This window comes from Haemaphysalis longicornis, unplaced genomic scaffold (assembly GCF_048455015.1).
Source record: "Haemaphysalis longicornis isolate Haplotype H1 unplaced genomic scaffold, Haemaphysalis longicornis Haplotype H1 scaffold_12, whole genome shotgun sequence".
Lineage (NCBI taxonomy): Eukaryota > Metazoa > Arthropoda > Arachnida > Ixodida > Ixodidae > Haemaphysalis > Haemaphysalis longicornis.
Window position 1 is genome coordinate 93,889,440 of NW_027526225.1, and position 72,089 is coordinate 93,961,528.

At 48.9% G+C, this 72,089-nt stretch overlaps 1 protein-coding gene across 1 annotated transcript; it reads right to left on the reverse strand.

Annotated features, from left to right (window-relative positions):
* Positions 1 to 13,540: 13,540 nt before the first annotated feature.
* Positions 13,541 to 20,760, reverse strand: LOC144161732 (QRFP-like peptide receptor). Its single transcript, XM_077692341.1, has 3 exons — positions 20,321 to 20,760; positions 18,396 to 18,513; positions 13,541 to 13,879 (listed from the first exon to the last, which is right to left on the reverse strand). Exons 1-3 carry the CDS (start codon positions 20,758 to 20,760, stop codon positions 13,541 to 13,543), a joined length of 897 nt encoding a protein of 298 aa, XP_077548467.1.
* Positions 20,761 to 72,089: the final 51,329 nt, after the last annotated feature.

A 72,089-nucleotide genomic window follows, 5' to 3' on the forward strand; every position in this document is an offset into this window, starting at 1 on the left:
ACGGAAGAAGCGGGCGACGGGCACCGCCGTCCTAGTCGTGAACGTATACAGCAACCCGCAGCACCGCCAGCAAAAGTTCCGGGCGCTGCTGCACAAGGCTCGCAACGCGGTCTCCGGGCAGAGGGACGCGGCGGTCGTCGTGAGCGGCGACTTCAACGCCCAGCACCGGGAGCTCGGGTACACGGCGACGTCGGCCAAGGGCAGAAGCCTGCTGGAAGATGCCGCCGAGGCTGGTTACGTGCTGCTCACGGACCCGTCGCACCCGACGCGCATCGGCACGTCGACGGCCCGGGACACCAACCCGGACCTTTCCTTCGCGCTCCTGCCGGGTGGCAGGACGGCGCGGTGGAGGAACACGGGCCACAACCTGGGAAGCGACCACTACATCGTCGAGGTGACGGTGCCGCTCCGCTCCGGCGACGACGGGGACGGCGGCGGCGCCGGCCGTGTCCAGCACCGCCAGACCGACTGGCACCGGTTCCGGAAAGCGGAGCTGGGCGAGATCGAGAACATCGAGGAGTGGACGGAGGGTCTCGTGGCCGCAGCCGAGGGGGCGACGGCGACGATCGAGACGACGGAGGACACGCCGCGCATGGATCCCCGCCTCGCGCACCTGCTCGAGGCGCGGCGGTCGCTGCAGCTGCGCTGGAAGCGCCAACGTCACAATCGCGCGCTGCGCAAGCGCGTGGCGGTGCTCGGCCGGGAGATCGAGAAATACAGCCGCCAGCTGTGCGCGCAGCAGTGGTACGAGCTTTGCGGCGAGGCAGACGGGCAGCTCCACCGGGGCGGCACCTGGAAGCTGCTGCGGCACCTGATGGACGAGAGCAAGAGCAAGGAGTATCACCGTCACCGCATGGCGCAGATCCTGTACACCGCGACCAAGAAGCTGTGGGAAGAGGAGGTGCACAAGCGTCTGAACGAGCAGTACCTCCCGGCCACCCCTCACGAAACGCATGCCGACTACGCCGGGCCGCCGAACGCCGCCCTCGACCGGGAAATCGAGGAGTGGGAGGTCCGCCAGGCGACCCGCTCCCTGAACTGCCGCTCGGCCGCGGGCCCGGATCGCGCGACCAACAAGGCGCTGCGCAACCTGAATGACGCGGCGGTGGTGACGCTGACCAAGTACTTCAACGAGTGCTGGAGATCGGGCAGCCTTCCCAAGCAGTGGAAGAAGGCCAAGACCATCCTGCTTCCCAAACCGAACAAGCCGCCGGGCATCGAGAACCTGCGCCTCATCTCGCTCACGTCGTGCGTGGGCAAGGTGCTGGAGCACGTCTTGAACGCCCGGTGGCAGCGGTTCCTGGAGGACAACGAGCTGTATCCCGACGCGATGCTGGGCTTCCGCGCGAGGCTCGGCACGCAGGACGCCATGCTGCTGCTGCAACACGAGGTGCTGGCGCTCCCGGAGGGGCCCACGGCGGACAACCGAGCGATCCTGAGCCTGGACTTGCAGAGCGCCTTCGATAAGGTGCGGCACTCTGCGATCCTGGCCCAGGTGTCGCGCCTCGGCCTGGGGCGCAGGTCCTACGACTACATCCGAGCCTTCCTGTCCCGGCGCACGGCGCGGCTGGAGGTCGGGGGCACGCAACTGGAGGAGCGCGAGCTCGGAAGCACCGGCACTCCGCAGGGCTCGGTCATCTCGCCGCTCCTGTTCAACCTGGTGACGATCGGCGTGGCCCGGCGCCTGGACGAGCTCCCGGACGTCCGGTACTCGATCTACGCCGACGACATCACCCTGTGGGTCACGGGAGGCAGTGACGGCCACATCGAGTCGACGCTGCAGGAGGCGGTACGCACCATCGAGGCCGGCCTGGCGGGCACGGGTCTGCGGTGCTCGCCGCAAAAATCGCAGCTGCTGATCCTGCCCCCACCGGGCCGGTATCGAAAGCGCGCCGCCGCGGAGGCGGAGCGCAACATCGTCGTACGAGCGGCAGACGGCACGGCCATCCCGACGGTCCCCAGCGTTCGAGTCCTGGGCATGCACGTGGACGCGAACCGCGGCAACGGCACCACGATCGAGAAGATGATCACGAAGATGGGCATAGCCACGCGCCTCGTGAAGCGGATCTCCACGCGCTCGAGGGGGATGCGCGAGGCCAGCCTCCTCCGACTGCTGCAGGCCTTCGTGGTGAGCCACGTGGCATACGTGGGCGCCTTTCACCAGTGGAAGGCGCAAGAACGGGAGCGCATCGACGCTGCCATCCGCAAGTCCTACCGGGCGGCCCTGGGCCTCCTGAACGGCACGAGCAACGCCGCCCTCCTGTCCCTGGGGGTCCACAACACCCTGGCGGAGATCAGCGAAGCGCAGCGTGTATCGCAGCTGGAGCGCCTGGGCAGCACCACGTCCGGGCGCAAAATCCTGCAACGGGTGGGCCTCCGCCCGCCCCTCGGTCCCGCGGCGGAAGACGAGCTGGTCCCGCTGCGAGACGACATAGCACGCCGTATCGTAGTGCCTCCGCTCCCGAGGAACGTGGACCCGGAGCGAAACGTCGAACGCCGGTCGGCGCGGGCGCGCGCGCTCGCCAGAACGTACAACGAGGACGAGGGAGCGGCGTTCGTGGACGCGGCCAAGCACCGCGAGCGGGCCGACACCTTCGTGGCGGTGGTCCTGAAGGCCACCTCGGGAGACCTGCTCAACGCCGGGAGCGTGCGGGCCGCGACCGCCCGGCAGGCCGAGGAGGCGGCGATCGCCTTAGCCCTAACCCTGCCCGGCACGCGGACCGTCCTCAGCGACTCCAAGTCGGCGATCTCCAACTTCGCGAGGGGCACGGTGTGCAGGAGCACCGCGCGGCTCCTCTCTCGGATCCGGGAGGGGGCCGCCAACAGCACGAGCATCCGGTGGTTCCCGGCCCACGCGGGCCGGGAGCTGCCCAACGGCCACCACAACCGCAACGAAGAGGCGGACGCCGCGGCCCGAGTCCTCGCCACGTGCCGGACCGCGCCCCCCCGCCTCGACCGAACCCCGGAAGACTCCGGGGAGGAAGCAGACGACGACCACGACGAAGACGCAGGGGAGCCCCTCGTCGCCTACGGCGAAGTGCTCCGGTGGTACAGACGCGAAAGAGGGACTTTTCCGCCTCCACACCCCGGCCTGTCCCGGGAGGAGGCGGTGCTCCTGCGGCAGTTACAGACCGAGACCGTGCTCACGCCGGCGCTGGCGCGCCACGTGTACCCGGAACTCTACGAGCGGACCGAGTGCTGTGTCTGTGCGCGAGTGCCCGCGGACCTGGCCCACATCATGTGGGGCTGCGACGAACAGTGCGCGCGCGACGGAGGCGACCGCCTCCCGCCGGACATTCGCGAGTTGATCGGCTCCCCGGAGCACGGCAACCAGCTCAGGGCCGTCCAGCGGCTCGAGGAAGCTCTGGCGCTGCAACGGCGAAAGGAAAGCCAGCGCTCCTCGCCTCCCGGCCCCCGCGGGGGTCGAGCGGACGGCGACGGCGCGGGCGATCCGAGTAACCCGCGCGGCCGGCCGGGCACGACGCCTCGGGCTCCGCCCGCTACCTAGCGCAGGTAGTTAGACGAGGTGCGGCGAAGCCCTGCGTGGCCTGACCCGCACCTTTCTCGCAGGACGAATCAATACAAGTCATTTCTCTCTCTCTCTCTCAATGTATCGTCATAATCAAGACGTACGCAATCAAACTAAGATCTACCAAAATCCTGAAGCCTTCATACCTAAAACTATTAAGACTGGACACACATTATCCTTTGGTGAAGAACAAAAGTTGGAAAAGGTTACGTCGTCTTGTTAGTGACATCGGTGCAATTTTTACAGTCATTTGCATTTGCCAAATGGAGCAAAATTCGTCTAATTTTGTGAAAGCTGCATCTAAGAGGACCTGGTGCGCATTATTATGTACTTTGTGATAGAGAATTCCATCATTAAAAAGAATTTCTAACAGGTATTTTTGAATAAATTATAATAATGAAGATTAAAAAAGGCGGTTCAAGTACCCAACATGGGGAATGCCCGGACTAACTGAGGAAGGTATGGTGGAGGTGTTACCCATACACACACCTTTGTACCTAAGGTTAAAGGTCAGATTCCATCCAAGCCAAAAGATTATCATTTTTGAGGGTTGGTCTGAAGTTCATTATGAGCTTGCAGTGGGAGACGCGATCGTAGGATTTTTAGAACTTGATAAATTTTGTATCTACTTCAATTTGGCAGTGTAGTGCAGACCCGAAATCGTGGATTGTTTCAAATAGCCTTGTTTCTGTAAATAGCACTGACGGAGCTGTGCTGACGGTTTTCCAGTACATTGTAAGTGTCTGAAAAACCAACAGGTGCTCAAATTTATTATGCTCAAAGATTTTGGAGCATGCGCACAGCAAGAAAATAAGTCGAAATGATGATGCTTGTGAGGGGTTGTCCGCTTTGGATATTGGGAGGATTGTAACAAATTTCCATTCATGAGGCACTTTGGCTCGAGGTGAAGATACCTTGAAAAAAGTACACAAGTACGTCAAAAACCATTCGTCGTATCGCCCAAGAAAGGCATTTGGTATGCAATCGATTCCTGAAGATTTTTTTTTCTTGTCAAGATTTGGCAAGAGAGAGAAAACTCAACTTTCTAAAAAAGAAGCATTGGCAGTTGTCGGCATCGAAGCAAATTCATCATATGATAGCCTAACTGCTTCATCGTGAGTCAGTACAGAGCAAAAGAACTGATGGAACAGAATGTACAGCTTCGGCATTGATACGAAAGTTGTACGTATGTTTTGTGTCATAAGTGCCGCCAGAACTTTGCTGTCGACAAAAAACGACAGTTGTTCATTGTGATTTGAAAAAAGCAGTCTTTTCGCGGTTTTTATTTTTTTCTGTAACTGCAGGCGCATGGAAAGGAGTATGTTTCTAGTGGACACTGGGGTTTTTTTGCGAAGCTGTTTTCGTATGTTCTTTGTTTTAAGCTCCAGATTAACTATTTCTGTTGTCTTCCAAGGGTTAGGGCTCTAATCGCTTTGCAATTTGTGGCCAGAAAGTGAGCTATGCACTGAAGAGCAAGGTTTTGAACTGATGCCACATATTTTCAGTCGAAATCTGCGATTCACAGAGATAGAACATCAGAAAACGCGAAGTTGAAGTCGAGCTGTTTTGTAATACTGACAACAACACGGCGTGAAAAGAATGGAATAACCTTTTAAATAACGCAAACGTAAGGTATGATGTGCAGTAGAGACAAAAAATACTATGGTGACTGCAGCGCCAATTCCGAGGCGTCACAACCTACCAAACTCTTTATCGCTACAACCTGCAATGTGGTCGTGTATAGCGTTAGAAGCACTACTTCGTTTTTGCACGCATGTGCTCTTAACTACAAGAACTTCAAATTCTCTCTTTGTTTGAGGACTCAACCGAAGACCAATAGAAACTGGTCATACATTTTATTTCCCGCGTTCATTAAAATACACCTCCAAGAATCGATCAGCAGAGGGCGACAGAGTTTGCCTAACCTCGGTCGATCGAAGTCAAGCCGACCGGCGGTTGCTGAACCTCGGGTAGGTGTTCCGACGCACTCGCTGCCGTCTCCGCAAACGCGCCACAGGTTTACAACGCATTCAAGACCCGCAAGAAAAGGGGAAAGCGACCTTGCGCCCGAGTTTCTCTTTCCTTGTCCTCCTGCGTGTCTCGGTGAATGCGCCGAGGGGGTGGGGAACGCTCGCCTGGCACGGAGATGCCTCCGTCGAGAGTTCCGGCGTGGGCTTGGCGCCGTTCGTGCGCATTCGAATGCCGAACCGCGAGGACGCCCTTGGGACCTCGTTCGAATCGGAGACGACCCCGCAGCGTTCGCTGAAAGCGTGGGCTCTGCTTCATAGTTTCTCATTCAAATTCATATTTCTTTATCTTGTGCGTTAAGGGATTTCGCGCGCATAACACATTGGCTTGCCGCAGGGGAATAGGCTTGCTGGATGCTGTTGACGGTTGCGGTAGAAGATTGTTTGTATTTGTGCGAATACGAACCATATGGAGGAACATGTTTTTTTATAAATTAGGGGCAGCATTTCTACTCGTACGAATAGTCCCAGGCTATCTTGTGATGGTTAACGAGCAGCTGCAGAGTATCTTATGACATAAGTGTTTAATAGGACAGTTCACGTGGTTCCCCCGCAACACATTCGCAGCGTCGGGTTCAGTTTGGGAATATATTTGGTTTAAGGATTATTTGGTGCCCGGCGTGGGCTCGGCACCGGGCGTGTGTATTCGGATGCCGAACAGCGAGGACGCCCATGGGACCTCATTCTACGGTATCCGAAACAACCTCGCCACGCTCGCTGAAAGCATTGCCCCGCAGTTCCGCACTCAAATTGCTCTTAGCTTTTTCTTGCGGGTTGTGCGTTGGGGCAATTCGTGCGCGTAGCACGACGACTTTCCGCGGGGCAATTCACGTGCGGGATTCTGTTGATGAATGCGGGGGAACATTTTTTTTTAAATTTATGCGAAAACAAATCGCAGGAGGATTTTTTTCTTGTAATTAGGCTCTGCATTTCTACCAGGAAGGGGATCCTCGGTTAACGAGCAACGGCTTACTATCTCGCGCCTTAGGGGTGTATTTCGGTGGTGCAAAGACGACATTGCCGAGGTGGTTCCTCAACCACACGTTTTAAAGGGGGGGGGGGGGTTTAGTTGGTGATTACACTGGGTAAATGATGATTTTCGGTCATATCGATATGTACACACGAATGACAATTCAATAGAAGATGTTTATTCAGGCTGAACATGTGGCAAAACCAAGACGAAACTTACCAGCCTGCCGTTATTTTGGCGAAGGACTGCCCAACAGTAAATATTTCAACTTCATAAAGCATAACAAAATTCAAATAAACGAAATGCAATCGAATTGCTGAAGTAATGATCATTGACATAAGGCCGTCTTAATGTCACAACGGAGTGCATATTTCATCGCAATGTAATCGTATCATGTGGAAGCCGCACGGAATAATTGCGTTACCGACAGAATAATTCTTAGCAATTCCTTTAAATTCGTCGGCACCCAAGATCACGTTCGGCGGCTTTCAACTCGTTCCCAACCTAGTACTCAGTAGCCCAAGGCTTTAGCCATTTAGTCAGCTCAGCGGGTGCAAACGTTACCTTGCTTCCCGCCTTAGATAGCAATGAATCGTAAAACGATGGCTTACTGTGTTTTGTGGCCAATGAAACTTTCGCTGCGTGTCCGCTCACTTCGCTCCAAAGGTCGTCTGCAAAACGGTAGCGTTGTCTCCCCGTGCCGCGTAACTGTAACTTTCCCTGCTTCTCACACTGTTCCCTGCCCTATCACTGCTCTTATCGAAAAATCAATAGACGTGCAATAAATTTTAAAGCGAAGCTTTCATACTCGCACTAATAATGTCCGTATGCAAAAGCGCACTGCAGGAAAACCGACTCGCTGTAACAGTGGTGATCGTGATGATTGTGGGTGAAGTGTGGAACAATTAAGCGCTTCCCCGCGAAGCTTGGCGACAGCTCCGTTAGGCCTCCTCCGCTAAAGGTTGATGGGCTGAAGAGAAGGGGGGACTCAGGCGTATGACGGCGTCACGTATATAGTCCCTAAGTCAAGTTCGTAGGTGAATGTCGACAGCCGTTTCCCACATCTTGATGACATTGGTTGCTACGCCGTTACGCCTAAAATCGCATTTTAAGGTTTGGGACGGTAGGCCTAACGTCACATTTTCAGATCGAGGAAATCTATCGCGTTCTTGGGCCCGAGCGGTTTCTGCGTTTACTCGGACAACATTGATCTGTATATGGGGGTTAGAGCTGAGCAAAAGTTTTCTCACAGCTCCGCACTGGTAATGCGCGAGTGTGCTCAGGGAGTTCGTGGCTGAACATCACAAGCCGAAATCATGTGAGTGAGTGTGGCTCGCTGGGGACAACATTTGCATGGATCACTGTAAAGTTACAGATAAATGTGACTAAATATGGCAAGATTGGGGAGTGCATTAGCCTGTAGCTGACACCAGCCAACCGATTGACGTATGTGGAGCGTGGTATGCGCTCCGGGATATTTCTGACGCTCTACGCAGTAGTGTTGAGTGATGTTCGGGTAGGTCACCAGCGTGTCCCTGGCCCCCTGATCCGCGCCAGCAGCATTGTCAGGGCAATCCTGGGAGCTGAAACCTCGTGCCACCTTATCAGCTAACTCGGTACTTGGGAGAGATTCATGGGCTAATGTCCAGATTATTTGCACGTTGCGCATACGAGCGGCCTAAACGGTGCGTAATATGCGTAGTGCTGTGATAGAGGTCCTACCAGTTTGGAGTTATGGAGAGCTGTTTTGAAATCGCCGGTTTTCTTAGCTGGCGTAGCTATGCCGCCTTCATTTTCTCCAATTGACATCGAAGTGACACGGCCCAATTTGTTTGCACTTTATTGTTCTGATTTCTCAAGACGTTCATTGTTCCGAAATCTTTCCGTGAAAATACGCACGCATTTCGCATTAGGGAGTGCAGTACACGTCAGCGATTTTTTCTCAAGAGGTTCATTTTTACGAAATGTTTCGGTCGAAGGAACCCTTGGATGTGACAAAGAGAAGCAACTCCAACTTGGAACCTTACAGAAGACACGAAGTACAGGACACGCCATGGTCCTGATTTGTGTTTTATTGCCCTCTAAGTTAGAGGCGATTTCCCTCTAGAAAGGTACCGATCCGTATTGATTAGAGATCTATGCAACTCACGAATCAGATATCGGTGCAGTTCCATGCAGTTCCCGAATCAGCGAATCAGATATGGTTCACCATAGTTTACGAATCAGATATCGTTCACCAGTCCCGAAACATTGCTTGACCTCACAAAATATACATATCATTTCATAGCACGGGAAGGGCCACGGGACATTTGCGGATGGGGCAAGCAAAACTCGAACGACCCTTGAATTGGGTGTCTCTGTGTTTGTTGCACAAACTAGAAGTCGCCTACCACTTGTAGTAGCGACAAGCCTCCTTAACTATCCTACACATTGCTTAGTGTTTCCCAGAGCCTGTATCTTATCTCATTGTTTACGCCACCATCCCTCTCCCAGCTTTTAATCCTCCTCCATTTGCCACCCTGCTTTACAACCGGGTCTTACTCGTACCTCCAGAAAATGCGAGGTGTTTTGGTTGCACCACGCACGCCTCAGTGACCAAGGCCAGTGTCGTAGGCGAGTAAACAAAACACGCCCACTTTTAGTGATGGGCGAAATGTATCCTGGTCATTGGCCATCGTCATCGACTCTCTAGCAAGCGCATATCCGCCGGGCGAGTCGAGCACCGCGAAGGCACGGAAATTGTCCCTTGACGTACAGGAGCGCCTTATTGTATGCCGCCTCGACGCTCTGGCTCGAGTCCGACGCTCCCCGGTAAACACCAGAGGGATCTCCTCATATCCGCTCCTTCTCCTCACCCCGGTCTCATTTCTACGTTTCTTACTTTCTCGGCTAGGCTTAGCGGGTGTACAAATAACGAGGGGCCGCTGCATCGAGGGAAGCACTACTGGAGTCTACGTGCGAATGACCTTCGGCCAGTGTGCGCACTGGATTAGACAATGCGCCCATGTAGATATCGTGAAGGTCACACGGGGTATGCGTAGTCACTTGGATTTCTTGTCCGGAAACGTAAACAAAAAAAACCACCCTCGAACAAAACAAGCGAGCAAAAAACAACCGTTATTAAAGTAACAGACATTTTTATCAGTGCGGAGGTTGTGGTTTAATTAGGATGTGATTTTTATCATCCCTGTTCCGAATGCTTCTTTAGTTGCCTTTGTACAGTCTCCCTAAGGTATTTTTTTTTTTTGGTCGGTTGGGCTATTCAAAATTCTTTTCAGGCCTCAACGCTGTTGTGAAAAGCAGACCTTGTCGAAAGCAGACGTCAAAAGCAGACGTGGTGTCTTTACTTCGGTGTTTCCCCTTTTCGTGCATTGAAATCTCTTTCCTTTTCTTAGCCCTTTTTTTTGGCTGAAAGTTCATATTTTGAATGCTGTGCGTCGGATAACCTCACTTTTAGTAGCCACAAAGGGGTCACTCCAAAGAGACTGCCCCCAAAAAAGATCGAAGGAAGCTGATTGTTACAAAGTTCCCAGTGTCGCCATTTATTTCGTACCCCACCACTAAAAAAGGCGCACTTCTTAACCAGCTTGTAGCCAACTTTAAAAAGCGCGAACGTTATTTTCCCGATATTTTTTGACCAAGTTAGTTCTACCATTATTTGTTCCTTTCAACCGGTGTAGTTCATCTTAACTCGCACAACTGCCAATCATTACTAATGCATTGCTGAGCTGAATTTATTAACTGCTTTCCGAATTCATTCGCCCTAGCGAACCCTTTTATTGAAGACAACCTTATGACGTAATTCTATCACAAACCGCTGTGGTGGCTCAGTGGCTAAGGCGTTGTGCTGCTGAGCATGAGGTTGCGGGTTCGATTCCCGCCGCGGCGGCCGCTTTTCTGATAGAGGCGAAAAGTAAAACGCCCACGAGATTTCGGCGCACGTTAAAGATCCCCAGGTGGTCAAAATTAATCCAGAGCCCTCCACTACGGCGTGGCTCATCGCCTGCGTTTCGTCGGCGCGTTAAACCCTACAATCAATAATTCTATTACAGAGCCCAAATGTGACTCAACGCTAACTTCAGAGCCCGTGACAAACTTGCCCAACGTCTTTTTCAATGACTTGTCTCAGGCTACAGCATTCCGAAAGTGAAACAACATTTCGCGCAACATGGCCGGCGAAGGTTGTACGTTTCGTAAATATGGCAGGAATTTTGCGCACCCGAGAACATGATACTGTGCAGGATGGCATCTTGTCTTGGCAGGCGGAACGCCAGCTCTACAGCACCGCTTATTATTGAGTACGGCATGTGGAGTAATGCCCTTACGCTCCCATAAACACCGCCCGCATGTTTGTTTTCTCGGTCCGCTTATCGTTTCTCTCTCGCGAGCGCTCTTCTTTCTGTCGACTGCGCCTTCATGCTTTCCTCGGGTGAGTGGGCTTAAGGGCTTTAGGAACATTCTCGACGGACCAGAAAGAGGAGGAAGCTATAGAGAAGCATTCATTGCGGCTGCTTGATTCCCAAGATAAATTACACTCTCTTCACCACATCCTTCCCGCTGTCACCTGCACCAACGCAACTTCACTCCACCGAAGGTGTCAGATTCCTAAGCGAAGCCCAATACTTTACGCCGATTTTGTCTCCCGTGATTGATGCTACTATTCTGCTCTTCCTTTAAAAAAAGCGGCTACTAGTCGTTCGTGTTTTGTTTATGCTGCGCGAAAGATATTAAATACTGATACAACTACTCACCTGAATGTTGTCGCCTCCCTTACCCAGCCGTTCTACCATGCTGCTCCGGATTTCCAAAACGTCTCGGTGCTGTTATATAAGCGCAACCCGTCCTTCGGGTTCTTGTTGGGTTGTATTTCCATAAATATTTTCCTAAACTACCGTAGTGGTTCGACATTCTAGTACGTGTAGTGTAGGGCTGGTCGACGAAGATGGAGATTCTTGTCAAATAAAATGAATTGCGATTCCTTTATTATCTGTTTTCGCTTAAATTTTGCGCCTGAACATAAAGAAATCTTTAAGCGTTCTTTTGGCGCTTATCTGTATCGCCAAATTTTCGGTTCTTTGACGGCATTGAAGCGACATGTAAACACGAACGGCTTTTTTTTAGGGGTTCACATGTCCATTAATGATCGTGACGTAAGGCCATCGGGACGTAAGAGGTGGGGCCCGACACATGGCCCAACCTCTTCGACAGCCGTCTAGTGCGAAATCTCGGCTGGTGCGATGCTCTGGTGCACTGCCACCCCAAATATATGCAACGATATGCTACCAGAACTCTGTGGGTCGGCTTGGAGTGCGCGCATACCACGGCGATTGCCGTAGTAAACGACCTCGCCCCTGCTCGAGGTGAGAGCGCCGCTATTTCAGCCGATTTTGCAGAAGAACTGTCTTTAGGATTTCGGTTTTTTTTTTTTGCTTTTTTCTGCCACCCGTGTGATATTAGTAGACTAAGTAGACATTTATAAACTAGTTTGTTCTACAGTTTATTTTCTACTTATTGTTTTATTACTTATTCGTTTCACGCGCTTGATTAGACAAACGTTTGTGATTTTGTTACCCGCTTCTATGCGTTCTAATTTATGTTCTTCTTTCTTGTTTTTTTTTACCTTTGAACAATGGTTGCAAAAACTGTCTATAGCAAATTCTCCAGAGTTGGCTGTCAAGAAGAAAGTGGGTGGCCTTTGTTTGGTTTGATTGCACATATTTTTTTGTTTGTTTCGCCAAATATTCTCTATTTAAGCTATTAAAACCACTAATTGCAAATACGCCTAAAAAGATTGCCATTGTACATTCTTCACCTTTCGTTTTTTTATTGCCACGTTCGGTTAAATACGCCGCATTTTTTCCATTTCTAGCTGCAGTGGAAAAATGTATGCTGCAAAATTCAGTTCATTTAACTGCTTGGAGGTCCAAATCCGACGAGTGTGAACCTCTCTTTCGCAAGACCCGTGCGTAGTGTTTGCAAAGTTTAGGACATTGCCGGCAATCAAAATGCTAATGCTCACACGCTGACGTACCACAACGATGCTGACCATGACAGGGCTTCTAAATGATATTGCAATAAAACAGTTATTGGCAGCACTTATACCGCAACGTTTACATTTTGTTGTGGCTCACAAGAAGCCTCAGCTTTTATTATATTCCAACCATTTTCATTTCTCCTCTTTTAGCTTTGGGGTGATAGCTCGTTAAGATTACAGACGACTGCGAGTGACCAGCTCAAATTTATTATTTTTGTTTTTAATTAGCAGACTGCTTTTACCTTTGGGTTGGAACGCATTATAAGAAGAGAGGTGATTCAGAATCTTTAAAAAACTTTTTATTGGGGCACAGAGGCCCAAACGAGTGCGTGCGTCTTCAACTCCTAGTGTCCCCTATCGTGGTGAACATATCTCGAAGTCCCGTATGCGGGCATCCCAGGCCACTGCGCTTTCACACAGAGTCATGTCAGTGCTTACCAGTCCTCGTTTGGACACGGAAATTTGTGACCTTTGAACTTTTTACACCTTGCAAGGGTCAATGAGTGGAAAGTTCTGCCAGCACGGCTTCATTGCTTACGTGAGTCGGGTGAAATTATTCGCAAGTTCGAGTCGCCGTCGATGCTCTCCATTTCTTGACGGTCTGGTATCCATGTATGATTGGTAAAATCACTGAACACGCATTGCTTTCAGTGGTGTGCAGATGCTTCGAAGATCCTCCTTTGAAGCACCGTCGGCAGTCCTCACGTGCCGGCGTCTGGTTGGATTTCCGGCGCGTCATTATCATACAAAAATACAGGAGTCGCACAAAGGACACCTTGGAAAACACCGAACACGTCATCTGGGCTAGATGTAGCGCTGGGTCCCTATTGCATGGTCCAGCTTAAGAGTGGTGCGTCCATTCCATGAGTTATCTGTTGTTGACGCCTGGGGCGACAATGCTATTGCCGGGTGCCGGGTGCCGGGGGGCCTCCGCCGTTCGACCAGCGGATGCAGCGGATTCCTGGCTGGGGTGGCTGGCGTCACGTGACGTATGTGGCCGATCGCCCTACGCTGAGACAGGTGGTGCGGGTGCGGCTGAGCCGCATTGTGGCCCCCCTCTGGGGACCTCCGCGCTGCCCCAGGCACCCGAGCAGGGTGTCTCGGAAGGAGCAGCGGAAGGAGCGTGACATGAAGCCGTACACGAGAGGGTTAACGCAGCTGTTGAGGTATGAAAGCAGGTGGAAGGTGGTGCTCAGGGGCTTGAGGTACGAGTACTTGAGCGCCGACACGCCTCCGAACGCCGTAAGTACGTTCAGCACCAAAATGGGCGCCCAGGAGATGACGAACAGCGACACCACCAGTATCAGCATCTTGATGACCTGCGTTGAGATGTAATCAATCAATCAATCACGCAGATATTACTCCTATCCTAAAGCCAAAAAACCCATTGACTCCAGGAAACCTCCGCCCCATTTCACTCAGATCGTGTGCTGGGAAACTAGAAAAATGTAGTGCATAACCGCTTGGTAACACAAATAGGATAATGATCTGTTCCGAATGACCATGTTTGGCTATCGACCCCATCTGTCTACGCAAGACATTTTAATCCGACTTAAGTCGGACATTGTTGATCGCCTCACGTCATGACGCCAGCGCCGCTGCGTACCTCGCTAGACATCACGGGTGCTTTTAATAACGCTTCTCACTCGGCAATGGTTGCAAGAGTCACATCTCTAGGATGCGGAGAGCGTATGTATGGCTATGTAAGGGCTTTCTTATCAAACTGCACTGCAACAATTGGTCTTGGATGTCATCGATCATCCGCTTTCGCGATTCAAGGGAAAGGTACTCCGCAAGGCTCGGTCATCTCCCCACTGTTATTCAACATCGCCATGAAGGGCTTCCCAACCGAAATTGCAGCCAATTCCTCATATTAAACACGCATTAAACGTGGATGACCTTTCCTTCTGGGCGCCTACGGGCTTCATTGGAGAGCAGCAAGATGCCTTGCAGTAAGCGGGTACTGTTAAGGTACGTCCTCACTTGCGGCGCCGCGCACGCGCAGGGCCGCGCGCGCAAAAACGCCGCCGCTTTTTGAAGACCACACTACTGGGAGCGCGCGCGCGCAAAAGCGGCGGCGCGGCTCTGCAAACCGGTCCTAACGGGGGAGCAGGGAAGAACGGATCTGAGCATTCGCCGTCTCTCCATGCCGGCCAACCTCCCCGAGGAGAGCCCTGACCTCGCAGCTCACGTGACCCGGGCGCTGATTGGCTCGCCGAGTTTGCCGCAAAGCGCCTTGCCGCGAAAAATGGGGTCCTGCGCTATTTTTTTGCGGCAGAGGAACCTTGCCGCAAACGGGTTTTTGCGGCGCCGCTTTTTGCGCGCGCGGCGCTGCGCGCGCGCGGCGCCGCAAGTGAGGACGTACCTTTACCCTTCCCTAACTCCAAGCAATTTGCCCCCTGTGCGCACCTAAAAAATCGGCTTTGCTGAAGCTACACTCCCAGCCTTCTCACAAACCTCCTCGAGGTATACCTGAACCTCAACTGACCATTGCAGGGCATGCTGTCCCCAACGTCCCGCACTTGTGGCTGTTGGGTCTTACAGCACCGAAAAAGGGCTCTGTGCTGCGCACAACTTCGCCGCCACATAAAACCCTGTCCCAACTGATCCACCTTCTGTAACGCATCTCCCAACGCCGTCGATGCCTTACAAGACACCTTACAAATAAGGGAAGCTTTGTTTATTAGCCGCATTACCTACGGAATCCCATACGTACGGAACCCCAGTACCTAGGGAACCCAAACATCATTATTCGCCAAGGGTACAAAACTTCGCTTGCCCCCCCTCACCCCTCGCACCCCCCCCCCCCCCCCCCCCCCTGCCACTGCGACCCAAACACTTTGGGAGTTCAACCACGGCACCTTCAATTAACTCCCACAGGTTGAAAGGTCCGCACAGCATTAGGGCATTGCCCGGTACCCGTGAGGGAATACAAAAATGCATACCTGTAGCCCTTCGAGAATACGTCCGGGTGGCGCAAATCCCTCGCAATATGCGCGCCAACTACTATATCGGCCGCCGGGCTGCTCGTGCTCGAGCCCTTACTGCGCGATATGGGGGCGACTCCACCACCCTAAACACAGATGCTACTCCTTACCCTGGGCGTGACGGCCGCGAAGCCTGTGTAGTTACGCATACTGGCCGATGCCCTTTCTTCTCACTTGGTTGTGGTGTCAACCACAAGAACCGATATGTCGCATGCGCAACGGGAGTTGTGTACAGCATTCCTTTGCCCTGTGGCCGAACTTATGTTGGACAAACTGGCTGCTGTATCAACGTGCGTTTGAGACAACACGAATTGTCATTGAAAGGCCCTGTATAATCCCATCTTTCTTCGCATTGTGCTAAGTGCAGCCAATGCAAACCTAATTTTCCTGCCAGTAACATTTTATTTAGGCACCGTAATTGAACAACCCGCGAAATCATGGAGGCATCCCACATAGCAGAACGATGTGATAAGTGTGTAAGACAAACAAGCGTGTGTCTCCATCTTAAAGAGATTGATTGCATATCTGCGTGTGCCTTTACTGTAACATGCGTATATCTACTTGTGGTATCACCATGACCTTTGCAAACTTGTTTCGACCATGCGCACTGCCTTTTTATTATTTTTATTACTTTATTGTTTGTGTTCAGTATTTATGTTCACCCTTTCTGATATTAAAATTTAGTTGTTAGACCAGCGGCCGTCCTTGTGTTGCACTTCCTTCGTCTTCGTCTGAGTTCACGCTGGTTTTATTCAAGAATATATTTTAATCAAACTGGAAACTTCAAAAGCTTGTAGCTTCACTCGTTATACTTTCTATCGGCACGCTGCGACCACAGTTTCAAAGTTCGTGAATTCCGCTGTTATTAAAATGTTTTTCAGACCTCGTCTTTTCTATATATTATACGTGGTTAGATTGAGTTGCCGAATTGCGTTGTTGAATGTAGAAATAATGCAGCGTTTAGTATTTTTATTCTCCATGTGACCTGAGTTCCGTTTATGCCTGCCAAATTAATTTTTTGTGCACTCTAATTCTTCATGTTTGTGACCCCCTCCCTGTAAAAATGTCTTATAACGGTGCAGCAGGGTTTCAGAAAAATTAAATTGTTATAAATAGAGCCCAGCCACGGAAAGTGAAGAAACAAGACGAGGAGGGGCGCTCGCCTCGCCAACAAATCCCTATAAATATAGCTAAAAGTCACTACCGACCAGCCCACGTACCCGCTTTTGAGAATTACAACAACAAGCTCGCTCCAGTTATATAATTGTTTCACGTATGCTAGATTTCTCACTTTCTACATCGTTCTTCTCCGCCAAGTTCCGTTTACAAACGCGTTAATAAAGTCGCCCGCCTCCTGCGGTCATCCTAAGAGCAACGCTTGGAGCGCTCCGGAATCTATATAAAAGAAGGGTAACTTCTGATTCCTATGTCTTGTCCAGCACGGGTGCCGTGCGTTCTAGCCGGATCGGCCGGTTCTCGCCGCAGTCCCAAGATTTTCATTTTTAATTCCCCTTAATTTGCATGATGGCGCTCGCTGCAAAGACGGCTGGTGCGGTCACCAGCTGTTTCCTAATGCGAAGATAATTTAATCTCCAAAATCTAGGCACTGTGTTTTAAATTGTTTGATTAGTTCAGTGGCCGGCTCTCCCTTCTTATCTCTGCTAGCCGTGTTAATTAAATATAAGGTTTGTGCTCGACTAAAATTGTGTGGTCGTTGACCAATGCAGATCTTATATAACATAATTAGAGACGCAATTCTTCCTCCTTTCTTTCTTTTTTTGTCGACTAACAACTCAATTACGCACTTCGCTGTTCGGGATGCAATTTCGTTCATTTGGTTCAATTTCAGGCCGAAATAATTTTTACACTGTCGCGTTATTTACAAGGGGTAACTAGAGCTAATCTTGGTGCATACAATTAGTAAAGGAATTTGTTTTTAAATCGAATGCATTAAAATGACACTTCAGGTAACATTTAGAAATGCTAATTTAAAATATTGCGTTACCTTACTATAATGTTTGCGATTATTAGTAATCGAGCAACCCTTGTGTGAGCGTGCATACGCCTTCTTCTTGAGCCCGAACATTCTCAGTGCCACTAATGGGACTTAGTTCTCCGGGTTTGCGTGTCGCTTATGTTTCAGGACTCGTTGTCAAATGGCATTTCTTCCTCCATCATAGTGACGCTACCATTTTTCCTTGCGCGTAAGAATTCAGATGCGGAAGGACTAGCTAGCCCAACAAAATTGAAAACAACATCCCCCTCGCGAGGGGCCCGATCAAATGCAGAGCATTTCCGGGGGCGCACGACGTTAAGTAGTTTGCGTTACGTTAATGTTGTTGCACTTGTTGCTGTTGGTTGTTGTATTGTAATTAAATGAGGAGACGTAATTACGTGGTCACGTGACATCATTTATTAGCAGGTGGGTATGATTATTGTGGCGCAGTGGGAAGAGCACCATGTACCTCGCGTTCCGCCCACAGGTAGTGAATGCGTTGTATCAGCAGCTTCTTGACGTAGTTTGAATGAGTCAAGGATATAAGCCGCGTTCGTAGCCCTCCATTCTGTGTCGGCTTTGTGGCGCAGCGGGTAGAGCACCATGTACCATGCGTTCCGCCCGCAGGGTCGTGGGATCGAAACCAGGCGCCGGTAAGTATTATTTTTTTTTTATATATTGTAGGGGGAGGGGTGCGGACTACGATGGACAACTAGAACGGGTGACATCGTGAGTTAAAGAAATGCTCTGCATTTAAAATAAGTACTACATAGTTCATTATGAATTCACTGTTCCCGTAGTGACTCGTGCAGTAAATTGCAGAGTCTCGGTTTGTAGGCAACTCACCTACACGAAGATGATTGGCAGCGCAGTGAGGAAGGCCACCGGCCAGGTAAAGATGATCACTCTCCGGGCCTGGCTGATAGTGCACAGGTAGCGACAGCGGACCAGGTGGATGACTGCGTAATAGCTGCGCCCCGAGCAAGAGCCTTCTTATTGCGATAAAAAGCAACGTTCTCAACAAACACACCGAAACAACCGTCAGCGGAGGAGACGCATTCAATTACACAAAGTAATCTTGGAGTAACGACTACTTCGTCGATGCAGTACAACCCCTCTCGCGGCAATCCACAGGACATTTTGCCGACACTTTTCATATTACTAGCGGGACATCTTCGACCGTCCTTTTGGCCAGATGTTCACAGCTTCCACTTACACGGCCGTAGCCTGAGTGCCTTCTAATTTGCAAAACGATAAAAGAAACAGATTAACGTGTCGACACAGGCAGCGTGTTTCCGTAATGCAAGTACTGAGAAGAGTGTCATTCCATTCACTTTGTTTTCATGTTATTTTAATTTCAAGCGTGATAGTTTTCGTCACGCTAGCACGTTCCCAGGAAAGACGTACGCACGCTGCCGTCTGGGCGTTGCCGACACGTTTGATGGCAGGTGTGCCCGCACAACGGACGGAGCACAACGTCTAGTCGGAAGTGCAGAGAGCTGCGAAAAAACTGAGGCCTTCCTCACCTACCGGCTTGGGGATAGAATGCATAGGAAGGGTCGAAGAGATTAAGATTACGACTTGCTGGACATGCCAGATAAGCGGAGAAAAAAAGCGAGGCGTGTCCGGAAAGTTGTGTGTTTAGAAAAGGGATGTCACCGAGAAATTTCGTTTTACGAGTGGCAAGCTCGTGCTCTGTTACAGTCTGTAGACAACGTGGTGGCCGGGATTACGAACCAAGCACCCTTAATTGAGCGTAGCCCATCTCGTAAAACCTGGTAGTGCCTAATTGACCTACTAGTGTAAAGGTGTGTAAAACTGACCTTGTGGTGTAACTTTGCTGCAAAATTGACCTACCTGCGTGAAATCGTTGTAAATTGACCATTGACCTATTGACCTATCTGGTCTTTTCTAGGTCCTTCATCTTCATCAGTCTACTTATGTTGGGTGCAGTCGAATGCCTCTCCCTAATAATTCCAACGTCTCCTATCTTGTGCTGTTTGAATTCGGTGTCCGACTCTGAATTTTTCAGTTATCCCCCCATCGCGTTCATTGCCTTTCCCTAATTTTACTCCCAGCTCTCATTGGTTAGTCTTTAACGGGATGGTCACACATGTCCGTTCTGCTCATTATAGCCGTTGTACTTGGTAAGGGTATGTCGCAATATTTATCTTTGTATTTCCTATTATAGCTCACTAAATGTGCTAAAAGAACCAAGTCGCATAGTTGTTGCACACTTTATTGTGTTGCAAAATCTATTGATTGTTTTTTTTATTTGTGCGGATTTGTGTTTGCACTGTACCCTGCTATAAAGATGAACGTGTCACATTTTGTCTTTCATGTTCGAGGGGGGACAGGGGCAAGTCAAGCTTTTCGTACACTTTATTTTCTTTTCCTTCATCATCTCAAGGACAAAAATAACAAAATTGCTAACTGTGAGAGTTGTTACAGATACTTGGACGGCTGAAGCCGACAATAAGGTGGCTTTATGGGATTATTGCAACACTTGATCCTGTTCCTCAAAACGCCAGTCAGTAAATAGAAGTCTACTTTCTGCCCGTCTGAAGCACAAGCAGTGAGGGAGTGAGTGAAGAAACACATTCACGACGAAAACCTCTTAGTCTAGTTCAGTTTTTGTAATAGACGCCCAATTATGACTCTATGTGCGGGTGAGAAGGGTGTATTTAAGTATATATAGGGGAAGTGAGGGAGAAAGGGAGGGAAGAACAATGGATAACGTAACTGCAATATTAGCTCGCTTCAGAAAAAGCGCTCACCTTTCGATGCTGAGGAACGTGAGGTTGAGCACGGAGCAGATCATGGACACGTGCTGGACGTAGAGAAGGAACTTGCAGCCCACCTCGCCCAGCGTCCACGTGTAGGAGAACAGCTGGCCGAACTTGACGCGCACGCAGAGCAGCACGATGAGTTGGTCGGCCGAGGCGAGCGAGGCTAGGAACAGGTTGGCGATAGAGCGCATGCGCGGAAACCGGGACACCGTGTACACGATTAGCAGGTTTCCCACCAGGCCCAGCAGCAGCGTCGCGCCGTACACAGCCGCCGTAAGCACGAGGTCGGCGAGGTCGAAGTGCCACACCGTCTCCTCGTACTCGTAGTCCTCGGGCATGTCACTGTCCTCCTCGCCACCGGCCGCCGACGGGGAATCCACATCGCCCTCCGAGGCCACGATAGACAGGTTGCCCCCGCCCGGAGACATTTGCTAGCGTAGCTACGGCTAGCCTCTGGAAGGCTCGTTCAACTCTTTCAGTTCAAGGTCCTGATGAGCACTGTCATGGCGGACAGAGCACCTGTAAAGAGGAGCGACAGATGGCTCAAGCGTGTGTCTCCAGCGTTAGAACTGACGTGCTTATTTTGTTTGCACTAGTGCGCTGTAGTATCTATTAGATGCGACTGCATCTCATTCACTCGCCTTGTCCCTCCATACGGCGTTGTTGTTGTCCGTCCACACCCCTCCCCCATTCTTCTCGCTGCGCGAGCTGCGCTCTCCGCCGCTCACCCCCTCTCCTCTCCGATAGCGAACACTCTCTCGCGAGGGGCATTGGATTGGATCCGATTGGGTTGGGTTGGCTTGGTTTGGTTTGGATTGGATTGGATTCGATTGGATTTGGATTGGATTAAAGTGGATTGTGTTGGATTGTGTTGCGTCATAGCCGCGCCACGTTGCGTCATATCCGCGGTCGTTCCAGCACTGGCGTTCCGATTTCGGGCACGTGCATAGACTTGATCTTCGCTGCAAATTGCACGGTGGTCCCGTTACTTCACCATCCATTACCCGTACACTTCAGCGACCACAAGGCCGTCATCATTAACGTTACGCCGCGTGTTAAATAAAGAATACACCATACGCGTTCCTCACACGTTTCACACAATTAGAGAATCAACCCAACGGAAACACCAAGTGAACCCCTAAGATGCGTCGCATCTCCACAGGGTTCCCCTCGCGGGAAGGTGGGGTAATTTTTTTTCTCTGGTCCCACTGTATAACTTGCATTCACTGGCGAGGTACCCATGCAGGCAACCATGTCAGTGCGCCGTTACTGGTTACGTCAGGCTCTGTGGGATGGCGGTACTTGTCAGTGCTAAGCACATGATTTGTTTTTGACCTTCAAACTCCACCCCACCGAACTCAAAGTAATACCTCGTATCCAACGCGAGTGCTATTAATAACATCTCTGTTGACACCACCGTTGAGAATCGGGTTGAAACGGAGCAGACGACGCCCACCGCTGTTTTTGTTTTTTCGGCGGGTGGACGCAGTGGCACAAGCCGCTCCATGTCCGTGGCGCATCGGACATGTCCATTGCCATTTGAAGTGTTGCCAAATGAAAAAATTGACAGCTAAACTTTTCAACGAATAACACCTATACATCCTTCGGTGGTTTTCCCTACCATATTCCGGTAACCTGCAAGCAATTCAGAGCTGTGTGCGCATATTTTGGTTTGAAGAGAGGGGCGCGTTGACAGAGGGAACTATTTGCAGTTTTGTAGGCACCCCTTCTGACCGCAAGTTATGCTAAAATGGCAACATCGTTACTTCAAGTTGCTCATAAAGCTACCGTCTTACTGTCTTGCTAAGATCTCAAAGTTGACGGCGATTATCATTGCCGGCCTTTTTCTCAACACGCAGTGTTCAGATACCCTCAGGGACATACTATGATTTCCGTTGTGGTGCCCGGCGCAGTCCGATGTTATCCTAGGCTATCCTTTATTTGGAACATATCCGACTTATCCCTAGTGGCTCTGAAATAGCTCAGGGTTTTATCACTACACAAAGCATGCAACAAAACAAAATACCTATACCCTCAGCTATGTCATCCAGCTAGGCGGCAGGTGCGGTGGTCATACGGGAAGTGTCTACCACAAATGTGTTTCTTGTTGTCCATGCGCCGAGTTCGATGACTGCCGAACTTTCCGCAGTTCGAGCAACGTTCGTAAATTTCGCAAGTTGCTCCTAAAATATAGTTAATTTTCACCCAGGTAGTGTCCTCAGAGTTATTTATGTTCATCTACGTGACCATGACTTAGTGCATCTGTAACCGCGCACAAAAGCTGCTCAGTAAACGCAGAGCATTACTCTGGCGTACGCATTTGCTAGCTTTCTCCTGATACGAGCAGCCTCCTCCGGCAAAGTATGAAGTCTGCAAACAAAGCGGGGATGGTAATAGCGAGGTCCGCTCTGTTTCTCGCGTCTTCGTCGCCTTCGTCGGCTTTCTTGGAAGCGAAAAAAACCTGGAGGTGGTTATACTTATGCAGCAACGCAAAATATCACTTTCTTCGTCTCGTCTGTCGTCTACGCTGAAGTTTTTTTCTCCGGACATGACCGATGCTTTTGCTACCCGTGTCATCACACGAATGAAAGAGTCCCAAATAACCGCATCGTTCTCACTAGCCTACCTTGGATACGGAGTACGCAGAAAGATCGTGTATGCGTTCCTTTTAGATGCGGACGCATCTCATTCACTCGCCTTGTCCCTGCATCCATCCGGCGTTGTCGGCGTTGTCGGCGTCCACCCCTCCCCCTATTCTCCTCGCCGCGCCAGCTGCGCTCTCCGCCGCTCACCCCCTCTCATCTCCGATAGCGAACACTCTCTCGCGAGGGGCATTGGATTGGATTGGATTCGATTGGATTCGATTGGATTGAATTGGATTCAATTGGATTGGCTTGGATTGAATTGATTGGCTTGGCTTGGATTGGATTGGATTGGATTGGATTCGATTCGATTTGGATTGGATTAGATTAAAGTGGATTGTGTTGGATTGTGTCGCGTCATAGCCGCGGCAGACGCACTGGCGCCGGCGCGTCCCCTCACCGTTATGCGCGCTATAAAACGCGGTGCCTGCGCCGCTCCGCTCCATCGTTCCAGCGCCGTTCCTCCGCTCTCCGACGCTGCAACGTGATCCCCCTATGCGTCGCATCTACACAGGGGTTCCTGCGAGGGGAGGTGGGAGTTTTTTTATACCGTTCTTTTATTGGTTACACCACACTACCGTATTTTTCCAACAAAGGGAGAAGATTTGCTGTTTTACCGACGCAGGAACAGCATCACAATTTATGCCTTCGGACACAGAAAGAGTAAGCTATGCTTAATTCTTTCACACAATTTCAGAACAATAAAGAAAGTGGAAAAAAGCCTGTAGAAACAGGCATGAAGAGATTTAAAATCCCCATCACACATTGAAATCACCGAAGGCTGATGACGCATTTTTGTGCAAATAATTGAGTGAAGACACGACACATACTAAAGCGTATAAAATCTAATAAGAAAACTGTAATTGCCCTCGGCATCTCAGCAGAATTCTGAAAATCGTCCTTTCTTTTCGAAAATTTACTGCGAGACATTTGTGGAGAAAAAAGTAGAAAACAGAACATTGAACTTTCTTGGATCCCTCGTATGGCGTTACGAATATACAAACCCAATAACTGGAACGTAAGACAAAAAATGTTACTAGAGAAGCACGAAATACAACCACATCAACGAACCGTCAGCATTGTTATCGTGAAATCGCTTCGAATGCAGAGCTACAAATGTATTTTCAGAGATCTTTGCTGCCTGTTTCAGCCCATTACCGATACCAAAGAAGTTATTAGCTTTGTCGAAGAGTCACTTTCGCTGTCTGTCATTCGAGCGAAAACGACCGGATTGTCTGACGCGTTGCACATTCGAGCGCAAGAGCTCGACGTCAAGTTGAAAGCACCCGTTGAAAGCACTTCTTTTCCATAGTTCTTGGAAATTCAGTGTTTTGCTCTCCTTCGCTTGTCTGTCAATGTCGGCTCATTCAGCCAGACGTGTCCGCGACACCGTGGAAGACAGCGCCCGACTTGCTGAGTGCTTTTTTTCTGTCAAAATCTTTTGCGTTGAGAAACACAAAGCGACTACGACTCTCCGATATGCCGAATGTATGTTTCCAGAAAAATAAATGCAAACGATCAGCGGAAATAAAACGCAATGCACGTAACAGCGGAGACAATCGGCGGATAAGGGGACTACCAGCATATGCCAAGATGTCAGCGCTACAAAACATGTCTGAAGACCTCTTTCTTGCTTTAAACACTCACGATCGTTCTTTAGCAGGATCTGTAGAAAACCTTCAGAGCATTACGTTTTCTTTTCGAATCCGTCTTTCGAGCTAAAAAAACGCGTCGTCATCAGTCTAAGCTTATTGGAAGTGTCGTGAGACGTCCCGTGCGTCTACTCAGTGTCGAGAACGTCGACGCCAGCGCAGGTTATTCATTCGAACGGCACATTTCCGTATTTGAAGAGAAACGCGTTCGGATTGTGTTTTGCAAGTTTTGTGGAACCAATAGTTTCTATTTGAACATCTGGTGTAAACATAACATGGAGCCCTTCCGGCGCGTGTATCATCGCAAAGACTAGCGATATTCCACAGAACTGTCTGGGTTATGGGCATACAGGCTAGTATACGTTAAGCGGTGCTGGCGCTCTTTGCTTTTATGTTTGTCGTTGGGGGGCGCAGCAGCAGAAGGTATATTTTTGTAAATTAAATGCTTGTCGTTCTTAATTTTTTCCTTGAATATAGATGTATATAGGTTGTTTTTTTGGACTATATTCCGCTGCTGTAAGGAATCATGCATATATATGTGTGTGTGCTTGTGTGCTGTACAGAGCAAGTAGTTACTGGGAGTCCATGCGATCTTTCAGCCGCTGCTGTCCCAATGTACTTAATCAAACCTTGTTGTTCCTTAGGGCAAGTATGGTACCTTTTGTATACTCCAATGCCTGGAGTATCCATCTCCTGTTTGGGTTTGAGCTAAACTCCTTAATAAACAGTTATTTCTCTCTCTCTCTCTCTCTACCCTCCACCCATTGTAGCCGCCATTACGTTTCCTGTTCGAATACCCTTGTCCAGATAAGTTAGATAACTAGTATTAATGCCTAAACAAAAAGAGGCTGAAAAGAAAAAGAAACAAAACAAAGAAAACAGTTACCTCTAGAAAAAATGAAGGTTTCTAGGAGCTTCTCACTGTAAAGCTATATGAAAACACGTAGCCGTAGCCGTTCGTAGCTCTTTGCCGGCGGACGAAAAAATTGGCCGCGTATGTGCTCCTTTCGTTTCAAATGTCGACGCAAGACGATAGTCGGCTTTCGCCCCTGGCAAGTAAATGCATCCTTTCTCTTTCCCGGTCACCTCTCATGCTGTTCTTCTCCCGTCTCGTTCCTCCCAAATTAACACGCTAGAGGTTTGCTCACGTCAATTTAAATATACCGCCTTCCACTGCGCCTCTCAGGTGCCTCGATGTCAGCGCTGCCCTACGGTGGAGATGCGCGTGAGTCGAGGCACCCTACTACAACGTTTGTAAACCACGTTGCCCTATTCTTCGAGCGTTCCAAGCGCAACGCGGAACCTATCTAGTGGAACCTTTCGTTTCTGTTGCCGTTTGATTTCTTTTTTATTACGACAGCTAGCACAAGCAACAGCAGGCGACGGTTTTCTGCAGTTGATGTAATTTATTCGCTATCGCAAAAAGCAATCATCTGTAAATTTTTTAATAAAGTAACACTGCAAATATCCCCCATGTATTGATTTTCTGCCTTATATTTACGTAATGCCTTGTTCTTGTTCAACAATGTTGACAAGTATGAACAGTATCACCAAACTTAGACGCTTAGATATGGCAGTGAGTATATAAGACTATTCGCAGCATCAATTTCACATTAGCCGGATAGCTGATTCGAGTGACAGACAGACAGACAAAATTTTCCCGTTCAAGTAGCCCAAGAAAGACTACCGTCTTTAAAAATAACCTGAGGTGAAAGGGACCCAGGGCGACATCTACACAACGAACAAAATAAAAATAAAACATACATTCCTTCATGACAAGTTAATTTGTACCGGTTTTCTTTATTTGTTAATATTGTGCGCACATCATCCCACAACTGAGGCCACTACCGTAGGAGCGAAAAAAAATACTACATTGGAACGTAGGGGATTCTTGTGATGCCCAATAGCGACTGCATTCTTTTACCGCTGAGATACGCCGCTGAGCTGTGTCGCTCGGTTTAGTGTTGCGGCATGGTGAATAGGCGTTGTTTCGTCGAAGAAGGTTGTTTTGCACGTTTGGCGGTGTTGAGGTTGTCTTGTACGGCGTTGGTAATAGGCTAGCGCGACGGAGTCACGGCCTCCCTCACCATCTCATCTTTTCCATGAGGCTGTGCGCCAGCCCAGGCGTTGCCTAGCAACGCGAGCTTTGCGCGTGCGTGTGCGTGCGCGTGCGCGTGTGTGCTTGTGTGTGTTTTCATGCGATAGCCATAGCAGCTCACCGAGCGAAAAGAAGGGTGTGGGTGTCGAAATTTGTGAAAGGGTTCCTGAGAAACGTACCATATCACGAGGCGTTCCAGGGTGCGATCTTAAACTCGCCAGTATAGGGAGGTGGCCGTTCGTGCGAGTACACCACAGATTTAGGCTTAAGTAAGGAAGCGGAAAAATGAAGCCGCACGGGCGATTTACCATCGTCGTCAACTCTCCCATAACACGGCTCTTGAATGAGAAGCGGCGCAGGGCGTATGAGAAAGATTGAAGCCATTCGAAAGTGTTCAGTTTTAATCGCGAAACAAAACGTCAATATAGGAAAGGTTACGAATGTCTTCGGCAGCGCGAGGGGGAAGAAAATGGTAGCAGATTTTCAATTAGACACTCGTACTTTTGCAATCACATAGGAGTGCTTGGGTGTCCTCAGGCTTATTTCTGCAGTGCGGGTACGGAACCCATCGCAGCCGAATCGATGGACGTGCCGCGCTCTTTCTTGTGTTGTATTTTTCCCGAAGGACCTGCTATGTAAGGGTATCGCAGCCACTGGGGAAAATGGTCACGTGTTTGCTGACTTCCCTGCAAATGTCATCGAAAGACGATAGTCGCCTGTTTTCCCCTGCCACGTAAATGTCTATCTTCTCTTCCCCGCACTCCTCTCATATTTTTCCAATCTTTTCTGATCCTCCCAGGACAAAAAAGTAGGAGGTTTGCTAAAGTCAATTCAATTTTCCCTCGTTCTGATGTTTGCGAACATCTAGTGGAACGTTTTGTTACTGTTGAACTTGAAACACTGCCAGGAGGTTCGGAATCGCGCGAGCTTTTTTTTTTGTATTTTGGGGACAAAATGTGGCTGTCAGTATGTATTTTCTTGATATCACCAATGCCCAGCACGCATTTATTTTTCATTAAAAGAACACTGTGAGTGCGAAATGTGCATCGGTGTTTAGAATTATATATGACTAATGTTTTCTTTTTGGCTCAAAAATGTCGACAAGTTTGAAGAGTGCTTCCACATTTAGTGGTTCGGAAAAAGCTTAGTGTGTATAAACCAGCAGTTCCACTAATATTTTAATTCCTGGAAGGAAACCTGAATCGAGGGATGGATGAACAGACGGACATGCAGACAGACAGAGACATTTCCGGGTTTAAGTAGCCCAAAACTGGCTTTAATGTTTTTTTTTTTTTTTTTTGGTGTGCCGTCGCTATTTTATACCCTTGCTTTTCTGTTACGCGTGCAGATTTGTGGTGACGGCCGTTCTTTCGCAGAATTAGCTAAGTAGCGCTATCGTGCAAAAGGATTAGGAGTGAAAAGATCTGTTCCTGCAAAAAAAGACAACGAAATACTGCGCGGTGGTGCGGTAATGTAATTGGGAACAGCAACGTAAGGACCAGTGGAGGCTGCAAGTGCCGCTGAAGAAGCGATGGCTGCCCGACCGACTGCCTCTAGAAGGGCTCTTCGCGATCGGCGAGCTCGTCCAACGAAGTTCCTCTGATCTTCGACGGCCGCCTCACTTCTTCTTCCGATGGCTCTTATTCTGTGCCTTATTTTCGTGCTTCGAATACAGCATGTTACTCTCAAGCGAAACTGCGCTTGCTGGGTTTTAACAGAATCATTCGTTGAGAGTGTTTTAATTGAGTCTTTCTACTCTGTTAGAGATGCGGTGGGTGCTTTGGCCGCAACGGCTTTGATTTAGTCGCAGTTCCATGAAACTAGTACCCCTCTCTCTCCTTCGGTCCCACGAAGACACTCACAGTGTTCGTGTTGAAACTTGAATAAATATTAAAGTCTTTTTGTTCAGTTAGCATAAAAGTTGGACAGTCAACTTTCGAGGGTTTATCAGAGCACTCTAGAAACCGGCCATTTAAATTTACTAGTAGTACATAAACCACGGGGTAATTCTTTGCGAAGCAGCACCTTACCCATCAACGTAGGCCAATAAGCAGCAACTTCACAGCGTTCTTTTTTTTTTTTTCAAACTGTACCTACGTTCTTTAAAATGTTCAGGTTGCGGACACCGTCTCTATGCCCTGACTTGTGACCAAATCAATTCATGCAAAACACGAATACCACAGTATTTTCCTAGCCAGCATGCGCACCTCACCACACCAACCACACTATTAAAACCCGCGTTTTTCTCCTGGAAAATGTGACTTTAGGCTTTGGCCAAAACACTTGGTCTGTGCGAAAAAGACACCGCGTGCTCATCGTAAGTACCTCTATCGCATTTTTACTCAGAAGAGCTAGGAAGGAGGATAAGAACATGATGGGGGGAAGGAGAGAGAGGTGGGAGTTACGGGGCAGGGACCGTACAATCAATCGTCTTTCGACCTGATTTGCAGCGTTTAAGAGTGGTTGCGAGATCTCTTCTTTTTTAAAGCAAAGCTTTTTATGCGTTACTGAAGGCGATGTAGTTACGACAAAACTTATTGCAGAAAAACTACCTATCTACAACGGTTTTACGCAAGGACACATGGATCATACCACAAACGTAGGCGATTTGAGGTCGTTACGCACATAACACGATTCGGTATAGCACTGGAAGTCCCATTCGCATTGTAGTAAAATCGCTGATAATGATGAACGTTTCGTCATCGCATTCAGGTCCCTCAGCATGTAGTTTGGGTTGGCTGGCGGGCGTTGGCTTTCTACTTTGGCTGAGTAGAAGTAGCTTTTGCTTAGAGTTAGGCAGGTTAGATATTGGACTTTGGCAGCGTGAATGTTTGACTTTTATTTGAGTCAGTTTGCATGAAGAAAGCTTGGCGTCTTAACCCTATTTCCCTTGAATAGCAGCTTCGATTTCTTTTTGAGCAGTGAGGGCAGGAGGATGTGTCAGTTTGTGGGAGGCGTCTGTTACATCGGTCACGCAAATTGGAGATATTGCTTGTATATTACGTAAGGTTTATTTATAGTTTTGTATATTTTTTTGGGACAGCTTTGTGAAAGCACCTACGTAGCTTGAAGCTCAGACTAATAAAAAAATTATATGTTTAGAGGCACCGTAATTAAGGATTTATGTTATTCCAGGAAGCATGCATATACCTGTCTTTGGACCGCCCCGGGGTACTCATCTGTGTATGGTGGTGAAAGCTAAAACCTCACTCCAATTGCCCAGGCTTTTCGCCAACGCTCAGCTTTTGGCATCCGTGGAAATCTGAGGCACTCATTTAGTCACTTTTTCATCCCCTCCGAACTGCGGCAAAACGAAGTTACGTTTGTGAGTGCTCGCCAGCATAGTGGGCGCAAGAAAAAAATGCGGTTCGGGCGTTAGTCCTGGATCCCGATAACGTACAAGATGCGAGTCGATAAGCGGCTGTGGTTGGAAACCGGAGGCCTGAGGGCGAGAGGCTCAACTTATCCATGGAGTCAATGACCGATGATTTGATAACGTTGAAAGAAAAAGAAAATTTGTTCATAAATACCGAGCGACGTATCTGTACAGCTGTGTTTGGTGAAAACCCATTCGAAAATTGGCGCCCCGTCTGGGTCAAGCTGCGGTGAAAGTGTTTTATTTCTACTGACCGTCTGCGAATAAAGTGGCACAAAGAAGGGTCAGAGAGTCTACAAGATGATCTTTTTGTGGCTGCTATATCCGCAGTAAAAAGGGACACTGAAAAGTAACGCAGTGTAGAGGGGTGCTTCATCATGGGAATGTATCACTAAATTCGGTGTCAGTCGCTGCTAGGACCTCATCACAAAGTCATAATATTACAGACAGATCTTCAGCGGTTGTCGCTAGCTATGGAAGAACAAACAAGTAAAGGGAAAGCAACGATAAAAATTATGTTCCCCTTCGTATACTGAAGAAGATGATTGAACGAGAAGCTTTCTCGTGACTGATTCTTTGGTTGTCGTTTTATTTCTCCAAGCCGCTTCGAACTTTTCAAAATCGAGCAATCGGACAGACGCCGGCTTCAGAACACGGGAGACCCAGGTTCGTTTCCGTTCACCGGAAGCGTTTTTTTATCTTTCAATTCCCCCTCGATCATTCATCATCATCGTCAGAGAAAGTCGGCTTTTCTGCGGGGCGTTCTTGCGTTACGGACGGCATCTGTCAGAACACTAAAGCTTCGCTTTGAAATACCGTAGTTACTGCGTGTCGTGTGTCGCGCAGGTTGAGTAAGAGCCACGCCCAATCGGATTCTTCGTAGTACAACTTCCTCCATCCTGGTAAGGTCGAGGGGGAGGAGAACCGAACACGGAGGTATGAGAGCAAGCGTTCGGTGTCGAAGATCCTGCTTTGCAGCCATTCGTGTGGCCCATGGGTTACTTGGGAGCTGGGCGTAGGATGATAGGGCTGGGCAAACATTTGCGGGACCGCAAATGTTTGCGAAATAGTTAGCAGACACTTTCTTTATGGGTGCGACGGGAACGATAACCGCGCTTTCGTTGTGAGGCGAAAACATTCTGCTAAATACGTTTTGTCCTTTGCTCTCGCTTTTCTTGGGATGCACTTGGTAAAAATTTGTGTCCTCACTTCCCACGTTCGAGTGCCCTCAATATATGTTGCAGTCGACGTACTGGATATATCTTTTTTTTCTTTATAGTGTTTTGTTTCCTGTTGTATTTCAAAGAGTAAGTCAATTGTCTTAGTTTACCTTTTTATTTGGGTTTCATGCTGACACTGCATTTTTCGATCTCGTTTAGAGCACGCATCATGTTTTCTCTTCGCACGCTACTCCATGTCCGACACGCATGGGGTGTTTGATTTCTCTAAGCAACGTTCGAGTAACTGCCCGTCCGAACCGGCTGCCGAGAGACATTAACGTGGCCATTTGGCATTTACAATTGGTTAGCGCGGGTCGTTTGCGCGCTCACCCTAAAGGGTAACGAAGCGCGCAGTGCACGGATTAGCCATTTGCATACGCTCCGGCGCTTCGGGATTGTGGAGCATTTCGCGCGCGAGCTGTATAGAACGCGCGAAAGTCCTCACGTCCGAGCGGTAGTTTGGGCGCCGCGTGTCATAGCTGTTATTCCCAGCGGGAGAGCCGCGATCGAAAACAGTCAGCCAGAAAAATCCTCTCGGGCGGCGGCAGCTTGTACGGGGATGATGGCGTGATCGGGAAGCGTCGCTCTGCCGCCGAGGGCCGTGTGTTGTAGCCATTCAACAAGCAAGGCGTGTTGGTATCGCAGCGAGAGTAACGAGCGCAAGAACCTCCGATCGTATGAGCACCGTTGCAGTATTTGTGTTGTTGTTGTGTTTGCGTTTATTTCATAGCCTCAAGCCTTAGTAGACATAAGCGAGTCCGCTCTATATACAGAAAATTAGGTTAGCCTCCCGGATTAAGTCAAACAAGGAAGGGTGGGCAGGGCCATGGAGCCACCGATGGTAATGGGCGTCGTGCAGGAAATTTAGGCCTACTGCCATCAGACATATAATGTCCTTAGTTCCAGGGAGCGTTCATAGATGGTGAAGGTCTACCGGAACCGTTTCATCAGCGCTAGTTGGGCATTGTTTTCCATTCACAAGTGCGTGCAGGAGTAAGAGCCACCCCCAGCCGGATCCTTCGTAGTACAACCTACTCCGTCCCGGTAAGGTTGACGGGAAGGAGAACCGAGCACGGAGGTATGAGAGCACGCGTTCAGCCCCGAGGATCCTCCTTTTCAGCCATTCGTGTGGGCCATGGGTCACTTGAGAAGTGGGCGTGAATGATGGAACCGGGCAATCGTGCGACAGGAAGTCAGCCCGTTCATTTGCTACTATACTGGTGTGACAAGGAACCCATGACACATTCACCTTTGATGACATTTTGCTGTGGAGCTGGTGGATTCGTTGGCAGATGATGGAGGCTCAGCAGCCTGTTTCGAGTTGTGGATCACTTGAGTAGACTAGGTACGAGGATTTATTATTCTGCTGCTGCTGTGTGGGTCTGAGCGCGGAAGAAAAAGCGGGTCTATTCTCATCTTTCTAACCCGGGTTTCGCTCCACATATCCTAAGGTGTTCCTTGACAGCGACAGCATTCTATGCTTTTCTGGGTGTATAAGGAGAGGGTGGGGGACTTTTCGGCAATATGTGTCCGTTCTGTTAGTGTCCAGCGCCGATAACACAGTGCATGCGTGGCCTAGGGCACATCTCAAAAAAAAAAAAAAAAAACGCTATTTTGCCATTTGGGAGCTTGTTGATGTAGAGCTTAGGCGGCTCTGTATATGACGCGAAAATCGGTGTCATTAGAGCCACTGGTCCCTGCTAATAGCCAGTTATGATTTTGTATTCGAGACTTGCGCATGTTTCAGGTCGCAGGGGTGCAGAAGTATCTGTCATTGCTCATAGCACAAATGAATACACGAATTCTAAGAATACTTGCCGTTGTGCCTCCGGCACGTGGTTATGAAAGCATACTAACCGTGGAGTAGCTGCTTTTGCGGTGCTGATCTTGCACACGCAATAGTCACCGGCTTAAAGGGACCCTGCAACACATTCTTCAACTCTTTTTTTTTTAATTTAAAATGCTTGCAGAACGTTGTCACCCAACACACCCAGTACTTAGGTTATGGGTGTCGCAAAGTACCTCAACCGAAAATTGCTGTTCTATGCTCATCAGATAACTTGGAAACTCGCTCAAAATATTTTGCTCTCTTTCCCGGTGTTGACGTTCTTCGACCGCGCGAATTACGTCACTAAGGCCATACAGCGGCTGTTCGCCGGTTTTGCATCAGTTGCAGCAAGGAACGCTTCTGGATATCAACTTTAAAATTGAAGCTACAAAAACAAAGCAGAAACAGAACGCGTATCTGGTGCGACGAGCAAATCCCGCAGTGCGGCTCCCTGCTGGCGATAACTTTAGCTTTCGCAGTACTTCCAGACACGAATAAAAGAGTTAAAGCGTTTATCGAAAGTGTTGCCGGGTCCTTTTAAGGCGGCAGTTTTCGAAAGGCACGGGAGCTTCACACGCAACTCTAGAACTGGCGGTGGTGGCGGATGATGGGAAACCGAAGAGAACATCTTGCTGCTCTTCAGAGAGCATATTGAAGATCTTCAGACATTAGCACGCATAAAACATGCCAATTATCGCTATATACTTTTTAACGCCATTGAGGTTCACTGAATCCTTTTTCGTGACCAGAAAGCGTTGGCCGCTCCCATGCTCATCAGCCGCGCTCATCACGCGCCCGTAGAAACATTATCACGTGCGCACTAGCCGTCGGCGAGTTGGTAGAGTGAAAAAGCACCGCTTTTTGTGCGCAGAAAAGGTCTGCGGAGTATGTTATTTCCGCTGTTCCAGCTGCGCTCTTGTACCATCGTAGGGAACAACGGCGTTAAGGGAAAGAGCGACGAAGAAGATTCAACTGTGGATGCTACGCACTATGTGACAGTTATTTTTCATTATCTCGTGGCAAACTCTGATTAAATCAGCCTCAAATATTTTGGCCTCCACAAACAAACAGTTACCGAGCTGCCTGTGTAGTGTATGTTAAGATAAGATAATCTTTATTTTCTCCAGAAAAAAATTCAAAGGATTTCCGGGCTAAAAGCTGCTGGAGACAGCTTGACAGTGGCCAGAAAGCCCTCAATTAGCAGAAATCAAGAAAAAAAAATCACTCATAACGAAAGCAAATGAAAGAGTACGCCCTTGGTACGTAGTTATACAACACATTAAGCTGAATTCGAAAGGTTATACAAACCCGCCGCGGGGGCTCAGTGGCTGAAGCGTTGCGCTGCTGAGCACGAGGTCGCGGGTTCGACTTCCGACCGCGGCGGACGCTTTTCTGATGGAGACGAAAAGCAAAAACGCCCGTGTGTACGAGGTTTCGGCGCACGTTTAAGATAGGTGGTCAAAATTAATCCGTAGCCCTCCACCACGGCGCGCCTCATCGCCTGCGTTGCGTCGGGGCGTTAAACCCTACAATCAATCAATCGAGAGTTTATACAAGAATTAAGGCCTCAAAATTCACAATTGGTACAAATGAACACAACAAGATAGTTCTACAAACTGGGAGGCATTACGTAACAGCAGTGACACATAAATATAAAACAGCAGCAATGATTGTAACAGCGATCGAAACTATAACAGTGATGGACACTACGTTGTGGTCACTATTGCCGCAGCCGTTACTAAGTCCTTATTAAAGTGAAGCTTTCGATGCCACAGTGATGGCGACGTTTCCCCAAATCACTCTGAAGGAAAGCCAACTAACATCAGGATGATTGTGGGTGAAGGGAAAGATAGTTGAAGGGCGAAGCTTTCTTTGGTCGGAAGTGGCTGTCTTTACAGTCCAACGTGAAAGTCCAAATCCAAATGGTTACGCCAAAGACGCACTGCCGGAGAACCGACTATCACCATGGGTCTCAACAAACGCACATCAAGCGTCTCAAGGAAAGAAATGGCTCGCGTTCAATTAGTTTGGATTCAGGGGGAAAGCTTGGCATTTTAACCATATCTCTCTTGCCACACTTTGCCACGAAGTGAATCTCTTGAGTCCATTTTTATAGCCGACAAGTTTGCCTATAGCTGTTTTTCAAGTCATTTCCGGTTAGTATTATCATGTGTTTTAATTAAAGAACGAGCGATCGGCTCTATAAAGATGCAAAATTGAAGCCGTCGTAATCAGTGTTAAAGCTGTCGGAAGTGCAGAGCAGTGATTCGCCATAATGGGCTGTAGCGCCGTTATCCGCTCACTGCTACCACCCAATGCAAATCAAATTTCCCGCTTCGGAGTGCTCGCGCGCCCCCTCCCTGAAACTGCGCCAGCGGGAGGTCTGCTCTTTTTGTGCTTGCTTCTCCTCCCGCACGTGTCGGCGTTGCACTGCCACTTCTTTTCGCTTACTGTCGTAAAAACCAACCCAACTAGGGTTCCTAACTAAATGAACGTGGTGCACGGCCGGTTAATTGCGTATATTTTGCCTCAAATGTACCTGCAATTTTCTTTGCGCTAAAGAACGAGGAGATGTATGACAAGCGCCAGCGGTTCACGAGTTTCAAACGCCTATGACTATATAAACCACTTTGCTTTTCAAGCATCTGGGTTACGCCCTGACGACAGCGGTTACGAGGAAACGCAGGCTCAACTTCGATCCAGCGAGCAAACTACGACGACAAGACGCGGTCTGAAAGTGCTGTGCACTTAAAAAGCATGCCTAGCTCAGATTCGTTCGCGACTTCCGCTGCTTCCAGCGCATTCCTCTAACGCGCGGGGTGGAGTTTACACGAGCTCCACGAAGAACGCGTTTATGTGCCATGTCAAGCGGATGGCTGTTTTCCATTAGCTTGGAAGACAAATTACCGCACAACCGGGGGCCACTGCCTCGTGAAGGAACGGAGAGCCTTGCAAGACGCATTACGCACGCGAGTACTTGGAAGCATTTGCTTATTATGCAATCCGCGTTTTATACCATGTGCTGGAGCGTGGACTCTTTTCTTAAGCATGCTACACAGGAGATTAACAAATTTTAATAGACTCGATCCGATTTAAAATAAAATGACTATTGCGTTATTTCTTTCACTATGCGCTACGGTGTCTTTAGCACTAGCTCTTAGGAAAGGTTTTAAGTCGACGGCGCGTATTTGCTAGATATACAAGGAGAAACCAAAACGAATCAGTTAACCCCGAGGGAGAAATTATCGCACTTCAAGAGCGTTTTCCTTAACCGTTGAAGAAAGCCGTCCGCAGGTCCAACCGGGCCAGGCAATCCTACGTAGTACGTGTTTAGGTGTGCTTAGAGTGGCGAGAAGTCTGGGATTCCGAGCATTACAAGCGAGCATACACGGTCCGCGCTCCTTGTTCGACTAGTGCTTTTATATGAACGGAGCGTGTCAAAAATCGGTTCTTAAGAGAAAATGCATTTGAGTACTTATGGAAGAAAGGGCTTAACATTCGGATTAATTCTGTCATTGTGGGAAAGACTGTTGGATATTTTTTCTCCTGAAATTTGAAGTAGGATGTAAAAAAAAAGACGCAAACATAAAGAAGAGACAATACACACCAGCGCGTGTGATGTGCCACCTCTCCTTTGTGTTTGCGTCTTTTTTCACTGGTTTTCCCTTCCGTCAATGTGTACCAGCTGGCCCAGCAATCCGAACTTCTTTTCCTGTGGTATACTCCGATGCCGTCCCATATCAAGACAGGGACACATGGGCACTAGCAGTGACCGCCACTACGGGGAGCCATTCACTACAGCACCCGCAAGCTGCACGTCCTGCACAGAGCCTGAGGAATTGGCAATACGCATAGCTATAGCGCACAGCCGGTCTCCCCGTCTTAACATCATTACGGACTCCAAAGCGGCCTTTCCCAAATTTTCTAAGCAGCAGAACATCGCCAAGAACATTGGCAACCCTGCTGCAAAGGTTCCGGCCTCATAGTCAGCCCTTTCGCGTCATGTGGTCACCATACCCTCACGTATAATGGGCAATGGGTGCCTATGAGACTGCTCGAGACATGGTTCGCCGGGAGCCTTTAAAAGAACACCTAAAAATAGTACGCAACCTTGTTTGCTATCAGGATTGCCTACTGGGGAATGGTTGTTTTCACGATAGATGGGGCAGGGGTGTCCGGTAGACACCTTTATGTCTGACGAAATTTTTATATGTAGCCCTTTGTGCACAAGGGAAAATGTATTTGAAGTTAGTTACCCGAAAAAAATATTTGCGTAACTAAAAAAATACCCGTCGACCACGATGGACCTCAAAGCGAGGCATTAGGATTAGCGTCCCACATTTAGGCTTAACGTTAGGTAGCATTCTACTGCAGCTTTTCGCAATGCGAAGTTGCGTCATACTGAGTGTACATCAGGCAATGTCAGGCATGACGTCAAACCTAACGTTGGGTCACTGGATATACATGCGTCGCCCATACAACACGTCAACGTTCGCGCTGCAACTTAAAAAGAGATGTAACGACAGAAAAACATCCCCCTCGCGAGGGGCACGATCAAATGCAGAGCATTTCTGCGGGAGGGCGCGCCTGCAAGTCGTATGGATTACGTATTGGTTGTTGTTGTTGTAATTGTTGTCTTCCAGCGTAGACATTGTCGATGAAGTCGATGGTGAAACGTGCCGTGAACCCCCTGCCGCGGCTATGACGCAACGTGGAGCGGCTATGACGCAACGTGGCGCGGCTATGACACAACACAATCCAACACAATCCACTTTAATCCAATCCAATCCAAATCCAAGCCAATCCAAGCCAATCCAATCGAATCCAATCCAATGCCCCTCGCGAGAGAGTGTTATAGCGCTGAAATCGCCACCACGTGAACGCGTGATGCTGACGTCACGATCACGCCACAGATGTTAGCGACCGCAGCGCGCTTAAACGACATATGTGGTTTAAGCGCGAACCGACCGCGGCGAGAGAGCGCGATGCGAGCGCCCCACCTGTTCTTGCGCGCGAACCTAACGCGGCGAGAGAGGGTGTTGCGCACGTCCCCACCTGTTGCGCGCCCGAACCGAACGCGGCGAGAGAGGGCGTTGCGAGCGGAGAGAAGGCGAGGAGGACGCGGGGGAGAGGGCGCACCTCTGGCCGACGGTTGAATGAGTCAAGGATATAAGGCACGTTCGTAACCTTCCGTTCTGTGTCGGCTTTGTGGCTCAGTTGGTAGAGTACCGTGCACCTTGCGTTCCGCCCGCAGAGTCGTAGGATCGAAACCTGGCGCCGGCAAGTATTATTTTTTTATATAGTGTAGGGGGAGTGATGCGGACGCGGACTACGGACGCCAACGCGGGTGACATCGTGAGTTATTGAAATGCTCTGCATTTAAAAAATTACGCCCACCTCCCCTCGCGGGAACCCTGGTGTGATGCGACGCTGAAGGGGGTTCCATTGTGCGTTTCCGTTGGGTCGATTACTCGAATTGCGTGAGCAATCGTCGGGTAATGCGAGAGAGAGAGACATAGAGAGCAAGCGCAGCGAGGACGACCGTCGACTGAGCGGCACTCGCTTAAATGCGCAGCGCGCCCGAAGGAGAGGAGACCGCGGAGAGAGAGGGCGCTGCACATGCGCACAGCGCGCTTGCGCCGCGCGCAGCGCCGCCCACCGACGGAGTGAGAGAGCGCGCCACACTGCGCGCGCCACAGATGTTTGGGGAGAGGGCGCGCTATCACGGCGAGACGAGAGCGTGTGAACGGAGGAGAGAAGTAGCTGTGCGGACGCGGACGACGACGACGGAAACAGGACAGGGCCACCGGCAAGAGATGCTCCTCTCAGCGTCGCATCTAAAAAAACAAGCCCCCGGCAATGTGGCTAGCTACAGCAGCCGAAATGGCAAGCGAAGTCACATGGGTGGAAATGATAAGAGAAAAGAAGGAGAAAAACGTTTCACGGGTACATTAGCAGAAGTGAGTGAGAGAATGCATATGGGCTTTCGACTAATGAAACAAAACGAGCTCTAGCCGTGCCGGTAATATAAAAGCGACGTAAACAACCCCAAATACTTTCATTTTATCGGGTAAGTACTTTTATGTGTTTGTATATAGTATTTATATATCTTATTAACTTGACGGTGTTTTGATCGAGATAGGAAATTTCACTCCCAGAACCAAGCGCCCATCTTTTATTCACCCTTTTTTTCTTCGCCTAACCGCCTTCCAGTGATGGCTGCTTCGCGCCAAATGGAATGACCCATGGCCCTGTGTCACACCCGAGCTCCCTCTTTCCCTCGGTCGTTCGTTAGTAACCTGCGGCCTGCAGACGATCAGAGAAAGGAAGCAGCGGACGAACATTTGTTGCATACGCGATGAGCGACCACTATTTCCGCAGCACCCCACGATTGGCGCCACTTCCGAAACCCTCTTTCCGCCTTTTAGCCTACAGAGACCCAGGTTTGGGGGCGGGTGTCGTCAAACAGGGTTCCCTATTTTCGGGCGCAGTGTGCCGCCATATAGTTGGGTGCAGGCTAGGATCATGATTCGGGGACGAGCTATTAGCTATTCATATTTCGAAGCGCAACACCGGAATTATCCGCCCTTACGTACCGAAATTCTGCGCTGATCCGCCGCTCCTATGATAAACGATGTAATACCATGCCCCGTTGAGACCAATTGGGGTTACTGGATCTCCGTAAGGGTGCCTCAATTACAAAAGATTGGGTATACAAATCCCTGACACCCCGACACTATGAATTCTGATATGGACTTTTCAACACGCAAAATACGCTCTGTGCAACGGAAACAAGTCAAATGCCTGTCTGATAGTCCCATCGTGAGCTCCGCTTTGTTAATGACGGCAGACCAACCTTTGTTTTTTGTGCAACACATAGCTGTTGTCCGGACTTTACTTTCTCGTTGGCAGCTTTCGGTTGATCACTGATATTGAAAGCCATGAGAGCGACCGCGCTCTTACACACCCTAAGATCGATGGCTTTGCTTCTTTAATTTCAGAAAAAACTACCCAGCGAATAAAGTAAAAGGGTTCAACTTCCGCCCAGAAGAAATTTGCCACGAAGGGCTGTTCTGCAGCATTGAAAGCGCCACAACCAGAAATCCACGGTACATCATGTGGTCTCTTCCTATACATCCTAAACTTGCGGAAGTCGATGAAGAGTTAGACCATCTCATAGATATTAACTGTAGCACGGAACGGAGGTACAACTGCCAAAATCGACTCGCAACCATTGTGAGGTCACATGTACGCAGCAGAAAATTCAAAGCCTTATTGCACGAGCAAACCCAGATATGAAGTAATTTTACAAGATTCTAGGAAATCTTTTCCTCACACTTGGAATGCTGGAAGGGGCCTTCGAACAGCGACGCAGCCACGGCGCCCTTTTAGTGATTGAACGCTTCATCACACACGCCGACAATTTGACGCAGCGGCAGAATTTTGCATAAGACTCGTCCATGACCCCACTTGACTCGACCAAGCGGAGATGCGCATCATTGACTCATAGGATTAAGCCTCCAAGCGACAACTTCTAATAGGGTTGAGGTTAGGTCGAGTTCGTATGAAGTTAGGGATGATGTCAGGTTGAAGTCAAGAATATGCTGACGAACTGACTCTAAGGTGAACCCCGCACGGGGCACCTTGAGTAATCTTGGTGACGGTATTGGCGACACCACGGACCCCGAGCCCCAAAACATAAGCTATATCCAACCGTGGCGATGTGTTGATAGGTGGAGGGTGAGAAACCATGAACGGTGGCCGACGGAGCCCAGGCCACGCCCTGGCGGATGGGCGCCCTGTGTGTTTACTAGGCAGGGAGCTCCGGGACCTCTCTCGGTATCAGGGTAACCCAAGCGAATGAAGTACCCCCGTCTCCTGCTTTTATACTATAGCATATGGTATTTTCAACCCCCCCCCCCCCCCCCAAACGGGATCAGTTCCTGAAAAGAGGCCGCACCGAAGTTTCCTTTTCTTCTTTGCCTTCGATCTCTCTTCCAAAGCCTGATAATTTCTCGCGGTTTTTGATAATGGTAAACTGACGGGCGCAAAATGTGCAGCACATGATCATCTAACCGAAAATTGTACATCCTACAGCTTCACCTGGGCGAACTGCAAGGGACCGCACGCTGCCTATTCTAGGATTGGGAAAAGTTCAAGCAAAAAAAAAACACATCATTGCCTTAACAGTCAACGAGGACATCACCTTCCCACAGGCGCGAAAGAGGTTCGCCTCTTTCCCCCTGGGGAGGTACGCCGGCGCGGCTTGCCCAGGGGCCGAGCGGCGTCTCGTTTCGGCTGGGACTCAGGAGTCAGTACCCCGAGTCGGACTTGGTCCCTCCCCCACCTCCCCCAGGGTTGCCCCGGGCAGCCCAACCCTCTACTGCATCGGTCGCTCAGCCAGCAGCGGCTGTGGTGGCAACCACGTCTGTTGGGGTGCCGCTGCCTCCACTGCTTCCTCTCCACCGGCCCAAAGCACGCGCGAGGGCACGCAGGAGATGCAGACGGAGGCACCCGCGGCAGTTCCCAACCCCGCCACACCGCCTCTGCCACCCAGGGGGCTCCTAACGCCCTCGGCGGTCACGGCTCCAACGAAGGGCACCGGGAAGGGTGCCAAGTTCAAGGGGTCCGGTCCGCCGGACACTCCCCACAAATCTGATGACGAGATAGATGTGGGACATTTCCTGTCTGCTTTGCAGCGGGAGGAGCGGGTTTCTTCATCCAAACCTCCAGAGAAGGAAAAAACCCCCTCCAAGAGCCCAAGCGTCCAAAAACCTTACATAAATAGTGACACTCCAGTAGGTCTGAACACTTAATAATGGGAAGAGAAAATATTGTTCAATGGAACTGCAGAGGCCTTCTGAATAATCTTGACGACGTGTACTAGATTCTGCGTGCTAATCAGCCAAGTGTAATATGTGTCCAAGAAACACATTTGAATTCCAAACACACAAATTTCTTGAATAGTTACCTGGTATACAAAAAGGACAGGGATGGCTGCACACGCTCTTCTGGCGGTGTGGCCATAATCGTCCGGAAATCCTTAGCATTCCACCCTGTCACCTTGAACACTGTGATTGAGGCTGTAGGAACCGCACAATAATATTTAATAGGTTGGTAACGATATGCTCCATATACATTCCTCCCTACCTTGCACTTTCGAGCTCCGACTTCGAGGCGCTGGTTGCCCAGATGCCCGAACCATACATTCTCACAGGCGACCTTCATGCACACAATTCTCTTTGGGGATCGTCTCACACGGATGCCCGAGGTCTCCTGAAAGAGAAGTTTTTAACATCCTTCCCCCGGCACCGACTACGTATCAATGGCAACCACCAGAGAATGATGTGGCCCAAAATGCGCCGTTCACTGCACAGGAAATGGCAATAGCTCTGGGGGCGATCAACGTGAGGAGCGCGCCCGGTAAAGATGGGATTACATGGCGCATGCTTCAAACTTGGATGAAGACGCCAAAATGCAGTTGTTATCAGAGTTAAACGCTGTGTGGATGTCCGGTGAGCTGCCAGTCGACTGGAAGCACTCAGTTGTTTACCCCATTCTTAAGGCAGGAAAAAAGATGAATAACATCAACAACATGAGGCCCATCTCCTTGACTTCTACACTTTTCAAGCTTCTTGAGCGCATGGTTCTCACCAGGTTAACCTACATTCTTGAGAACGCTGGCGCAGAGCCGTACTATGACGAAGGGCAAACTGGATTTCGCCCTGGTCTTTGCACCTACGAAAGCCTGCTGCTCCTGCGCAACTTGACCGGCAAGAAGCGCCGACGAACGAAGATCCCCGCCGTGATCGTGGCAGTCGACCTCAAAAAGGCTTTCGACACCGTCCGCCATAGTGCCATTATTGAAGCTCTCCAGGACTGTGGTGCGGGTACGCGGGTAATTAATTTTGTTAAAAGCTTTTTAAATGGCCGTACGTTTGAAATTAGAACGGAGCTAAACCACCCCCCCCCCTGTCTTCACCAATACAACTGGTGTACCGCAAGGAGCCATCCTCTCGCCCACGCTGTTTAACCTAGTGATGCGGAAGATTGCAAAACAACTTCGCAACATTCCACACCTGCAGCACACTATGTACGCTGATGATATCACCATCTGGGTTGACCCTCGATGCACTACGCTGAACACGCAGCAAGTCATCCACACAATTCAGCTCGGACTTGATACCATTGACAGGTGCCTGCCTCCGACTGGAATGAGTCCGTCTCCAGAAAAGACAAAATACCTCGTCATTGGAGGGCTCGACCATCTGCAGGCACAAATACATTTCACGCTGAATGGTCAACCCATCGAGCGTGCTGCCGACAGGTGGCTCCGGATACTTGGCGTACCACTCCACGAAGACGGAGGGGCCAGTGAATGGATCCGGCAAATCATATGTGTTTGGAAGCAGCAGCTTCATATCATCAAGAGAATTGGAGGCCGCTTCGGCGGGGCAACAACGCAGGTCCTGCGCACACTTACACATGCCGTCCTGACTTCCAAGGCGTGCTACGGTGCTCCATGCTTTGCCCTTACGAAGACACAATATGACCGACTGGAGACATTACACCGCGAAAGCCTCAGTGTAATTACTGGTTTACCTCGGCACACCCGCGTGGAAGAACTCTACCGCTATTCCCAGCTGCCCCCCCTCCGCGCTATCATAACGGAAAGGGTCGAAGGCCACAACAGGAGACGCGCCGCAACCCGCGCGGGGCAGCTTCTCCAAAAATTGGCTTCCGGTCAGAGCGATTCGCTTTTCCCGCAACTGCCGGCTGTTCGAGCCCCTTGGGAAGATGTCTTGGTTCGTGTGTCAAAGCCTCTATCTCGCCTGCGTGGCCGAAACCATAACCACCATGACCGCGCCGCTATTACTGCACGCGCAGACCGCCGAGCCGGCGCCATCTTTACAACAGCAGTCCTAAATGAAACAACACCTCGCGTTTCACTTTCCTGTATTGACGGCCAAATGCGCATTTCCCGCACAATTCAATTTCTTCACCCTCCAACCCCATGTCAGACCCGTCTTGCGGCAGTTCTTCTCGCTGCGGAGCACATTGAGGCAACTTACGGCGCCGGTGACAACCACCACTTCACAATATTTACGGACAGCCCCCAAGCCCTCGATCGACTTGGCAAAACCCCATACGTCGGAACCACCTGCGACCTCATCAAGACCATTTGTCGCAGACTGCGAGACACACGCAATATAGTCGTTCGGGTAGACTGGGTCCCGGGACACGCAGGCGGAATCGGCAGCGAGACCGCTTACGCGTGCGCGAGCGAGCACTTTGAACTCCGCTCCAACCCGGCGTTGCCCGTCCCATTTGCACAATACGACCCCGACCCCTCAGAAGCAAAAGCGGCAGCACGGCACGCGTCCAAAGAGTCCTTGCGGAGCTTGGTTCCACCACACCAGACCCCGCCCCCCTGCCCGCTGGATTGCCCCGTGGCGCACAAGTACTTCTGCACAAGGCACGGGCTGGTGCCGCGCTAACCGATGATGTGTTGGCCAAGTGGCGTGCGTATGTGCCAAAACATCATCACCATGCCGTCGAGGTTGCGCAATCTGTGGCCACAGTTGCCTGCACCTCTTGCTCCACAGGAGCCACGCCCACTGTACACCACATGTTGTGGGACTGTCCCGGCCTTCAAACGCTCCGTTTACAGTATCTTCCGCCCGGCGTCAAGCGGCTTGTGGAATGGACAACCCCGCTGCAACCCGCCACTGCAAGGCAGACGCTGCTTTCTCTGTGGGATTTCGCGCGCTCTTGCGCTCTTCAGGCGTCGACCGCAGAATGTAACATTTAAACTCTCCCCCCCCCCCCCCCACCTTCCTTTCTTCCCCATGCTGACCGACGCGTCCACCTTCTGAAATAAAGTTTTGTTGTGTTATGTTAACATCCTCAAGAGCATGCCTCTTCAACAAGAAACAGCCTACATATCATAACATAGGACACACCAAGCACTCATTTCTTGACTTGGCTATTGGCTCCGCAGTTCTCTTTCCTTTTCTCTAGTGGGGTATGGGCACTGACCTATACCGCAGTGAGCATTTCCCCACCCCACTAACAAACACAGGTAAAGGTCCACGCAGTCCATCTTCCCAAAACAGGTTCAATGAAGCAAGAGCTAACTGGAATACATTTACAGAGACATCCAAACTACACAACACATCTATTGGACATCTGAAAGTTCTAGAAGCTTCCCAACTCCTCACGACGCACATCCTCGACGCCGCTGAAAAGTCTATTCCCCGCGCCTCTCGTGCCCCGCCTAACCAAAGGAGGCCGTGATGGAATGAGGACTCTAGGCGAGCGCGAAAGGCCCAGAACAAGGCGTGGGGTATCGTCTTTCGGTAACCCACTTCGGGTAACCTCCTTTTGTTCAAACGGGCCAAAGCGTTAGCAAAACGTCTGCGCCGTGAGGCAAAACCAGAGAGTTGGGCCACCTTCTTGACATTCATAAACTCATACAGCGACACCCGTAAGGTCTGGGCACGAATACGCAAACTAAAAAGACAACAGACACACAGCCTGCCCCTCGTTAGTACAACGAAGGATACACAGGAAGACCAGGATAACACGCTCGCACAACACTTCGAACACGTGCCCAGTCCAGCACACTACACAAACAGTCTCATGAAACGCCAAACATCTGCGCAAAGAAGTCCCTGCGGGATAGCGGCAAGTCGGAAACTTCCTAGAATTCTGAATTTTCAATTCATGAGCTGAAGGCAGCCCTGACCAGATGTAATTCTTCAGCTCCAGGTGGAGACAAGGTCACATAAACCATGATACAACACCTACATTCAGACACACTTGAAACTCTTTTACATCTGTACAATAAAATATGGCTTTCGGGGCACATTCCGCGCTCTTGGAGAGAGGCCATAGCAGTGGCTTTCCTGAAAGGAGGGAATGATCCTTCCTCTCTTGCCAGTTACCGGCCCATTGCATTGACAAGCTTCCTGTGCAAGCTCCTCGAGAAGATGATAAACAGGAGGCTCCTACACTTTCTTGACTACAATAGTCTTCTTGAGAGCTGCCAGGCAGGCTTTAGGGCAAGGCGATCCACTAACGATCAACTTGTCGTGCTCGAGTCTTATATAGAGGATGCCTTTATTAATAAACAGTTTTCTGCAACGGTGTTTTTTGACCTTGAGAAGGGCTGTGACGCTGCCTCGGGCTATAGGATCCTCTGTGACCTGAAGCCAGTTGGTGTCTCAGGCAACATGACGAACACTCTTGCTAGTTATTTCTCCGAAAGAAAATTTCGTGTGAGAGTTTGTAGCGCACTCTCAAGGGTTGATGTGCAAGAAAACGGCGTTCCGCAAGGTGGAGTTCTGAGCTGCAATCTGTTCATAGTTAAGATGAACACCTTTGGGAAGGCATCGCAGCCTACAATTTCGTATTCAATGTATGTAGACGACGTCGGGGTATCTTTTTAATCATGCAATATGTCCATCCGTGCGCATCAAGTCCAGCTCGGTGTCAAAAAATTTGCCAGCTGGGCATGAATGAACGCTTTTAAACTCAACCCAGAAAAAATGTCTTGCGTTGTCTTCTCCAGGAAGCGTGGGATCCATCCGGACCCAGATATTACTCTTAATGGCGTTTCACTTCCTGTTAAAAAGGAGCGTAAACTTTTAGGTGTAATATTCGATAGCCAACTAACATTTGTTCCCCACTTGAAATATCTTAAACAAAAATTCCTAAAAACTATGAATATCCCTAAAGTTCTCTCCCACCAGTCTTATGGTGCGGACAAGAAACTATTTCTGCGTGTTTATAGCGCCCTAGTGGAATCTCGCTTGCACTACGGCAGTGTCGTATATGGGTGTGCAACAAAAACGCTTCTAATGATGCTACACCTGGTGCTGCATTTATGGCTACGCTTTGCATGAGGCGCTTTTCGCACTAGCCCTGTCCAAAGCCTGTATGTAGAATGCAATAAAGGGTCCTTCGATCACCTGATGGTGTATATGGACGTTTTATATGCCTAAAACATCATATCTATGACAAATCGATCATCCTTTTACTCCGACCATTAATGATACATCCTCACAGAAACTCTTTTTAAACCGTCCATCAATCTATATTCCTTTCCTCTAAGAGTGTGAGAAGCTTTTGAGCTGAGCCAATAAGAAGCCGTGTCATGAACACGTCACTGGCGTAAGACATGTCTTCGGGCCCTGATTTAAATTGGCTGTGAGGGGAATACGGCTAAGCCTTCCGCGATAGAGCCTGCAGCAGTAATGTTCAAAACGCAAATGTTGGGAATTACAGTTTTATCCGCACGGTCGCTGGTTAATTGACCAACTATCATGATGTCATCATACCCGACTGAAGAGCTTTGAAATGACGAGAGAGATTTGCATGTTTCTATCGCCTGCTTTCGAGGATGCTTGATCCACGATACTAATGCGGCCGTAAGCGTGACGCCTCCACAGTTATGCTATAAGTTTGTTAAGTATTATTTTTTGGCATGTCTTTTTCGCCAGTAGCATGACGCATGTGTGTTCAAACATAAAGAAAAAATGTTATTTACTGTGGAAGTTTACTGGAATCGAACACAGGCGCCTTTGCTTCTGGGGTGGGAATCGTGACCCCTCGTGCGCGAGTCCTTAAAGTATTTATTTTTTGGAACCGGATCTTTGTTTACAGATATTGGCACAGCGGTGTGTCAAAGTTGGTTGTAGTTATTTCGGTAGACAATAAGATAAAACAGTTATGCGTAAAACAAGCCCACTCTCCAATTCTGGAAGTCTGCGTTTCCGGAGTCTGTATGCTCTGGTGCGGACATGGTATACGACTGTGTCTGTTTTACTTTAGCCTTGAGAAATTAACCGGATGAGGCTGGCAAACTGATGGGTGCAGAGAGATGTGAAAGTTCGCTGAAATGTTGGGTGAAGGTACTACTTGCGAACTGCATATACATGGGGCCGGGAAGTCGAAGAGAGGGGCTAAAGGGTGTAAAAGCGTGCTTTAGGGCAGCCATTGGCCCATGAGTGCCCTATAGGCGGTTCGCTGTCAACAACGCATAATGGCGAGCTTTATATTCGCGTTTCTAGGCCTGTTTAAGGTCCTAAAAAGAAAACAAAAACTATTCATGGAGTGTTGATTTCAGCATAACTGGAAATAGTACCACATATGCACGGCGTTTCCTGTTTTTGCCACAATGGGCACATGACACACGTATGCCCTGGAGATGGAACATAGGGGGTAAATTTAATTCCGTATGCTTTATTAGCACATCTGAAGGATAATATAATCCGTGGAAATACCCACACATGCACAGACACTTATACCGAGCTCACGCTGGTTTTTTAAAGCCTCAGCTAGAGAAAGGAAAGTATAAAGTATTGACCTCAAAGAGTAAGTAATCGCAAAGCTGTACATCAGCAGCTGTTGCTGCAATTATTTTTGCTTTGCTGTGATTGTCTTTGGCGCTTCTAAGTGCATTATGAGATTCTGTACGGAGACAAAGACATTGTTTTTCAATCACTGATTGCTAAGAGATATTTTATCCTCTCCGCACGTTCAAGGCTGCATTCCACTATGTGAAAGCCCTTTAGGTCAATATCAGCTTTTACGTAATGAAGGTTCAACTTTAACACTGAACTTACGTTTCGGTAATATCCGAGGTCATACTAACGATGTTAGCTTAGATTTTAAAAGCTGAAATATACCGAGCTGTGTTTCCTAAGCTCTGAATCATACTCAAACTTGGCATAAAGAATGCATCAAAACGTTGAATTTAGACTATCTGAAACGTTTGTGTTCGTTCCTCTTGTATGTCGTCATATTGGTGCTTCATTTTCGAAAACAGTGTGCCCTCTGGCCAGCCGATTCATCTTACTGTTAACTTGCCCTAGCAAAGTATCTTACCATACTTAATATGTATAGCATAAAGCTGTATATTCTTTTTAAACTATCTATGTTGCTGCTAAATATTTTTATCGCATCTTGTTATACTGGCTACGAAACAAGCTTTGTAAACAAGGGAATGAAAAGGCGAGGAAAAGAAAAAAAAATTTCCCACCTACCCTCGCGGGAACCCCTGTGTAGATGCGACGCATAGGGGATTCCGCTGTTGTTTCCGTTAGGTTGATTCTCCCATCGCGTGAAACGTGCTGTGAACCCCCTGCCGCGGCTATGACGCAACGTGGCGGGGCTATGACGCAACGCAATCCAACACAATCCACTTTAATCCATTCCAACCCAAATCCAATCCAATCCAATCCAAGCCAAGCCAAGCCAAGCCAAGCCAAGCCAATCGAATCCAATCCAATGCCCTTTGCGAGAGAGTGTTCGCTATCTGAGAGGAGAGAGGGTGAAAGGCGGAGAGCGCAGCTCGCGCGGCGAGGAGAATGGGGGAGGGGTGTGGACGGACAACAACAACGCCGTATGGAAGGACAAGGCGAGTGAATGAGATGCAGTCGCATCTGAAAGCAGTACAGTGTGTTCGGCAATTGTTCTTGTGCCTCCTTTATTATCGTTTTATTCCCTAATGTTGTAGCAACCTGTTCAAGCTATTACAGTGGAAGGCTTTGGAAGGCACGCATACGGCCTTAACATGCAAAAGCTGTGAATCACTAATATTTGTGCCCCACTATGGTGAAAATAAACGTTTGCCGCATAGCAAGCTTTCACCGCAGCAATTACAAGTGCAAGAAGGGAAGCGAAGGGCGTCAATACTATCACGCAAAAGAAGGTGTAAGAGCGGGCCGATTACGCGTCTTTCTCATCACAAGGAAGTGTCATGGGAAGGGCTCGGCAACTAAAATTGTTAAAAAAAGACATCGCAAAGAATAAAACAATTTTTTGAACAGACGGGATTTGATACCGTCGTTATTACGCTTAAAAGTTGGGCGGGCGTAGTTTGAAGTTTAATAGCATTGCTGTTTCTTGCCCATGCAAGAGTATTCACAAGTTTCCGACAAAACTTGTTTATTTTTGTTTTCGTTTAGCTTAGCGCAGGCTCTGCATGCCCGGAGAAAAATTACCTAAGCGCACTTTGAACGAAGTGGCGTAACCTGCTCCCACTTTCAGTCGACGTTTAATCGGTCGAGCACTGGAAAGGCAAGACGGGTATAAAGCGCAAAAATGAGCCGTGTTGGTTTTTTCCCGGAACTTTCATAACTCAGCCTTATACTGAGGGAGCTCTTACGTGAAGTAAGGAAAGCACCGAGTGTGTTTTTCGGGGGCGAATTTTCCCGCTTTCAACAGCCTTCGCGAAACTTTATAACCTCAAGGCGTAACGCCAATTCTTTTATATTATTTTTTACATTACTGTGTTATGTATAGCATATTATGTAATCTTTAGAAATAATTCTCTCTGGAAGCAGTGTTTTCAAAACAAAACACGTAACGGCTATCTTACATTGGACCATACTGTTGGTATTGTTTTATGCAAAGTCTTTGAAATGCATCCCAAGACAATATAAGAGAATGAAGCACAGAAGAGTTATGCTTTGGAAAATAAAATAGACGAACATCCAAGCAATCTGGCGAAGACATTAAAGATGTCTTTAGACATCATCATATAAACTGCCTTTTAGTGGCGTCGGCACTACTGCAGACGACGTGTAATACGATGAAATGGCCTTGCTTCTAACGCTGCCGATAACTATAGCTTTCGCAGTGCTTCCAGACGCTAAGGAAAGAGTGACAGCGCTTATCGAAACTGTCGCAGGGTCCGTTTAATGTACTGGCCATCTATTTTCTTTGTCTATCGATTTAAATTAGCCCTCTCAAGCGAATCAACAGCTGTGTAGCAAAACCCATTACTTATAGTGGACTGTAATATCCAGACCAGCAATTGAGGCCTTCACGCTGAATTCGTCAGACACCAGTCACAGTAGAGCACGCGCTGACGTGGCAACGCTTTATTCACGCCTCACAAAGTTTCTTTACGCATACCGCGTACGTATTACTACCGCGTACGTATTTGTGGTTTGGGGGCCAGGTTCTCCGAGTCCAGGCACAGCGTTCCAGGAGGCGACGCTCGCTTCATGCTCACCGAAGCGCTCACCCGCCGCTCATTGCCTTCCCATCACCGAGTTGCTGTTGATCCGAGACGTGACCTGTGACAGCTTGTATGCTCCCAGGCTGTTGGACGCAACCGAAACTGACGGACCGTGTAAGATTCGCTGCTGTTTCTGTTCGCCGGGCGCGTGAGGTGCAGAGAGGCCTTCTCTCCCTCTTTCGTAATTGCTTAGTTGCGTGCAGTGATATCGAACACGCGATCGCTTAATTAACAATAGGCCGCGATTTTCGTACCAAACATTGCAATATTAACGCATCTTACTTTCCGGAAAAATTCCCAACCGTGAGCCGGCCTGCCTCCTTGGTTTGAAGAAGTGACTCGAGACATCGCAGGACACCGCCGCCTTTTTTGTACGTGGAAATGGGTCCCTCTAAAAAATGGATGGGCTCAATTTCGCTCTGCCTTTGCATCATGACTCAACATCAAATATTCAAAATCAATAGCGGCCAATAGCAGCAACCCCGCAGAGAATTCCATTGACCAAGTAGGAGCTGTGCTTTTCGCCCCAAAGCCTGTGAATTGCTGCGAGTACCCCGCCCACTTGCATACACCGCAGTGTGTATAACATGTCTCAGGCCATAACTAGCTCGGTTGTCCTGGCTACGCTGTCGTTTTAAGTGCAGAACACTTTAGGGGCTCGCATTGTTGTCGCAGTTCGCTCGCTGGACCGAAGTAGAGCCACACGGCGTTCCGTCATAGCGGCTGTCGTTGCGGCGTAACCCAGAGGCTTCTGAAGTCAAGCGGTTTGTACAGTCATACGCGTTCGAAACTCGTAAACCGCTGGCGCTTGTCATACATCTCTGCGTTGTTGAGGGCAAAGAAAACTGCAGGTACATTTGAGGCAACATAATTAACCGGCAGTGCCAGCGTTCATTTAGTTAGGAACGCTCGTTTGGTTGGTTTTTACGATAGTGAGCGAAAAAAAGTTGCAGTGCAACGTTGGCACGTGCGGTAAGAAACGCAAGCACAAAAATACCAGAACTCCCGCTGCCGCAGTTTCAGCAGGGGCCCGCGAGCACTGCGAAGGCGGGAAATTTGAATTGCATTGTGTGGTAGCTGTGAGCGGATAACTGTGCTAGAGGCTATTATGACGAATGACTGCTGTGCACTTCCGACAGCTTTGACATTAAGTGTAATGGCTTTAATTTTTTTCTGTTTCGGCGTTAAACGTTTTACATCGAAGCTCTCCGGCGCCCGCTACGTTCTGGCCAAATTGTGTGCGTCTATCGGATCTCGTCTATAAAGAATCGCACTCGCTCGATCGAGAGATATAGCTTTCATATTATACGTATCTTAGAAACAACCATGCCAAATTAGCTCCCCATGAAACTAGCTCCCCATGAAGTTGTGCACGTTACAAACTTCCCGTCTCTTCTCAACGTGGCCGTCTACGGATGAAGTACGGTTAAAAAACACTGCTGTAGCTCTTTGTTTATTAAAACTATGCCGACACAAATTATAGGGCAATTGGCGGCTAGGACAACTCTAGGATCTCGCTTAGGTGTATTTGCTTGCAAGGTTTTTCCTAGTGTCACTAGGTAAGGTTACAGAGTATCGGCACTCTTTTCTCTTACTGTTCCGTGCCGCCGCATGGTCATTGGTCAGTACGCATCACGTGACCTTTGTCTACACGGCGACGCTTTCATGGGCACCGCCATTTTGTTGTTTATGCATTTTCTGTCGGTCAATTGCGGTAGTCTCAGCTTGTCATGCCTGCTCTGCGGCTGCGCGCGTCTGGCGTCGTTCCGAGCGCGAATCAAACGCACTTCGCAGAATTTCAGCTGCAGAAGTGTGTCCGTAGATGCCGTGTTGCTGCGTCTTCGGCAGTGTCAAACTTAGCGGTGAGGCCGCAGAAGCAGCAACCTCGCAACACAGATAAACACCAAAATCGCCACCGTTGCTCACTTGCGTGCCTCAGTGCCGGTACTGTCTATCTTATCTAGTGAGCGTAGTTTTGCCATATTCGACGGCGACATTTGGGGCTCTTATACTTCGCAGTAAACCCGTTTTTGTACAGGGACACAGGCCTACATCCACGTCTGGCACGGATACGCGCACCGCACTCACAAATACTGATGCCAACTTTTATGATCACAGTGACGGTAGCTATGCGAAGAAGCTGCCCCACAGACGGGCACAGGGGTTGTGCACAGGGCACAACCTCTGTAAATAAGACTTATTGCCACCGCCGTCAAAAAACTCACTGTGGGCTTACCAAGAAGCCGGAAGTAGCCCTCTTCCACTCGTTCACTCAGACTCCGTAGAAATGTTCTCGACTGTGACGCTACCTACGGAATGCCGAGTGACAGCATGGACTCCGGTATTTTCTGTAAAGTATTTTTTAAACCTCCTTTTTTTTCTCTCAGGATTACGCCAACAATACTTGCACTCTGCGTGAGTGGCATTCCTGTTCCCTCTTTGGAAGCCTTCGTGTCGTCAGTGACGCCTGGCCCAGGTGGATCATCGTCCCCGTAGCCGGGATCATTGGTGCGTAACCGTCGCGGTCCTTGGGCCCTACCACCCGCTCGTGCATTCGCGACTGCACAAGAGTGCCCCGATTATCACCCAACAAATGAATCGGCACAGGGCTACCGTGCTAGTCACGACGCACGTGTGTCGCGCGCGGCGTTTGGGGCGTTTAGCGAAGCGAGAATTGTAATACAACAGTTCCCCAAGCACGCCGCAGTGCTCTAAGGCAGTGTCAATTCAGAAGCCGCATTACCTTGAATAACAGCAGACCTTTTCTGAAACTTATTTCAGTCGCAGTCACAATCTGATCCAATTTTAAGTTACATCGATTCTCCTAAACTGTGGGGAATCCGTATTGGGAAGATTGCTTGCTTATATTTCAAATGAAAACAAGCTTATATAGAAAGTAAGAAGATTCACTCAAAATGAAAAATCAATTACAACGGCGTCTTAGGGTCTTTAAGAAGTTCAACAACGTGCTAAGTGCACAATAGGGTGGCACCATTCGACCGAACGTATTAAAGATGAGCGAATGTACAACGAAGACGACGCGTAAGCAATTCATTCAAATTCAAGAAAACACCACCTGGAGATTTGAGTTGAAAAAGCGAAAATAAAACTCCACTTTTCAGGTATTTTGTATCGTTTGATGAAAGCACGAAGGTGGTTGAGGAACACTACAAAATATAATGAATCACCGTTCCACGTTTGCAGAAAGAGAAATTATGTTGGCGCACTTACCTGCTTCGGGACATTGTCAATTCGAGATTGTTCATGATCTTCACGTATAACCCTTGTCCTGGAAATCTCACGGTCGGAAGAAGCCCACTGCCAAGTTACTCGCAAGGTCAAGCACATGTCTCAAATCAATGATGTCCCGACACGAGGGAGCCCTGATCGCAGATGTTACATGTGCTACCAATTGAAACACTCGCAAGAAACTAGCGCGCGCGAGTTTGAACGGAGACTAAAACAAAGTTGACCATGCATTTAAACGACGACGATTTAAGCGACGGCGCAAAAATATTAGGAGCAGAAGACAGACCATTCTCTTCTTGCAGAGCCTTCCCCTTACTGGTGCTAGCGTTACAGATAAAACTGCACCTTCTTTGTCGCTTGTATCTACCCACTGTCTGGGAAACCAGCTCAAATGGCCCTTCTTGGGTAGTCTTGCACCCAGTCCTTTTTTCGTGAAATACCCCTAGTAGAGCACGTACATGCTCTGCAGGTAGAATTTTTTATCGCCGGATATGTAGTCTTCATTCTTCATTGCTCCCATTTAGTGTTCAGCAACGGAGATGGTCATCATTGTCGGCCCTGCCACACCTTATTACATCACTCGCTCGTTAGTGGTATGCATTGCCCAAGATCATCCCCGGTCCCACGGGGAGGTTTTTCTTTCGTCACGGACTCATCCTCCAGCGGTGATTCCATAATTTCCTTTCACAGCACTTGTTTCATTAGCCAGAGAACAGTGGCTTTTCCGTAATGAAAAAGAAACCTTTTTCTTGTCTTTCAACGTATATCATCTCTCCAAAGAACACAATAACATTGGTGTTCACGTGGTTCCGCCACATCATTGTGATCCCGCACTCTAATTTGTGCCCTCCATTCTTCTTGCCCCAATCTTCCAGCCGTCTTAACCCTTCCTAATCTTTGTTGTGCAAAAGAAATCGAGCTCTTTTTCTGCGCATTGTTTGAAAGGCTATACAATCACATAATGTACCATGAATATTCCACACAATAGGGCGCCTGAGGTCGAAGAAGCTCTTTAGTAGCCTTTGTTTTGTACAAAAAGCGCTTAACGCACGTCCTTTAGACTCCTCTCTCGGCGCGTACCTACGCACTCTAGCAGCGGCAAAGTGACTGAAACGAGTCGTTTGACACCACACAGGAACGTGGTGGCTGTTTTGTTTGTAGACAGGAAGCGCCAGGCCTGTTTTCCTCTACGCACGATCGAGTTAAACACCCCTGAGAATGCCTGCCCCCGCTCCTAATGGAAGTCCCATAACTCGTTGCGTAGTGCACTGGTTTCGTTTTCAGAGAAACTTTGAAGTGTAGCAATTGAAGTGAGATGCATAGCTTATGCTGCTTGTTTTCGTAACAGAGGACCACTACAAGAGAGCTTGATGCGGTCTCCTTCCTAACCAACTTGAAGCATATCCAGCGGTTTGAATGTTTATGTTACGGCTACCGCCACCTTCATATCTCAAAAGAAGCCCTTGCTTCTGTTGCATTGCTGACTCTGAAACCATTCCCGCCAGACAGGTCTTTTTTAAGCAAAAACCAGCGGAAACTTTCCCATATAGCAGATTTACCCAGTGTACTGGAAGAGCACGTCACCTGGTTACTCTCTTCTACAGCTTAAAACTGAGTCGGAAAGAAAATTACGAAAGACAAAAATTTCTGCGCGACGTTATAGTCCAGTGTCACCTGTAGCAGCAACTGCATGGTCACCTTGTACTTTTGAGCTTGCCGGAGTGATTTGAGACATGAAGTTATGTGAGCCACCTTGTTGTGCTACGTTTGTATTCTACCTGTATTATTCATGGAAAACGGGTGTAGAGTTCCAACCCGAGAGAGAGAGAGAGAGAGAGAGAGAGAGAGAGGAGGGGGGGAAGGAGGGAGGGAAACCTTATTGATATTTTTTAGTGGTTGGGTGGCAGTCCACCGGAGTCTTGCGCCACGTGCTACGGTTCCCTACGGAGTCAGGAGGTGTGACACAGATATATATATATATAGATAGAGGTTAGATAGGGGGCACATATATATATATATATATATATATATATATATATATAGCGATGAATAAGTTCCGGGATTCGGTTTCAAAAATACACGAGAGGGTAGACACACGTATGAAAACGATGATCGAACTAACGTTTCGACCGGGGTCCGGTCTTCGTCAGAGTGAGGCGGAATGTTCCGTCGAACACTCTGACGAAGACCGGACCCCGGTCGAAACGTTAGTTCGATCATCGTTTTCATACGTGTGTCTACCCTCTCGTGTATATATATATATATATATATATATATATATATATATATATATATATATATATATATATATGTGCCCCCTATCTAACCTCTTGACCCGCGGGGGGCACACCCATCTTCGCTTCCCCCCGAACCATTCTCAGCAGTCACTGAATACCTCTGTGTATACTCTTCCCTTTCTTTTCAAACCGCGGTTGTCCAGTTTCCCCCATTGTCTGAACTTGCAGCCCGCGCGGCATACGTTGACCCGTCATGGTGCAACCTTGAACGCTGCATTGTTAACACGACCCCTTTTTCTCTCTCTCGCTCCCCCCCCCCTTTTTATTTTTCTTGTTTGTTTGTCGATGTTGTAACATAGGCGTAGCCTGACTGTATGCACACTCCCCATTTCCGAAACATTTTCCGCTCTTTCTCACAGTTTTATGCAAACCTATATAAGAAATGTGTTCAAAATGTTTGCGACAGCAAAATCATGTAACTTTAATCTGATGAAGGCAAGTCCCGTTGCCGCTACGTAAGTAAACATTGTTTGTTATTGTTCTTGCTGTGTATCCGACTCTTTACTTATACTAAATATATATATATATATATATATATATATATATATATATATATATATATATATATATATATATATATATATATATATATATATATATATATATATATATATATATATATTGTAAGGAAGACCGTCGCCAACACCATACTCGTTTAAATATTCGCAATACGTGGGTATGTGACACAGAAGCCACGCGGGGAAGAGGCACCAACTCGTGGATGTCACGTCGCCATCGCTGGGACGAAGAAGAAGTCTCGTCTCGTTGGCTCTCCGTCTCGACTTGCTGGACAGCGCGACTTGGTGCTTCGGTGCTACTGCTGCTGCTGGTGCGGGTGAAGAATAAAGCCTGAAAACCCTCTTATAGTTTTGGTTGAGGTGCAACGATCTTCTTTCTCTTACGCTGAAGCTCCGCAATCGGACACTCGACCCTCCCAGCATGTCTCGCAAAGATGACCCCCGGCCTGCCCCAACACCCATCGTCTGCGCGGGTGCAATTCGTGAGCGGCACCCACCCTCATTCAATGGCACCGACGAGAAAGACGCAGAGGACTGGCTTGTTACTTTTGAAAGGGTGAGTACCCATAACCACTGGGACGACCGCCTCAAGCTGAATAATGTCGAATTCCCCCCCGTCTGCAGACGTCTTCCTTCGCGCCATTGATGCTGACCTTTCACCGTCCCAACGAGACCAGCTTCTCGCACTGCTGAACCGATTTCGGACGTCTTTTGATTCTGTCAAGACTGGTCTGGGACGTGCCACCACAGTCGAACACACCAGCGATACCGGTGGTCATGCACCCTTACGGCAACGTCCCTACCGTGTCTCCCCCACTGAACGCCGCGTAATCGGTGAACAAGTCGAGGACATGCTCCAACGCGGTGTGATTCGACCCTCCACCAGTCCATGGGCATCGCCGGTAGTACTTGTCAAGAAGAAGGACGGCTCTATTCGGTTTTGCGTCGATTACCGACGGCTCAACAAGATAACTTGCAAGGACGTATATCCTTTGCCGCGAATTGATGACGCCCTCGATTGTCTACAAGGCGCAGAGTTCTTTTCCTCCATTGATTAACGCTCGTGTTATTGGCAGGTCCATATGGCAGAGGCTGATCGTGCAAAAACGGCCTTTATTACTCCTGACGGCCTGTACGAGTTTAACGTTATGCCGTTTGGCCTCTGCAATGCGCCTGCAACCTTTGAGCGGATGATGGATAATATTCTCCGTGGACTCAAATGGCAGACGTGCCTTTGTTACCTCGATGATATTGTGATCTTCTCTCCCAATTTTTCGACGCATCTGATTCGACTTGAGCAAATTTTGACGTGCTTGACGACCACAGGCCTTCAGCTCAACCTGAAGAAGTGCCGTTTTGCTGCCCGAGAGCTTACTATCCTTGGCCACGTTGTCTCCAAAGCTGGTGTCCTGCCGCATCCTGCCAAGTTACGTGCTGTGGCGGAATTTTCAAAGCCGACAACTGTGAAGGCCTTCCGCAGCTTCATTGGGCTGTGTTCATACTTTCGCCGATTCGTTCGCAACTTTGCGCCTCTCATCGCGCCTTTGACAAAGCTCCTCAGCAAAGAAGGCGGCATCTGTGAGTGGTCCACGGTCTGCGACGACGCATTTACTAAACTGCGCCATCTCCTCACATCTCCGCCAATCCTGCGCCATTTCGATCCTGAGGCCCCTACCGAGATTCACACGGACGCGAGCGGAGTTAGTTTGGGGGCAGTTCTCGCTCAGCGCAAGGCAGGATATGACGCGTATGTCGTTGCTTATGCAAGTCGCACGCTAACAAAGGCCGAGACAAATTATTCGGTGACCGAGAGAGAATGCCTGGCCGTTATTTGGGCGCTTGTGAAGTTCCGCCCGTACCTCTACGGGCGCCCTCTCCATGTTGTCACAGATCACCACGCGCTTTGTTGGTTGTCCTCGCTCAAACATCCTTCTGGTCGGCTAGCGCGCTGGGCTTTGCGGCTACAGGAGTATGACATTCGCGTCACGTATCGCTCAGGCCGGCGGCACAATGATGCTGATGCCCTTTCGCGCTCTCCGTTGCCTCGTGACAGCTACCGGGTCTCGAGCTACGACTGCTACGTGTCGCCATTGGAGATCTACTCTATGTCGTCCGAGCAAAAGAAAGACCCTCGGATTTCCTCCATGTTGGACTTTCTGTCTGGCTCATCAACGAACGCTGCATCTCGGACTCTACGCCGGCCAGCGTCGCACTTTGCCCTTCGCGACGGACTGCTTTTCCGTCGCAACTACCAACCCGAAGGTCGCAAGTGGCTCTTAGTAATTCCGCGCCACCTACGCTCTGATATGTGTGCCTATTTTCACGAAGAGCCACATTGCGCCCATGCTGGTGTCCCCAAAACATACCAGCGTTGGCGCTCGCTGTACTACTGGCGAGGCATGTACCGCTTTGTTCGTCAATACGTCCGTTCGTGTGTTCGATGCCAACGCCGAAAATATCCTCCCCGCCAAGGAACTGGGCCTTTGCAGCCCTTACCGTGTCCAGCAAGACCATTCGACAGTGTAGGAATCGACCGTTATGGATCTCTTCCTTGCACTGCAGATGGCAACCGATGGGCCGTTGTTGCTGTCGACTACTTGACCCGGTACACCGAGACTGCCGCCCTGCCTGCTGCTACCGCACGCGAAGTAGCCTCCTTCCTACTTCGGCACTTCATTTTACTTCATGGGGCGCCCCGTGAACTCCTCAGTGATTGAGTAATGGTTTTTTTGTCTGAAGTTATAGAGGCCCTTCTTAAATCCTTCCGCACGATCCATCGCACCACCACGGCGTATCACCCTCAGACCAATGGACTCACCGAACGTTTCAACAGCACTCTGAGTGACATGCTCGCTATGTACGTCACGGCAGACCATTCCGACTGGGACGCAGTACTACCATTCGTGACCTACGCATACAACACCGCCACGCAGGCCACGACTGGCTTCTCTCCGTTTTTTTTTCTTTTGTATGGCCGTGAGTCTTCATGCACCTGGACACCATACTTCACTATCGGCACGATGAGCCAGAATGCCCGCCCATCTCCGACGTTGCCAAGCACGCCGAAGAGTGTCGTCAGTTGGCCCGATCGTAAACTACGGAAGATCAGCAGCGTCAGAAGTCGCACCATGACGAAACGACTCCCGCTCCTACCTACTCACCAGGGTGGCTTGTCTGGCTGCGGGTTCCAGTGTCTTCGCCAGGCTTGAGCAGTAAACTGCTTTATCGCTACCAGGGTCCCTACCGCATCGTCAAGCGGACGTCTCCAGTAAATTATGTGGTTGAGCCTCTCACTCCTTCACCCGATCAGCGTTGCCGCGGCAAAGTATAGTCCATGTTCAGCGCCTCAAGCCTTACATTGACCCCGTCGTAGTTTCATCTCCCTGAGTCGCCAGGATGGCTCTTTCGTTCCCGGGGGCAATCGTAAGGAAGACCGTCGCCAACACCATACTCGTTTAAATAATGTAGGAGCGTGGACAGCACTGGTCATTCGCAATACGTGGGTATGTGACACAGAAGGCACACAAGGAAGAGGCACCAACTCGTGGATGTCACGTCGCCATCGCTGGGACGAAGTCTCGTCTCGTTGGCTCTCCGTCTCGACTTGCTGGACAGCGCGACTTGGTGCTTCGGTGCTACTGCTGCTGCTGGTGCGGGTGAAGAATAAAGCTCGAAAACCCTCTTATAATATATACAATAGAGAGAGAGAGAGCGAGAAAGAGAGAGAGGGGGAGAGGGAGAGAGAAGACTAGTAGGGACAGTTGAGGCGAGGGAGAGCAGCTCTGTGGGCGTGAGGCCTGTCGGCCAGACCTCGCTGAGAGCAGGCGTACAACCGGGTGAGGACACGAAATATGCGTAGGAAGGAGACACGACGATCCAAATACCAAGACAACGAATTTACTGTGCGTACCTCAAACTCTAATTGAGGCAAGTGATGGGTATAACACCACAGTGAAACTTCGATGTTAAACAATAAAGTTTGCGGCAAAAGGAAAAAAATGCCTGACATGACGAAAAAAACCGGAAACTACGAAATAACCTATACCACGCGGGCGTTGCTCGAGGAACTTGATAAATGATGATCAATGTTGGCTTCGTCTCAAGAAAGCGACATGAATAAGTTTTGAGGCAAAAAAACTACCTCTATGACGAAACAACCGGAAACAGCCCGGAAACAACAGGAAACAACCGGAAACCGGAAACAACCGGAAACAACCGAAACAGCCCATCCCACGCGTGCGTTGCTCGAAGAACTTGATCAATGATCATCACTGATGGCTTTGTCCCAAGCAACGAGATGAATAGGTCGTGATAAACACGGTGTATGACACTTATTCACGTCCTCTTTCATGTCAGCGACGTAGCAGGAAGGGGCTGCTTGCCCTAGGCTACCCTATCGACTGCTTGTGCAGTTGTGCTCAGTGGCGCACACTTCGGCTTTTGCCCTGAATTTACCAGGTTGAATGAACGACAATAGGACGCGTGTTTGTTGTTTTTTTTTATCTTCTAGTTCTTCGTACCACAACAGATTGCACAGGAAAGGAAGCAAACATAGTCCCTCCTGCAGTAACTTGATCGGTGCCTCTGGTATTCTGCTGTTTTTCTTCTGGAAGCGCTCAAGAGGTGCAATAAAAAGGTCCAACGGGCACCCTAAGGCCACAGCTCCTTACCTCAGTCACCAGTGAAAAGGGCTCACGTATAGTCATAAACTTAACCAAAGCAATTTCACCGGGGCGTGGTTTGGAGATAGCTGAAAAGTAAGTCAGTGAAATGGCTCCCGTCCAGCTGAGGGTCTCCGAAACATTCTTGGCACTCAGCGACGATTTCAAAGGCACGTCTCGATGATACCTTCAACCTGGCGTAGTTTTTATAGGCGGACGCTTGCCCAAGTACTTGGAGAGTCTTCCCAAAGTGGCAGCGCTATCAATGCATGCAGATCTGTTCGTAGCCCACTGCTCGGAAAGTACTTAAGATCCCTTGGGCAGTGAAGGGCTGTGTCGCTTTATTTCTGAAGCTCCTCAATCCCCCGACACCTCTGTCCACATTCGTTATCTCTGTTGATCGCCGAGCAGAAAAAGGAGAACACCTGGGCAACCAGGGTTCCTTAGATACGACGAGTTCACACGGCGGCTCCACTTTCGTCTGCGACTTGTTCCAAATGGGGGAAGCACTTCCGTCCGTAGAATGGTTCGCCTTCGGGTTATATGGGAGCGCAACCACACGCCGGTGGGTTTTTATAGCGAGTGCTGATTTTTTGCAGCACTACCTCTTCAAGCAAGTGACAATAAAGAGACAGCCAACCACCGTGGTGACTGAGTGGCTAAGCCATTGTGCTCGTGAAAACTAGATGCTGAGTTTGCAAAACAAACCGCCCATGGGTCGAGATTTCGGAACACTGGAAAGATCCCCAGGTGGCATAAAATAATGATTAGCTCCTTCAGTTGCTACCCGTGGCCAAGTTGTAGGTTCGGTTCACAAAACTCCAACGGGAACTAATAATGCGAGAGCATAAATGGCCCATTGATTGAGGTAAATGGCCCATTATCTGTCACCACCCTTTGTGGAGCAATGCATGGCACAGCATTTTTGCTCTAGACTGGATGGATTGCGTTCTTGACATCAAGAAGCGGGAAAAAAATGACATAGGGAGGAACCGGACGAGCATCGTAGTCATCGTCGTCACAACCACCACCACTACCACCACCACCATCATTATCATCATCATTATTATTTTTTGGTCACCTTCAGGACGAAGCCCTTTCTCGTTGACCTTCAGACCCTCCCACCCTAACCTGCCTTAGTTCATTCTTTCCCTGTGAATTTCTTTGTTTCGTCACTCCATCGTTCATTCACCGTCTTTAGGTGCAAATACAAATAAAGAGAACCAGTGTGGCAAATTCTGAGCAGAATACGCATTGTGGCGTGGAAATAGTTCGGATTGTAGTTGAATGCCTTTGCATTCACCTGTCGTAAGAAGTGCTTAGATGTCCTCAGAGTCTCTTTTTTATGTGCGCGTTTTTGGACCTTGTATGAATCCAGCGGTTGCATTTTCGGTTTTCTGCTCGTTATGAAATGTCGGCAGTCTGATAAAGCATCACGTGTGACAATTGCCTACTCAGTTTAGTTGTCATATAATTGCGTAGTTCCATCAAGTCGTAGCAGTGTGTTTTAGATAGCGTAGTTCTAAAGTGATTCAGTTTGAGTCTTTCACACACTAGAGACTGGGACTTTCTAAGCCTTTTACGTTGCTTCTTGAGTAAGTAGGTGCATTCTAGTTCCTTTCCTTTCCAGCTTCTCGCGCACAAGTATTGAAAAACTATCTATTTTGCTCCGGTATAATTTTCGCTCTTAAAATCGAACACCTTTTCAAAGTATTTTCTGTAGATGGGGGCATGCAACCCTTTATCCAGCCGGGATATAACGGACTTTGTTACTCCACGTTCAAGAAGCTAAACACACGCCATGCATGTGCGCACGCTCGATAGACTCTCAACATTCTCAACGTCAGTGACGGCAAAAGAAGAAATAATTTTGTTCCACTCCTCGAGACTTCTTTCGACTTTTGAAATAACTACGGAATTATCAGCAGGAAGGACGGGGAAGATGACCTGGAAGATTTCCTTATTATATTGATGACAATAACTTACTTTAATAATGATGATAAACTTTGTCCCTTGGCGATTTTTTTCCTGGCTCCGGAAAACTGATCCCGCTGTTTTAAATGCCATTTTATTTTTCTGCCTGGCCTCCAATCACAAATGATTGCCAATACAACATAATATAGGCAGGCAATGTATACTTCTTAGGAGACGATGCCATGTTTTCTTTTCCGCGCACCTTTAAGTTTCTGTCAGAGGTTCACTTCCTACAGCTCATCTCATAGCCCCCATAGTTTTATTACCTCTGGTCCTATACACCAGCCACCTTATTTACCTTTAACCCACTCTTGGCCTTCATCATGGCCCTGTACACCAGCCGTCCTTATGTGCTTCAATTGCTTATATTCGTGTTCACTCACCAATTTTAATAGTCACCTATTCATCAATACACTTTCTTGGCGCTCTTTGCCCTAGTTGGTCCTGCGTAATTAACATCCAAACATCATCGTCAGATGCAGGTAATGGAAGGCGCACAGCACACGCGCTGACACACGCAGGCGAACTTTGCTTCAAAGAAAGAATGCTTTGCTTGTGCAGAGAATCATTGGGGGTAAATTCTGCCTGCAACGTCTTTTTGTTCCCCTCCTTCAGTATATCGAAAGTTCGGGTCTCCTCGGCTGTGCTCGCTTCCCTGGCGACACGACTACGCGCTGCCTAGACGATACTGATATAGTGGAATATCTTGCGTGCCCGGAGTTCCAACCGCCCTTCGCCACAAAGACACGGACGGAAGCGGCGTACTGTACGGAGGAAGCCGAAGCTGTTCCGCTTTGAACGACGAGACAAGTGTGCGTTCACTTGAGCTTGACCGTCATCGTCTCGGTGGTCGCCTCTTACAAACCGCCCCGAAAGAAGTCGAGAAGCTCGACGGACGCGGAAATTGTCCCCAGACATAGAAGGCGCTCCCGTCTCCGTCTTACCCGAGTCCCACGAGCATTCCGGTCGCCTCGCCAAACGCGGGAGGCATCTCCTCGTATCCGATGCTGCTCCTGCTAACAGCATTTACAAGTTGCTTATTATTAGATGCGGAGGATCTCATGCTCGGGGCTGTGTCTCCCCCTCCCTTGTCCGCCGTCTGCACTCTACTGCGCATGCGCGTCTCTTCAGCTCCGTCAGCGTTTGTAACCTCTTGTAACCGCGTAACAGGCTGCGTAACCTCTTGTAACCTCTGCGTAACCTCTGCGTAAGAGGCTGTGTAACCTCTTGTAACAGCCTCTTGTAACCGCGGAGCTGGTTTAATGAGGGCTCTGATAACCGTCTGTGCTGATATCGAATCACGCTCACTCTGTAACAGGTGTTTTGGCCGAATGAAAAGCGGTTCCCAGAATACAAAAATCATAAAAACACAACAAGTTCCTAGGGCTTTTATATTTTGATATACGGCGGCTTATACTGCTCCTAAAAAAATCTATGCCAGCTTGCACAACGGTGCAAGCCTGATCTCACAGCCGAGCTGCGTTCGTCTCACTAAGCCAAATTCAATGAGCACCATATATTCATTGAGAAAAAGTTCCCCTGTGTATATAAATGGCACTTGTCACGTCACAAGAAGACCGAATGAGACGCAAAGTGAAGTATTTTAGTGTTTTCTTTGTTTAGTTCCATCTTCAACGTTCGTATACTTCATCGTCCGCCGTTGCAAAGTATTCATCGAGTGCTCCCTCGCCGAGGAAGAGCTGCACTGCGACTTCTTCTAAGCCCACACAGCTAAGAAAGCTGAGCCGCTCGCATTTTATAGAGATAGACCCGCTTGGCGGCGCTGCTAACTAGCGAAGTCTCGGCATTATTAGTGTGGCATGTGACATGAGGACCAGACAACCGGTGGCGCGCGAGTTTGTGTTTATTGACAGCGCAACCAACCCTGTCTTGAGTATATGCTCTTTCTTCATGCAAATGCCCAAGTTTCTAATTTAGTTTTGTGTAGCGGGTGCATTATCGCTCCTTACGCCCGATTCCTGGCAATCCCCCCTGCATCTCTTGATGTTCCATGTTACAAGGAACATCACGGGATGCACGCTCACGCGTGCTCGGCATTTTCTTGGTATTTTTTTCGGTTCAGTGACGCCGCAACCAAAAGCTTAAACAACACTGCTCTTCAGCATGAAAGCATGACTTTTTTTTGCATTTCATTTGTGTTTTATGTGAAGGCAACTTTAAGAAGATTACTGTAAGGTTGGCTTTTGTAAGCTTTCTTTTCCCCATTTGTGCACAGTGAAACATAGCTAGCCATCTACGGCGGGAGTATCATTGCACAAAACGGTTCTAACATCTTGTGTTATCGAAGGCATCTCGAAACAAATTGTATGAAATTTGGCCGCTAATACTTTTGTAGCCTTACGCACAAGAAGAAAACCGTAGCGAAACAAAACGTCCACAAGAGCGACCCCCAGCTTTGCTGCTTCATTAGAATTAACGTTGTTGGAAACTCAGTTTTTTTTTAATTGACTGAATTTATTAAACTCACTGTCCTGTAACTTTTTTTGCATAGTCGGGTAGCCCTGATATGTCGTTTCATTGTTTACTTTACAAACAAGAAGTAAAAATTAAAAAGAATTTTCGTGTTGACAGACAATTTGTGCACAACTTCATGAGATTTTGAAGATTTTGTCCTTACCTTCGAGAGCCACGGATCAAGACAACCGCCCCCCCCCCCATTTTTTTCCCCCACTTTGTATACTTTTGTCACCTTGGGTCTCCAGACGCATGATATTCTGTGTCGACATTTCGCTCACTGTCTTTCCTTTTCAATCTTGGTACCATCCTTATCACATCCATCATTGATCACTCAGACACACTTCGCTTCTTTGGTCAGATGGCACTGGTGGAATTAGGTTTTCTTGAAGTCATACTTTTTCTTCGGATACAGGTCTGATTTTGTTTAGTAGCTTATATTGTAGTGTTTCTAAACACAAATTTAAAATGTCCATCACTTTTTTTTTTTTACAATAACCTCAACAACTCCGAGGAATTCAGTGCCTGCAAGGTTTGTTACTACCCAGTATAATATTTAGGGCGCAGGTACGTCCTCTTATTTTAAAACAGGGCGTTTGAGAGCGTTGCAACAGCTTTGGCTGTGCGGCAGCAGCGTGCACTTTACGGGTATCGCCTCCTGAGATTCGATCTCCATGGGCCACAGAGCCCACACCGTGAAGCCCAAACTGCCGCCGTCAACGGTGCGCATTTTCCAGTCTTCATGGCATCTCAATCTTGCCTATCCTTCGAAATGGTGGAGCCTTTATTTCTACTTTTTTGAGGGAGTACCTGCGCGTTCAAGGTAAGAAAGTAGAATTCCTAGGACGCACACACTTTCACTATCCTTCACTTCCCAGCTCGAGTCGTTTTCGCAACTTCAGCCACGTGCGCTACCGGCTACACGTTAGATCGAACTGTATGTATGTATTTATTGCACAAAAGAAAGAAAGGAAGCTCCACCAACAGGCGTAAATTGTCTTCGCCTAGGGGCGGACACCGGAACGCCTGCTGGTGTTGGGGAGATGGGATAGGGAGGAAGGAGTACATAGGAATAGGGGGATAGGGTAGAGGGCTAACATAAATATATGACACATGGGCAAGAATAACATACATACAACGTTAGGTGAAAGAAAACAAAACAAAAAAACGAAACACTAGACATATAAATAAATATAAAAATAGAGGACAAGAAGGAGTAGCGAAAAGGACACCTGCACACATATACACGCACACACACACACAAATACACACATTTCTTTATTCTGCCATCGCACTGCGTAGTGTTAGGCTTCCCATCACGTTGCTATACTATCCTACACCACTTGACATCGTCATCTCTGAGGAACTTAAAAAGAATAGTTAAATTCGCCAGTACCCTAGCTTGGCTACCACAGTGACGCAGAATGCAAAACGCAGTCCGGCATAGGAAAAAAAATTGCGCCGAGGTCCGAAACTTATTGTCTATTACAACCCCCAGTCGCTTTCTTTTGGGGAAGTGTCGGAAAAGCGAACTTTCTTACGCTCAATAACCGTCTTGCGAATTCCCAAGACTTCCTAAAATATCCCGGGCCATCTCCATAACGTGAAACTAGGGGAGGGGCGAAGCATACAGTGTACAAGTGTATTGTTGGCGCCTTTTCGTTTTTGCCCACAAGTATGAAACCCTTGGGGGGTAGAGGTATACAGCTTTCTTGTAAATCTGGCGTATTTTATGCACGAAGCGTTCTCACGCGATGCGTTGGAAAACGAGTGTCCCGGTGTTTTAGTATCGTGACTACGTGATACTGCGACGACATGAGACGCCGACAGCTCAAACCCCTCAGGGGCTTCGCCCCTATAAGGGCGGCGAGAGCCACGTTTAGCAGCTGACCAGTGGAGAAGCTCGTTAGTAGTTTGGACGAACCAGTCCACTTCCTGCTCTGTGGTAAAAAGATTAGGAAGTTATGTAAATTATTCCATTTTGTTGTTACAAATTTTTAAATATGATAGTATTTCTTTGGCTACCTAAAAGAAGAAATTTTGGTCTGTTTGTCTGTCTGTCTGTCTGTCTGTCTGTCTGTGTGTAACTCGATTCAGCCACCCGGCCAAAGTGAAATTGAGTCTGCGCAAGTCTCATATACCCACAGCCATACCTAAAAACCTAAGTGCGGTTGCAATCTTCATACTTGTCCACATTGTTGAACAAGAAGAAGACATTACACAAATATGAGGCACGAAATCGATTCATAGGTGATATTTGCAGAGTTCTTTTATTAAAAAAAATTCATAGATGATTGTTTTATGCGATATCAAATGAAATACTATATCAACAGCAGAAAATCGTCGCCTGCTGTTGCCCGCGCCTCTATATCTCCTGGCGGTATCTTAAGAGATCAAACGGTAACAGTAACGAGAGTTCCACTAGATAGGTTCCACGTTCCGCGTGGAATGCACGTAGAGCAGGGCAACGTGTTTCTATAAACATTGTAGTAGGGTTACTCGAATCACGCGTGTTTCGCTGTACGGCAGCGCTGACATCGAGTCACCCGGCCTGGAGTAGTAGAACGCGGTAAATTAAAACTGAGTTGAGAAAACCTCTAGCGTGTTATCTTGGGAAAATTCTTCCGGACTGTTGCCGATGTGAGTGACGCGTGGTGGTGTGCCGAACATCCTTCTTCACCTCGGAGCCGCCATCGCGCCCGCTTTCCCTTCGTTTGTTACAGGGGATGGCGTGCGCCTTTTCGTCCACATAAACACAAGCCTGCAGCCCTGCCCTTCTCTGTATTTCATAACAGGTCTTCATTGTTTTTCTTCCCCTTCTCGGATCCCCCCCGTGTTTTTCTCCGTGCGGGAGCAGCCGCCTTAGGGCTACTCAGCTTGGGGTCTTTATACAGCCCATCCTTCCCGACGAATATAAGGGACAGGGGGAGAATGTCGAGGTATGGCTCTCGCTTTTCTTCCGAGGTAAATTACGCGTCCCTCCGTACTTCCTTCCTCCCCTGACCCCGCGACGTACCGTGTGCCCAAACCCGTTGTCGGAGCTCTCAAGTGTGAGAGGTGCTACAGGAAATCCGGCCGGTGCGCCTCCCTTGATGGACGCTGCTCAGCTGCTCTCCTTTTCCCCTCACTGTGTTCCTCAATTCGCTTTGCTATTTTAGCACGAACGTATTTTATGCCGGGATGCACCAAGACCTCACTGACGTCATATCGGTCACGGAAATCACATCGCCAGAAGTTCCATCGACGAGGTTGCGCTCGCAATGGGAGGGGCCAAGCTCTGTACTAACTGAGCTATAAACTCCAGCGTAAATTGCTGTATGAACGCGCCTGATATTCTTTCCTATCACCTTCTCCATTCAGCTGATGCTGCCGTCTAGGAGAGGTGAAGCGCAGTATTGCAGCATGAAACTTAATGAGCGCCCACAGTTGGCGCCTCGGTAGTGCAACGTAATTTGTTCCTCCGCCCCCAACTGCTCCGGGTGTGATGGCCAGTCTTAGAAAACTGGGGCAACGACGCATTCTGTCCGGGGCTACCTCGAGGCAACCGGACTCACCATGCGGCTGTAGCCAATGCGGCAAGTGGAGGACAGGTGTTCGCGCCATTTTTGCTGCTGATATTACGCGTAGTATAACCTAGACCACACTTTTAAGGGCGAAACCTCTTAGGGGCTGGGACTGTTAGCGTCTCCTGTCGTCGCCATCAGCGTAATCATTGTCTTAACCGTCGTTTCATGTAGTAACGGTGCTAAAACACCCGTAAACGCGTTTACGCCTCGCGTTGAAACGTAATTCGCACTAAAAACACCGGGACACTCGCTTACACCTCTCACTACAGCGCTTCATGACGTATACTAATAAAACACCTGGACACTTGTTTACTCTTCGCGCTAGGGAGCTTTCTGCTTCGAAGACAAGAGACGTTTACAGCCAAAATGTATTCCTCTACCCCCAACAGTTCCATAACCGTTGGCAAAAACGCCAAGGCGCCAAGAATACACTTACACAGTGTATGTTTCACCACTCCCCGTGTTTCCGATTAGTGGAGATGGCCCGGGATTTTTTTGTCCGCCTTGTCGTTTATGACATCCCTCTTATCCTCCCTAGCTTTTCACCCCTCTTCCTCGTCCCCCCGCACTGGGTTTTATGCAGGTGTGCTCCCCACTGAGCTCAACAATATCCCCAGTTTACTTTCTTTTCCTCTTTTCCAACGAATCGCTTCTCTCTCTCACTACGCATTCGGGCGAATATCACGGCCGTGACTGCCTTGCTGCGACACGAGACACGGGCCGGGAAGCTGAAGGCGTTCTCACATTCACGGTCCAAGCTCCGAACACTGCCTCTCGTGTTCCTCAAGCTGAGCTCGTCGCAACGCAAACGTCTGCCGTGCACGCCACGGAGCAGGACATAAGCGGTGGCACCTTTGTCGAAGCGATCCATTAGAAGGGCGTCACTCGCCAAGCACACCCACAAGACAGCCCCGCAAATCATGCCCCTTTCGCTGCAGCGGACCGTGAGCTCACCAAATGATTCGCTGAAAATCCCGTTCGGTTTCGTTCGCATTGTTTGCGACCGCCTGTAGTTTAAGTCTGATTTCCGCAATGCTCCGGCACGTGTGATCCAGTGTCTAACGTTCAGTTTTTAACAGTGCCATAGCGACGAAATATAAATAGCGATGGGCAAGTTCATATCGATGCACAATAAACATTCAACTGATCTTATGAAGGCACATTCCACTGCCGTGTTTTGCTGACTCCTAGGAAAGAGGAATCAACCGCATTTTTTAACGCGACGTAAACCCTCGGTACCTAAAAACTTGCGCCCTCCCGAGCCATGGTTTTGGGGCACCGCCGCAGATTCTGGTCGCGGAAACTCCCTGTAGCTGTCGCGGGACCCACGCCGACATGTTTTGCGCCTTTCCCGCCGCCGCGGCGAACGGCCACTGGTTCTCAAGTGGACGCCGGCGTGTATTCATTCCACATAAATTATTCCTCGAAGCGCTGGTCTAAGTGAAACCTATTGGGGCGTATCGCGGTGGCTGGGAAGGGATTCTTCTCTTCCGAAGGGACAAGCGTTCACATTTTTTAAGGATGCTTCCTTTTTCCTTTTTGTCGCTTTCCTTGGAAATGTTTATTGGCCGTATTCACCAAAACATAAAAGAACGAACCTGAAGTTTGTTAGTAGAAATCTGTGGCAGGAAGAAAGCTCCGGGATAGCCATTTCGCCCTAGGAGCGCGAGGTTGCAGGTCTATTTTATGTTAAATGCTTCCGGGCTAAATATTTGATGGAAGTTTAAAGCGTAGCGCATACCCGCCCTCCCGTTAAATTTCGCCATGTCCTTGTTCAATTCCTGTTAACTTGTTGCTTTTCTTAGCCTGATCTTTGTAGCTGCAGAGATTTATCAGTCTGCTGCGTTCTTTGAAGAAAACGTATGCGCAAAGCCTCTTATTTTTTTTAAACGAAATTCTCTCGAAATTGTTTCGACCCTTTACGTAACATTCACATGTTTGAGAAAACTCAGGAATGCGGAAGTAGGCTATACCAGAAATTAGGGGAAAGGAAAAGTAGGAAGAAAGCGAACATGAGAAGGGTATTAGGGAGAACAGAGATATAAGAAGGCATGTAAGAAGACAGACATAAGAACGCAGACGTGTTGTAGGAGGCAGATAATATTGAGGCAAAAGATGGGGTGGAGGAGAGGAAAGGTCAAATGACGTACAAAACTACTAATTTCTTTAT

Excerpts from the sequence above, each read along its gene's own strand:
- LOC144161732 (XM_077692341.1), bottom strand. The coding sequence starts at position 20,760 with ATGTCTCCGGGCGGGGGCAACCTGTCTATCGTGGCCTCGGAGGGCGAT. Across the intron at positions 18,514-20,320 it reads ACGTTCCTCAGCATCGAAAG|CTATTACGCAGTCATCCACC; the intron begins GTGAGCGCTTTT and ends CTCGGGGCGCAG. Across the intron at positions 13,880-18,395 it reads CTGCGCTGCCAATCATCTTC|GTCATCAAGATGCTGATACT; the intron begins GTGTAGGTGAGT and ends ATCTCAACGCAG.